Source organism: Lagenorhynchus albirostris, chromosome 8 (assembly GCF_949774975.1).
Source record: "Lagenorhynchus albirostris chromosome 8, mLagAlb1.1, whole genome shotgun sequence".
NCBI classification, from domain to species: Eukaryota; Metazoa; Chordata; class Mammalia; order Artiodactyla; family Delphinidae; genus Lagenorhynchus; species Lagenorhynchus albirostris.
The window spans coordinates 6,388,764-6,459,255 of record NC_083102.1 but is presented as its reverse complement, the minus strand read 5'-3'; the positions used below and the strand labels follow the sequence as shown (position 1 = coordinate 6,459,255).

At 46.7% G+C, this 70,492-nt stretch overlaps 3 protein-coding genes and 1 pseudogene across 9 annotated transcripts in view; 2 read left to right on the top strand and 2 right to left on the bottom strand.

The window, feature by feature from the left end:
• Positions 1-3,483, top strand: part of LOC132524075 (zinc finger and SCAN domain-containing protein 2) — a 9,902-nt gene extending 6,419 nt beyond the window's left edge. For all 5 annotated transcript variants that reach the window (XM_060155919.1, XM_060155920.1, XM_060155922.1 and 2 more), the window contains 2 exons: positions 226-1,116; positions 2,740-3,483. In XM_060155919.1, coding sequence (XP_060011902.1) covers positions 254-868 — 615 coding nt within the window. In that variant the 5' untranslated portion in view covers positions 226-253 and the 3' untranslated portion in view covers positions 869-1,116; positions 2,740-3,483. The remainder of the gene's footprint in view (positions 1-225; positions 1,117-2,739) is intronic.
• Positions 3,484-24,664: 21,181 nt separating this feature from the next.
• Positions 24,665-34,888, top strand: GIMAP8 (GTPase, IMAP family member 8). The gene is made up of 6 exons (XM_060156397.1): positions 24,665-24,918; positions 25,345-25,530; positions 27,174-27,834; positions 29,463-29,508; positions 31,751-32,377; positions 34,077-34,888. Exons 2-6 carry the CDS (start codon positions 25,463-25,465, stop codon positions 34,751-34,753), a joined length of 2,079 nt encoding a protein of 692 aa, XP_060012380.1. The 5' UTR covers positions 24,665-24,918; positions 25,345-25,462; the 3' UTR covers positions 34,754-34,888.
• Positions 34,889-42,342: 7,454 nt separating this feature from the next.
• LOC132524074 (ubiquitin-conjugating enzyme E2 C-like) lies at positions 42,343-42,758 on the bottom strand (annotated as a pseudogene).
• Positions 42,759-48,331: 5,573 nt separating this feature from the next.
• LOC132524467 (GTPase IMAP family member 5-like) lies at positions 48,332-63,447 on the bottom strand. Of its 3 annotated transcripts, XM_060156395.1 has the most exons (4): positions 56,725-56,836; positions 54,793-54,874; positions 52,741-52,789; positions 48,332-50,822 (listed from the first exon to the last, which is right to left on the bottom strand). In XM_060156395.1, exons 2-4 carry the CDS (start codon positions 54,793-54,795, stop codon positions 49,936-49,938), a joined length of 939 nt encoding a protein of 312 aa, XP_060012378.1. In that variant the 5' UTR covers positions 54,796-54,874; positions 56,725-56,836; the 3' UTR covers positions 48,332-49,935. The 3 variants fall into 3 exon arrangements, with proteins under 3 accessions (XP_060012378.1, XP_060012377.1, XP_060012379.1); XM_060156394.1 differs by lacking the exons at positions 54,793-54,874; positions 56,725-56,836 and adding an exon at positions 63,262-63,447; XM_060156396.1 differs by lacking the exon at positions 54,793-54,874 and having other exon boundaries at positions 56,725-56,866.
• Positions 63,448-70,492: the final 7,045 nt, after the last annotated feature.

Here is a 70,492-nt window from a genome sequence, read left to right as displayed (position 1 = left end):
TCTAGCAGGAAGTGTCATTTTAGAAAGGCCTGAAGGAGGGGTAGGATGTGATTAGGGGTAAAGGAGAAAGAAGGGCATTCCAGCAGGGGGACACAGGCTCGAACAGGACTGGAGAGTGGCGGGTTCTGGAAGCCGTGGGCGCCCAGGGGAGTGTCCTCCCTGAGGCTGGGGCCTGGGTGATCCTCGGGTGCCCCCTGACTACTCTCTCTGCTTCTGCCTCCCCAGGGGCCGGTGATTGCAGCCGGAAGCGCCCATGACCGAACTGGCGTCCTCCGGGGACAGGTCCCCCCCTGTGGGGGACGGGGAGGAGGGCCTGGGGGACGATCGAGGCCTGGTCATCCACCACCCTGCGGAGGAGCAGCCGCACCGCTGCCCACTGTGCGGCCAGACCTTCTCGCAGCAGCCCAGCCTGGTGCGGCACCAGAAGGCGCATGCCGGAGTGGGCCGCGCGGCCGCCTTCGTGTGCCCCGAGTGCGGCAAGGCCTTCAGCGTCAAGCACAACCTCGAGGTGCATCAGCGCACCCACACGGGCGAGCGGCCCTTCCCCTGCCCCGAGTGCGGGCGCTGCTTCAGCCTCAAGCAGAACCTGCTCACGCACCAGCGTATCCACAGCGGCGAGAAGCCGCACCAGTGCACGCAGTGCGGCCGCTGCTTCCGCGAGCCGCGCTTCCTGCTCAACCACCAGCGCACCCACGCGCGCATGCCCGCGCCGCACCCGCGCCGCCCCGGCGTCTTCGGGGAGCGGAGGCCCTACTTCTGCGCCCGCTGCGGCAAGAGCTTCGCACGCGAAGGCTCGCTCAAGACCCACCAGCGCAGCCACGGCCACGGGCCCGAGGGCCAGGCGGCCCATTTAGGCCGCGTGCTCTGATGCGCGCTGGACCTGCTGCCTCCGGCTGTTTTCTGCCCCAGAGCCGCATCCGTGACCTCTGGAGATGGCGCTGGGCTTCGGCCCCCTCTCTGGCTGGGATCCCGGGAGACTGGGAGGGCTGGCTTGGGGTCTCAAAGGAGTGGGCCGCCTCCTTCCGCTCCTTCCCCAGGACCCTCTGGCTGGCTGCACACGGCTGCTTTGGGCCCCTGCGTTGGTTTTCCTCCGCAGGCCCACCCGGCTTAGAGCAGGTGAGACCCGGCGCTGGCCAGAGCCCGTCTCAGACTTGTTCGGGGTCAGGTGGGGACAGGTGAGGGAGGTGGGGCGTAGTGAGCTCCTAGGTCTACGACTAGCTTCTTACTAGATCTTCATTTCCTGAATGTCAGAGTTGAAAGCGACCTGGAGGAGGTGCTCTCCACAATCCGCAAGCCCACCCGCAGCCCCTAGGGTCTCCTGGCGCCAGCACTTACTGTTTGGTACCCTTGAGAAGTCATTGCACTTCATGGCCCAGTTTGCTTATCTGTGAGCTGGGGCTAACGATGAGGGGTCCTCCTCCCTGGTATATTGTGAGGATTGTAATTGCTGTTAGCAGACAAGAGAGGGTGACGTCATTAATTGAGCGCCCCAGTGTGCCAAGCAGTGCGCTGCGCAGGGCTCTTGGGAAGAGCACAGCCACAGGCCCTGTCCCCTGGGGTGCTCGCTCATACAGGGTGATGCCGACTGTCGGCTCTTGTGGGGACAGACTGCAAAGTGCTCTGGGAGGCGAGGTGAATGGTGTCGCCCAAGGCAATTTGATGGCTTGAACTGGGTCCTGGGGACGGATAGGGAGAACAAGGGTGTGGAAGGTTTCCAAGGCAGGGGTCCTACCTTGGAGGTTCACATTTGCTCTACAAAGGACTTTGTGGCAGAGGGAGGGGACACTGAGATGTTTAATGGGAAGAGCCCAGTGATCTCAAGTGCAGCTCAGGGACAGCTGGAAGCACTGAGGAGAGATGGAAGTGGGACGGGCAGGAGCCTCGAGGTCCTGGGGTCATCCGGGCAAAAGAAAGGGAGGCTCCCCAGGAGGCTTGGCCGAGGTCATGCAGTGAGAAAGGGGAGAGCCAGGACCCGTCCCCCGGGCCTCAGATTCCAAGTTGATGCTCGGAGGCCTGGGCTTCTCAGCCATTTGGCAGACAAGGACACTGAGACTCACCCAAGCTGGCCCTACATCACACGTAGGAGCTAGCGGTGCAGCGGTAGAAGCCTGGACCTCATTTTGGGTTCTGGACCCCAAGACCCTTCATTTCTACTGTATCATTGTTAAGAGAGGCTCTTACAGGTGGGAAAATGGGACTTTGGGGATGTGGGAATGTGAGCCTGGGCAGGGGCATTGCTAGGGGCTGTGGGTGTCTGAAGGGGACATGGCATCCTGGGTAGTGGGTTGGGAGGAAGGAAGCTGGGGGCTGGCAGAGGACCTGCTCTCATAGAGCCCTTGTTCCACACCCAGTCCCGTGCTCAGCGCTGGAGACCCATCCCTGCGCTCTGCCCTTCCTTAGAGCCACGGGGCTTCTCAGCGATCAGTTGTCCTCTGCCTGCCGCCCCTAGGTGGCTGTTGCACTGTGGACTAGTACTTAGTGGTGGAGATTAAGAGATTAAATCGGGACCCAGGACATCTGGAGCCAGTCACCAAGTGCCCTGAACCCACGTTGTCTCATTGGTAAATGGGATTAGTAATGCTTGGGTGCTTGGTAGGGGCTAAGAGGACTCAAAGTCCTGGATGGGTGCAGGGGGCCCATGATTGCTCCCTCGTAGCCCTGGAGAGATGGCTGACGGGGGCTGGGCAGGGCCACGTCCCACCCCAGACCTGACCCTGGTCTCTTTGTCTTTGTGAACAGATGAGGACTTTACAGGACCTCTGGGCTATGTGCAAGGCACATCTGACACAGTGACTAGGAATGGGGCCCTGGGCCTGTGCCCCGGCATGAGGACACGTCCCCTAAGAAGACCTACCTCGGGAGCTGACAGCAGAGGGACACATGGAGCCTGGAATTGGAGGCAGGTTCTGCGCCCTGGTGGAGAAACTCCCCGGACCTGCTGGGAGTCACAGCCGCAGAAGAGCTCGTGCTGACTGCCTGGCTGTGAGCCTCCGCTCTCCCGTGGCAGCAGGGACGGTGCCTGTGTGGGACGCCTGCTTCTCTGCTCCCGCCTGGCCCACCAGAGACGGGAGGTGAACTGCCTAGGAGAACACAGCAAGTTGGTAGCAGACTCGGCTCCAGAGACAAGACCTTCCCCCGGGTGTGCACACACCTGCAGGCTTCACTCTCCTTTCAGAGCAACGTTCTTAACACTTTTGGGGTCGTGAAGCCCTCTGACAAGATGGCAAAGGTTATGAACCTTCTCCCCAGGAAGACACAGATAGTCACGTAGATGCAAGAATCTACGAGCAATCCCAGGAGCTCCTGGACTCCAGGCCGAGATCCTCGGCCCCGGGACTAACCCGCCACTCCTTCCTTACCTGACACAGAGCCCCGGGTCAGGGCCTCCGTTCGAGTAGCATTTCATCCCCTGCCCTCCCCAACCCCTGCCCTTCCTTCCCTTGTTCAGAATAAAGAATTCTGAGGAGGGGCCTCTTTTAGTCACTCTTTTCTCCCAGACCTAACAAACAGCGCATCAGGTTTCTGGGGCCTCTCTTCCCTTCCCCAGATGTTGCTGGAAGCTCGCTGGGCTGGGCTGGTCTTCTCTGGGTTGTGGTTGCTTGCTGGGGCTGTACCTGGCTGGAGCTCGGCAGGATAGGGGGAGGGCTGGGGAGGAAGTAGAGCCTCCCTGCTGGGGCCCCCTGGCTCCGGGCAGGGAGAGAGGCTGGCAGATAAGCTTCTGTGTGTCCGGACTTCACAGCGGAACAGGAGGAGGGGTGCCGGGCCAGCAGCAGGGCGAGGGCTCCTCCGGGCTTCACACCTGCGCAGGTTGGCCTGGAGCTCCCAGCCTCCCCAGACTGGACCACCCATCAGAAAAGGAGGGACCGACTAGGGCGGGCCTGGGTTTTGATGACAACCGGACTTCATGAGGTAGCTTATAGTTAGTGAAACCCTTGGAGGTGGAGAGAGGCCTTTAGTCCTGAAATGTAGGTCAAATCCCAGGGACGTGAGTGCTGCGGGGCGTGGGGGAGTTGTGTTGAGGTGAGAGGTCCCAGGGCTGAGCTGAGGTTTGCTCAGGGTTGCCAGGAGGCCCCCATGGGTTCCTGTCTCCAGTGCAGTTTGCTTGTAGGTTCTTACCGTCTGCCATATGCCAGGCTCTGGGATAACAGGCTGCTCTGGGGGAGGTCAGAGAAATGAGGCCCTGTGCTTCTGGAACTTCCTTCTCTCCGATCCTTGGCCCAACCCAGGGGACCCTCACAGATGCCCCTTCTCCTCTCATCTCCCTCCTCGGTCCTGCCTCTGTTTCCCCTGCTGTTGCTCTGGCCTGTGCCCCCCACCCCACCCCCACCCCCAGCTAAGCCCTCTTCTCCACCAGGCTGCCTTCCCGACCACCAAGCCCACATTCCGCCCTCCTCTGAACAGTCCCCGTGTTAACACACTATCACACGCCTGAAATTCGTGTGGAGTCTTATGCAGTAAGTCCCCTACACATGAACCTTCAAATTGCGAACTTTCAAAGATGTGAGCGTGCATTCCATCAGCGTCAGGCGTGAGTGAAATTGCAGCTTGCCCTCCAATTGTGTTAGCTGGGTACCTAAGCTAACTTTGCTGGACTTATGAACAAATTGGACTTACGAACATGCTCTTGGAACAGAACCCGTTCGTATGTCGGGGACTTACGGTACTCCCATTTCCCGTGTGTGCGTGTGTGTGTGCGCACGCGCGTGTGCATGTGAAACCTCCACTGAGACTGGGAGCTCCCTGAAGGCAAGGGCTGTGTCATTCCTTCTTGAACCCCAGCAGGGTGTAGCACAGGGCTGGGCTCACAGCACTCAGGAAGTAGTTGCCAACTGGCTGGTGGGTCCAGGGCTGGAGGCTGTCGGGTGGGAGGTGATGGGAGGTGTGATGGGGAGGGGGATGTGGGTCCTCTGGTGAGTGTATCTTATTGGCTGTGGGCTGGCTTTCCTGGGCAATAACAGCTGCAGGAGGCCTTGGGTTCTCCCCTCCTCGGGGCAGTGGGACAGGGAGACCCCACCCCCACCGACTCCGCAGGAGCGTGTGTCAGTGGATGTCCAGGCTGGACATCTCCCTAGGTTGCTGACGCTTGCTGGAGCTGACCAAGGGGAATCAATGTTCTCTCAACATCAGCTCATGTGAGGAGTGGTCATTTGGGGCTCAGCTGGGAGCAGGGAGGTGGCCTCCAGCTCCGCCTCCATCATTTCTTGAGGAGTTACGTTCAAGGTCGCATAGCTCCAAAGCCACAGCAGTGAGTCAGCTCGGGCTCCCCCACATGGATAATGGCCACTACTTGGATGAGGGTAATGGATACCGGAGCCCCTTGGGGCAGTCCCCCGGCAGCTTGCTCGGTGCACAGCGAGGCAGACCTGCTGAGAACCTTCGAGGTGCTTCCCTCAGCACCCTCAGGTGGGCTGGCCCATCCCCACCCAGAGGCCCTGGCTGGTCGCGTCTCTCTCCTGGCCCTGGTCTCCTTATCTGTTCCTCCTGCCTCGTGGGTTGTGAGAATCGGATGAATGTGTATGTACTCTGTGCACACTGCAAAGTCTCACGTAGGGGCAGGCGTGCCGTCATTGTCCTGCCGCTGTCTCCTGCCGCGGGTGGGCCCGGCCACTGCCACTTCACAGCCCGGGAGTCTTCCGCAGCAGAAGGCTCTGGAGACTGGAGTTACGCCAGGCCTGCCACCGCGCTGCCGAGACGCGGATGAGCGATCTTCCTCCTGTTCCTGGTGAGGGGCTGGGCCTGCTCGTGGCCAAGGCTCACTCCAGAACCTTCCTTCTGTGCCTTACTCTTTGATTCAGATTTGGGGTCGCATCAATTGTCTCTATCAGCCAAAGAGGGTCCTAAGCGGTAGTAACGCAACGACAGGGTCTTTTGAGACCCGGGGCTGATGTAGGTGAATCAAGCAGGATCCTTGTTCAACTCAAATCCACGAACACCATAAAGGGGAACCGCAGGCTCAGTAACTGAGAAGGGCGGGGACTTGACCGTGACGCCGGCTCCGCCCTCCTTCATGTCAGCTGCCTCCCGCCTCGCCTCGCGGGGCAGGAAGGCGCGGGCGGTAGCTGGGCCCTCCGCCAGCTCAGGCTCAGCTCCTTCCCTGATGCTCTGAACCCCTTGCAGGGCTGACTGTCGTCGGCTGGAATCGGTCGATGCCTGCTGCCAGGGCAGAGGCCGCACCAGGCCTGGGGGACGCCACGCGCTGGATGGCCAGGCCTGGGCACACACTGCCTGGAGAGGGTCAGCTCCGCCTGGAGCCCGTGGTCTGCGCGTGGGGAAGGGATGGTCCACCAGGGGAGCCCAGAGGCGAGAAGGCGGGCGAGTGGACTCCTGGTGGCTTGTTATAACCGCAAGATCACAGCCCCCCTCCCGTCTCTAATCAGAAACGGCATTTAAAAATATATATATAGAAACACCACCGGGTTTTTTATTATTATTATTATTTAAAAATATTTATTTATTTTGGCTGTGCCGGGTCTTAGTTGGGGACACAGACTCTTTAGTTTGTGGCATGCATGCGGGATCTAGTTCCCCGGCCAGGCATCAAACCCGGGCCCCCTGCGCTGGGAGTGCAGAGTCTTACGCACTGGACCACCAGGGAAGTCCCAGAAACTGCCTTTTAACAAGATGCCCAGGCCGTCATCGTGTGTGCAGGTGGTCTGCCCTACCTCACTTCCCCCCTCTTTGAGGGGGACCTTTTGACTCCGACATGCCATCGACCCTACTGTCTAAAGGGAGCAAACTGAAGCGTGTGTTTTCTTAGGCAGCTTGTGGGGTGTAGAGACGAGACGCTGCCTCCACCAGGGTCCAGGATCCCATCCACGGTTGCCCCCCACCCCCGCCCTGGGGAGCAGAGCATTCATCAGCCGTGCCCATCCTGACCTGGCCGGCCCAGCCTGGCTTTATGAGAATTTTCCATTAGCACAGAACACAGCACAGGAGAGAAAAGCCCAGGAAAAGGCCAGCCCCGAGAAAGCAGAGCAGTTCCTCCACCTGGTCTCTGCACCCACCTTATGACCTCCCTTCAAAACATCACGAAGCCTCACTTTCCTCACCCTAATAACGCCCAAGTGAGAGGGTGTGTGCCATGGCTGTGCCCCGCTGGATCCCCTTTCCAAGCTATCATGGGCATCGGCTGTTAATGGTTCACAGCTGCCCAGCTCAGGGGGCTGCCCCCAGCCCACCCCTACCACTGCGAGTGACTGCTGACCCCAGAGGGGCCAGCTCCAAGTGCAGCCTCTGCTCGGGGCTCCCGAGGGAACAGGCGACCCGGGGGTCCTGCTGAGACCACATCCCTGGCTCCTTCCTCCACCAGAGCCCACTTCCCACTTCCCTTCTGCAGAGAGCACCTCCCAACAGTTCTCGTTCCCCTTGAACAGAATCCTTGACTCAGGCTTTGCTTCCAAGGACCCCAACCTAAGGCAGTGTCTCAGCGGGATACACGCTCCAAGGCTCTTGCACAGACAAGAGATCGTGAGCAGCATCTTTGTTTAGTTCTGCGTGGTGCTGTAGGCTTTCATCAAAGAGCTGCTGGTAGATGGACAGATTGGAGGTAGCCATGTGCTTTGTGAGATGGTGAAACCCACGTAGAACAAATACCCACTGCTTTTCTCGACCTAGCTTTAGACTTGGGTAGCATTTCAAACGCAGATGCTTCAGACCAAGCATGTTAGCTGTTGTGTTTAATAATCATCATTTTAAAAAGGCTGTTGTTGGTCAGAACGCCTGGGGACAGGGGCCTCTGAGATGTGGGAAAGACCCGAGGGGCTGAGCTGGTCCTTCCCCAGCTTGTGGAAATCTGCTAGGAGACAAGCAGCAACTCCTGAGATCAGGTTTCAAGCACATGGGTTCAAGAGAGCCTTAGTTGATAGGAGCAGCGTGAACTGTGTCCGTGTGTGGGACAAGAGGCGTTCCGGAGCCAGGTGGCATGATGGTGCATGTGGGTCCTGAGAGGTGGCAGAGACAGTGGCTGAGGGACGGAGGGGACAGGCAGCCTCCACTGCGTGCAAGCACTCCCAGAAATTACTGGGGGTGTGTGCGTTGTGGTCTCCTGCAGGAGGAATGGATGCCATAGAGTTCCGGGGGCTGGGGAGCGCTCAATCTTTATTTGCACATAAGAAGCAGCCTGTTTCAGGCTGGTGGAGCGGGACACCGTGGCCGTCGCTTTCCCACCTCATCTCCGCGCTAGCTCACGGTGCCTGCTGGTTCGAGGATAATGCTTGTTCTCTCTGCTACTGCCCTTGACATCTCCGCCCTCTGCTCTGTGTGTCCCTCTCTGTCTCCCCCACAGAATCCCAGAGACAGGTTTGGTGTGACTAGTCACCATCCCTTGGACAGAGTTCATTCTCCCCACACTTCGATGTGGCTGTGAGCCTTGAGCTGGCATGCCAGGGGCAGGTACACTCCAGACCCAGTAGCTCTGGCCAGAGTGATGGCAAAATATGAATCCCGGGAACTCTGAGGGATGCCTGAGCACATGTTCCCAGGAGGGGGCTGACAGGGTCCGGGGCTGTCTGGCTGGTCCAGCCGGTGCTCTGGTTTCTCTCTCACTTTTACTGTGCAAATCTCTCTGCAGCCCCCCAGTGACCAGGTAGATGGCCTTGTTGCGTGAATGTTGGTTTTGATTGGATTCATGCTCTGCGTAGGATGCTGGAGTTGGAACAAAAATATCCCCTTTGGATTTTCTTTCTGTTCCTATTGCCTCTCCCTGGTTGGTATATGTTTACAGTCACTTCTCCCTAATGCCTGGAGAGGGTTGTATAAAATGGGACTGCTCTCTTGGCCATCACTGGGGCGTATTAAGGAAATCTTGCAATATGAGAAAATCAAGAAACAGAGCCAGTGAATACAGCAGTCCCACTTATTGGACAACGTTAAAAAAACCCAGATATCACTGATAGATCGTATTCTGTGAATACAATCTGTGAATATTCTGTGAATGCGATAAAATTAGAAATACAGGTACACCTCTGAGATATTTCTGGTTCGGTTTCAGACCCCCGCAGTAAAGCAAATATCGCAACGAAGCAAGTCACATGAATTTTTTTTGTTTTCCAGTGTATATAAAAGTTCTGTTTACACTATACGGTAGTCTGTTAAGTGTGCAGTAGCATTATGTCTTTAAAAAAACAGTGTACACACCTTAATCTAAAAATACTTTATTGCTAAAAACTTCTAACTCCCACCTGAGCCTTCAGTAAGTCGCAGTAGTAACATCAAAGATCACTGATCACAGATCACTGTAACATAAGTATTAACATCTTATTTCATATTATAATAATGAAAATGTTTGAAATATTGCGAGAATTACTAAAATGTGGCACAGAGACGTGATGTGAGCAAAGGCTGTTGGAAAAATGACGCAGATAGACTTGCTTGACGCAGGGTTGCCATAAATCTTCAATTTGTAAAAAATGCATTATCTGTGAAGCGCCATAAAACGATATGTACCTATAATTAACAAAAAAACCCACAAAAGCTTCTGTACATTCAGGAATTTATGTAAAAACACACTTATTAATAATTTACAGATTACAGAAGAAATTGTAATGGAAATGATAAAATATTTATGAATGAATGACTATGAAAACACTATGTTTCAAACCTTGTGTCATGCAAGAGGAAAATTTTACTCTTAAATGTATTCATCAGAACAGAGGACATTTTGAAAATCAAAAAGTCAAGAGTTTAACTTAAGAAGTTAAGAAACGAACAACAGAATATGCCCAAAGAAGGAGAAAAATAATAAGAAAGATAAAAGTAAATTAAGATAGGAGCCCAGATAGCTTTAACTGGGAAGGCTTGTCAACCTCTAATGATGAGGTAATTCTTCATATACAAACTGTTCCAGAGAATAGGGTGAAAAATACTCCCAAACTCTTTTAATGAGGCTGGTAAAACCTTGACAATGAAACCAGACAAGGACAGGACAACGAAGGAAAATTTTCAGCCAATCTCACCCATAAGTAGAATCGCAAAAATCCAAAATGAGATATTGGCAAATAAAATCCAGAAATATATTTTAAAATGCATCATGACCAAGAAGGCTTTATCAGACATATATAAAGATGGTTCAACATCAGAAAATTCTATTAAAGAAATATACCACTGCAGCAGGTAATGGAGAAAAAACATGAACATCTCAATAGATGCAGGAAAAGCATTTGCTAAAATTCAATTTATTTGCAATAAAAAAATCCAAACCCCAAACAAGCAAACGAAACAAAACAAAAACCAAACAAAGCTTCTTTTTAAAAAAAATTTACTTATTTATTTTTGGACGCATCGTATCTTCGTTGCTGCATGTGGGCTCTCTCTAGTTGCGGCCAGCGGGGGTTACTCTTCAGTGCAGTGCGCGGGCTTCTCATTGCGGCATGTGGGCTTCTCATTGTGGTGGCTTCTCTTGTTGGGGAGCGCAGGCTTTAGGCGCGTGGGCTTCAGTAGTTGTGGCTCGCAGACTGTAGAGCACAGGCTCAGTAGTTGTGGTGCACGGGCTTCGTTGCTCTGTGGTGTGTGGGATCTTCCCGGACCAGGGCTCGAACCTGTGTCCCCTGCATTGGCAGGTGGATTCTTAAGCACTGCACCACCAAGGAAGCCCAAACAGAGCTTCTTTTTAGGGTTACCTCTGTTGTCTGTTCTGTGCAATCCTTCCCCCTTCCCATTACACTATATCTTCCTCCTCTGCTGCTTTTTTTTTTTAATTAAAAAACATTTTTTTAATTATAGTTGATTTACAACATCATATTGGTTTCACATGTACAACATAAGGATTCAAATTTTTATAAATTATACTTTAAGTTATTATAATAAAATATCGGCTATATTCCCTGTGATGTACAATGTATCCTTGTAGCTTATTTATTTTATACCTCTTGTAGTTTGTACCTCTTGTCCCCCTACCCCATCTTGCCTCTCCCCACTTCCCTCTTCCCACTTGTAGCTACTATTTCTCTATATCTGTGAGTCTGTTTCTGTTTTGTTACATCATTCACGTGTTTTATTGTTTAGATTCCATGTATAAGTGATAACATACAGTATATGTCTTTCTCTGTCTGACTTATTTCACTGAGCTTAATACTCTCCAGGTCCATCCATGTTGCTGCAAATGGCAAAACTTGAGTCTTTTATATGGCTGAGTAGTATTCCATTGTATATATACGTCACTTCTTCCTTATCCATTCATCTGTTGATGGACACTTAGGTTGCTTCCATATCTTGGCCATTGTAAATCATGCTGCTATGAACATTGGGGTGCATGTATCTTTTTGAATTAATGTTTTCATTTTCTTCAGATATATACTCAGGACTGGGATTACTGGGTCATATGGTAACCCTATTTTTATTTTTTGAGGGTCCTCCATACTGTTTTCCATAGTGGCTGCACCAGTTTACCTCCCCACCAGCAGTGCTGGAGGGTTCCCTTCTCTCCACACCCTCTGCAGCACTTGTTTGTTGTGATCTCTTCCTACTCTTCTTTATCACACTTTCATGGGTACGCCTTTGCCCTTTTTTTTTTTTTTAACATCTTTATTGGAGTATAATTGCTTTACAATGGTGTGTTAGTTTCTGCTTTATAACAAAGTGAAACAGCTATACATATACATATATCCACATATCTCCTCCCTTTTGCGTCTCCCTCCCACTAGGCCTTTGCCTTTGTTCCCTCTTCCTGGAATATTCTGCTCCCAGATATTCCCAAGGCTCTCTTGCCACTGAGGTATGAGTAGAGCTGTCATCTCATGGAGGCCTTTTCTAAACACTCTAGGTCAATAACTCCCCATCTATTCTTTTTCACATCAACCAGCTCTATTTTCTCTCTTGCATTTATCACAAACATGACCTTGTTTATTTATTTGTTTGCTTGTTCATTATCTCCCCCTTCAGATGTAAGCACCAAGGACAGTACAATGCCTGGCACATGTCAGGTGCTATATAAATATTTGTTGTGTTAACTGACACGGGGTTTTTGGCCATTACTGGGGCATATTCAGGAAATTTTATAATATAGCAAATTAAACTTATTAATAGTTTCAAATGTAATGAAATACTTTTGAGACTACATGTAACAGCAAAGTTGATATGTTGCTCTCTGTAGATATTTATTGATTTTAACTTTTCAGTTTTCTTTTGGTATTTTGCAATGAAAAAATAGTCTGCAACATTTTTATAGTTTTGCAAAACCTATAAGCCCTAGGCTTTCTGTCTATGATGTCTAATGGAAAAATGGACCTATTTGGGAGAATTATGTAATTTCTCTCTCTTTTTGTCTGTGCATCCAATAAATGGAATTTATTTCGTTTTTAAGGGGAAAGTTGTGTGAGATTCTTTATTTGGTTGACTATGTGGTGAGGTATAGAGAGCTTACATAAGCTGCGTAGTGAGTTAGTCACGCCAGACTTTTCTAACAGATGTCAATGGGAGAGTGGCGCCCTCTAGCGCACATTTGGAGAACTGATGCTGAGTGAATTGGACTTTTGTTCTCTAAGGCCAGCCTGGCCACGTTTTTATTATAATGCACAAGTCAGGGACCATGTAGGCGGTCAGTAAATACTTTCTGAATGAATAAATGGAACCATGAGGCTTTGCAGAGTGCCCTATGGAAGTGAGTAAAAAAAAAAATAAATAAAAGCAGAGTTGTAAAGTTAACTGTCCCCTTAGAGATGAAGTGAAGGTTGATGGCTAATACAGGGGAGAAAATTGGAGGTAGTGAAATTCAACACGTGTTTCTTTTCTGAGTTTCCAGAAGGGAGAAGGAGAAAACATAGAGTAACTTTCCAAACAGAATGAGCCAAAAAGCCGGCAATGGAATTTTGCTCATGAAAGTGTTAGAGGGACTTTTAAAAAGGGAGTAGACCCCAAAGGGGTTGATACGCCAACTCCATCGGCTGGCTGAGTCGACCACAGGATGTGAGAGAAGGAAGCACGTAATAAGAGCAGGAAAAACAACCACTAGCTGAAAAGTTGTGGGCTGTTTTCATCTGTAAGCAAATCTTTAAAATGTAGCTGTTACCCTTACATGCGGAATCTAAAATATGATACAAATGAACCTATCTATGAAACAGAAACAGAATCACAGACATAGAGAACAGACTGGTGGTTGCCAAGGGGCAGGGGCTTGGGGGAGGGATGGAGTGGGAGGTCGGGGTTAGCAGATGTAAGCTTTTATATATAGAATGGATAAACAACAAGGTCCTACTGTAGAGCACAGGGAACTAAATTTAATATCCTGTGATAAATCATAATGGAAAAGAGTATATAAAAAAAGAATGTGTATATGTACAACCGAATCACGTTGCTGTACAGTAGAAATTAACACAACATTGTAAATCAACTATACTTCAATAAAAAATATTGATAAAATGTAGATGTTATTGAGGAAATTTGAACACTTATTGGATACTCGATAATACAGAATTGTTAATTTTTTCTCAGTTACAATTAGGTTATTATGCTTACATAATAAAAGGATCTTTAGCTTTCAGAGATACATAGGGAATGAAATGCTCTCTGGGATTTGTTTCAGAATCCTCTGGGGCATGGGCGTGAGAAGGTGCAGTTAGAGATGAAACAGTGTTGACTGTGTGTTGATGATTTGAAGCTGGGCGAGAGGGGACCGGGCTCATTAGAGCCTCTGTCTACCATTGTCGTGTGTTGGAAAACTTCCTTAATAACCAGTTGAGGTATGTTTTTGCCTAATCCTTCTGGCTTTTTGAAAGTTCCCTTCTTAATACTCCCGAAAAAAACGGGAGTTTTGTTTTGGGGCAGAGGAGGTGTTTGAGGCTGACTGGCAATGTTGGTTTTGAGCCCTTTCCTTTTGTCCAAGAGATCAGGATGGCTGAGAAGGGGGAGGGGCTAAGAAGATGCCCTGCTTAATTTACATAGGGGGTAATGTCATTCTACTAGTCCTTTCAAGATGGGGAAAGATGATCTCATTAGATAACTGAGCCAAATCATTTTGTGGTCGGATTGACTTACGGATAGATTAACTGGAAAATCTGAAAAGTTTTCCAAATGCTACTGAGGAAATAAAATTGCAGCAAAGACCTCTTTGCTGTGCATCAGATAGTTGAGTATGAACCGACTTTTGACCTCTAGAATGTTAATTCTACGTTGGAATGCTTTGAGGGTCTTTGTTGTTGTTTTTCTTTTTGTGTGTGTGTGGTACGCGGGCCTCTCCCTGTTGTGGCTTCTCCCGCTGCGGAGCACAGGCTCTGGGTGCGCAGGCTCAGCGGCCATGGGTCACGGGCCCAGCCGCTCCGCGGCATGTGGGATCTTCCCGGACCGGGGCACGATCCCGTGTCCCCCGCATCGGCAGGCAGACTCTCAACCACTGCGCCACCAGGGAGGCCCTTTTTTGTTGTTTTTGAACTAAATGTTTTTTTTTTGTTTTTTTGTTTTTTTTTTTGCGGTACGCGGGCCTCTCACTGTCGTGGCCTCTCCCGCTGCAGGGCACAGGCTCCGGACGCGCAGGATCAGCGGCCATGGCTCACGGGCCCACCGCTCCAAGGCATGTGGGATCTTCCCGGACTGGGGCACGAACCCGTGTCCCCTGCATCGGCAGGCGGACTCTCAACCACGGCACCACCAGGGAAGCCCCGAACTAAATGTTTTTAAAAGGAAAAATGACATAAATAATTTTTGAGAGAATCCCAGTTCTTTAGAGTGACTATGTTCCTGCTCTGATCCCGCGGGGGAGGGCAGCGTGGTGCCTCTGGAACAGTGAGAGAGCAGGTGGGGGACACTGAGCCCCTGCCAGTACTTCAGAGATTGATGCCCAGCTGTAACAATACTGTGAGTGAATTTTTGGAAGTAATTTCCGTATTTGCCCTAATTTAGAAAAATTCTGAGGAACACTAGAAATGACTAGGGATCACATCAAGAAATGCAGCGTTAATGTCAACTTCCAGTAGAGACAGGTTCTGGGCTCCACGCTCTGGGTCTTCTTTCTGGACAAGGTGGGGCGGGGGGTGATGCCATGGGACTGGTAGAAGCAGGTATTTGGATTGAAGAGGCTTCAGCTGACTTTTCAGTGGCCACTAGACAGAAATGGCTGTGGTAGGAAGAGCATGGGTCTTGGTGTTAAAACTGGGTTAGAATCCCAGCTCTGCCACTTCTAGCTGTGATCTTGGGGAAACTGGCTCCTAACAGGAATTGTCTGGTTCTCTGCACTCCAAAGGTTGCCTGAAGTAAGGCACAAGTGCCTGTTGGTGAGCGTCCCCCTCTTTCTTTCCTTTTTTGTTGTTTATTGCTAACTTAAAAAAAATTGAAATACAGTTGATTTACAATGCCATGTTAGTTTCAGGTGTACAGCACAGTGATTCACACACACACACACACACACACACACACACACACACACACACACACATATATATATACACATATATCTATTCTTTTTCAGATTCTTTTCCCTTATAGGTTATTACAAAATATTAAGTATAGTTCCCTGTGCTAGACAGTAGGTCCTCATTGGGTATCTATTTAATATATAGTAGTGTGTATATGTTAATCCCATCCTCCTAAAATATCCCTCCCCACCTTTCCCCTTTGGTAACCATAAGTTGGTTTACTATGTCTGTGGGTCTATTTCTATTTTGTAAATAAGTTCATTTGCATCCTTTTAGATTCCACATGTTAACTGCTATCATATGATAGTTGTCTTTCTCTGCCTGGCTCACTTCACTCAGTATGATGCGTCCCCCTCTTTCCAAAGCACTTCCTTCGATGTCCGTTTCCAGGCTGCACCCCTCAATCCTCCGTCCCAGCTGAGCACAGGCACCACCCCCTCCTGGCCACCTGCTTCCCACCCAGCAGGTGGAGGGGTTGCATGATGGGGAAAGTCAGGGGGACCCTCGGGCCCGGAGGGGCATGGCTGGCCCCAGGGTTCTGAACCTGGGTAGGGATATGGAAATGGAATTGTCAGTGGGTTGAGATTCCAGGACTTCTAAAAGGGCCCCAATAAACCCTCCAGAACTTTCACTCGAGGCTGGAAGAATAAAATGAGGAATTTCTGTTTCTCTAATTTGAGGGATTTTAGAAATGGAAGTTGGGACTCCAGACGTTTCTTCGCTTCCACAGTGAACAGAATGGAGGCGACTTTTCCTTGGGTTGGACTTAGTGCCTGAAACCCTTCTGCTGGTGCCACCTTCCAGCTGTTAGCCCCCCCCACTGGGTGGGATGCTGAGTCTGAGATGCCCCCCGCACCTCATCTTCCCCTTCCAGATACTGCAGTCCCACCTGGTGAGGCCCGGATCCCTCCTTTCCGGCTGGAATCGTCCTGGGGCCAGATGAGATCCGAGGAAGGCCGTGAGTTGTGGTGGGCACCGTGCCATCCAGAAACAGGGGAGCTGAGGGGGTCCAATTGGGCTGGAAAGACCCCAGTCTGTTTGGGTCTGAGGCCTCACCTGTAACAGGTATATATCTTGGTTGAAGGCAATGTACAAGATGTTTGAGGGAAGTGCTGTAAGTTCATTGCACAAAAATAAAACCACGTACAGGGCTGGTGTGGAGGAGACCGAGAGAGGATGCAAAGAATGTAGTCCTGGAGATGGAGAGAGGATGCAGGAGGGTGGGTGTGGAGATGGAGAGAGGATGCAGGAGGTGGGTGTGGAGAGAGCCTAGTGCTGGGCTCCCAGGGGAAACGCCCGAACCAACCCAAAGGAGGGTCCACCCAAGCTAGACTCTTGCAACAGGCCCAGCCCAGTGGGTTTCTGCGCCCTGGGCAGTTGGAGGAGAGAAGCGCAAAGTCAGACCAAGTGTGCCTGGAAGGCTGCTCCAGACAGGGTGGGATTGGAGGTTGCGGGGAAGATGCTAGGGCCCAAAGCCAGGATCCCCTTGGTGGGAGACGGCAGAGAGGCGCTGAGCCTGAGGAGTGTTTTGGATCCACAGGTCCTCCAACTGCAAGGAGGGGTGATGCTCTCAAGTTGGCGACCAAGGGGTCACTTCTGGAGAAAGCCCAGAGCTGCAGGAAGTGGCCAGACACCTGCTCCACTGTTGCCAGCTGGGACCCCGCGGGATTTTCTGTACCTCCCCAGGCAAGCGCTCCCTTTCTAAAAGCAACTAGAGAGCCCGCCCTCCGCAACTATTGAGTGCACATGCTCTAGAGCCTGCATGCCGCAACTAGAGAGAAGACCATGTGTTGCGATGAAACATCCCGTGTGGCACAAAGAAGATCCCGTGTGCTGCAACTACTGAACCCCACTCGCTCTCCAGCCTGCATGCTGCAACTAGAGAGAAGCTCATGCGCTGCAATGAAAGATCCCACGTGCCTCAAAGAAGATCCCGTGTGCCACAACTAAGACCCGACGCAGCCAAATAAATAAATATTTAAAAAATAAATAAAATGCTCTGGAAGGTGGGCCATGGCTGGGCTGTGGTCTGTCTGAGCCCAGGCGCTGGCCCTCAGCCAATGAAGCAGGAGCACCTGGGTTTAAGATGCAAGAAGTAATCGGCCTCTGAGGTCCCTTCTGGCTCCTGGCTTTTTACCTGTTTCTTTTTTTGTTTTTAATTAATTAATTTATTTTTGGCTGCGTTGGGTCTTTTTGCTGCGCATGGGCGGTGAGCAGTCATTGAGGTGCGCGGGCTTCTCATTGCGGTGGCTTCTCTTGTGGAGCACGGGCTCTAGAGTGCAGGCTCAGTAGTTGTGGCACGCGGGCTCAGTAGTTGTGGCTTGCGTGCTCCAGAGCGCAGGCTCAGTAGTTGTGGTGCACGGGCTCAGTTGCTCCGCGGCATGTGGGATCTTCCCGGACCAGGGCTCGAACCCGTGTCCCCTGCATGGGCAGGCGGATTCTTAACCACTGCCCCACCAGGGAAGTCCCTGGCTTCTCACTTGTGTTTTGGCCCCACTTGTTCCTGGTGCACCCATGTCGCCTTCCTCTGCTCATTAAAAATCCTGCTCTTGCCTCCCCACCAGCCAGCAGCCTGGGTGGCAGGGACAGATGTCCTTCTAATAATACCAAGGTGGTAGAAAAGTCCTACCAGATGTGATGATAGCACCTGCGGATGGAGCAGCAGTCCGTGGCATTCACCATCCGGCCTCCCACCCAGCGAGGGGACTACAGCCCCGAGAGACGCCTCTTCCCAAGGCGATGCTGAGTCTACACACCTACATCAGCACCATGTGCCGGAACAGGGAGAGAAGTTAGATGGCAGCTGGAGGGGGAAGCGGGGTGAGAGAATATTCTTTTTTAAAGATGGGAGAGGAGAAGGTAGGAGAGTTATGGGGCTGGGGGGCGGGGGAGGTGAATGGACTACAACACAGAGGGATGATGCCCCGTTAGAGCCCGTTGAGGGTGGTGATCCTAGTGTAAAGTCACTTCCGCCAGTAGGTTTGTGTGTCTCCCCGCGGCGCCCTCAGCGGTGCAGGCGCAGGCGTGGTGTTGATGGATCGGCGCCACGTTTCACCCAGCACGTTCATGTTCTCCTCTGCCTGACAGCCTTAGACGGCCCTCTTCCTGACTCTTGACCTCCCTTTCCTTGAAGCATTTACTTCAGAAAACTTGTAATTGCAAACTCTTTCTCTGCCCCTTTGAGATGTAACTCTTTTTAAAAGCCTCCTGCCAGTTTTACAACCCAGATCTATCTTTCTCAAGGATGTGGGAGCGGTCCATCCCTTTGAAATGTAACCACCAAGGGAGATAGCGCCCCATCTCCCTTCTCCCCGGGAGGGCCAAGCCTGACTTTGATGGGCTCCAGTGAGCACACATGGCCTTGTTACACTGACAGCTCCTCTGACGTCCTCCAGTACTTTTCCAGCAGCTCACCCCAGCCTTGAACATCCTTCCTGGTGTTTCAGCGGTGGGTTCCGTCTTAGTTCTGGCCTCTCTCCCCTGTTATCAGAGCCTTGAACAGTCTTCCTGGCCTGGTCGCCTTTGTCTGCTGCAGCTGTTGCTATTGTTGTTGTTTTAGTTTATTTTATTCAGGTAGAGTTGATTTACAATGTTGTGTTAATTTCTGCTGTATAGCAAAGTGATTGAGTTATACACACATACTCATCTTTATCCTGTTTTGTTTTAGTTGTTTTCAGTGGGAGGGTTGGCGTGAATAACATGGGAAACAGGAATCAGTCATGACCTTTTGGCTTTCTCTGCCTGCCCTGCCTCTAGTGCCTCAGACTCAGTGTCCCCAAGCTGAGGCGCTTGTCTTCCTGGAAAACCCCAGTCTCTCACAGCCATAGCTGCACAAAGGCCACTAGAAAGTGCTGTGACCCCTGACATCCCACAGCTAAGCCCTGGTCCGGGAAGATCCCACATGCCGCAGAGCAGCTAAGCCCGTGCGCCACAACTACTGAGTCTGTGCTCTAGAGCTCACGAGCCACAACTACTGAAGCCCGCCCACCTAGAGGCCATGCTCTGCAACAAGCCCGCGCACCACAATGAACAGTAGCCCCTGCTCTCTGCAACTAGAGAAAGCCCACGCGCAGCAACGAAGACCCAAGGCAGCCAAAAATAAATAAATAAATGTATAAATAGGCATATTATTTCTTTTCTTTATTTCTTCTTTTATACAGCAGGTTCTTATTAGTCATCAATTTTATACACATCAGTGTATACATGTCAATTCCAATCGCCCAATTCATCATACCACACCACCACCCCCCACCGCTTTCCCCCCTTGGTGTCCATACACTTGTTCTCTACATCTGTGTCTCAATTTCTGCCCTGCAAACTGGTTCATCTGTACCATTTTTCTAGGTTCCACATGTATGCATTAATATACGATATTTCTTTTTCTCTTTCTTACTTCCCTCTGTATGACAGTCTCTAGATCCATCCACCTCTCTACAAATGACCCAATTTCGTTCCTTTTAATGGCTGAGTAATATTCCATTGTATATATGTACCACATCTTCTTTATCCATTCGTCTGTCAATGGGCATTTAGGTTGCTTCCATGACCCGGCTATTGTAAATAGTCCTGCAATGACCATTGGGATGCATATGTCTTTTTTTTCTTTTTTTTTGCGTTACGCGGGCCTCTCACTGTTGTGGCCTCTCCCATTGCGGAGCACAGGCTCTGGACACGCAAGCTCAGCGGCCATGGCTCATGGGCCCAGCTGCTCCGTGGCATGTGGGACCTTCCCGGACCGGGGCACGAACCCGTGTCCCCTGCATCGGCAGGCGGACTCTCTACCACTGCGCCACCAGGATATCCCCCAGCTTTCTTTTGATTTCCATTTGCATGGAATATCGTTTTCCATCCCCTCACTTTCAGTCTGCATGTGTCCCTAGGTCTTAAGTGGGTCTCTTGTAGACAGCATATATAGGGGTCTTGTTTTTGTATCCATTCATCCAGTCTGTGTCTTTTGGTTGGAGCATTTAATCCATTCACATTTAAGGTAATTATCAATATGTATGTTCCTATTACCATTTTCTTAATTGTTTTGGGTTTGTTTTTGTAGGTCCTTCCCTTGTGTTTCCCGCTTAGAGAAGTTCCTTTAGCATTTGTAGTAGAGCTGGTTTGGTGGTGCTGGATTCTCTTAGCTTTTGCTTGTCTGTAAATCTTTTGATTCCTCCATCGAATCTGAATGAGATCGTTGCCGGGTAGAGTAATCTTGGTTGTAGGTTCTTCCCTTTCATCACTTTAAGTATATCATGCCACTCTGTTCTGGCTTGTAGAGTTTCTGCTGAGAAATCAGCTGTTAACCTTATGGAGTTCCCTTGTATGTTGTTTGTCATCTTTCCCTTGAGGCTTTCAATAATTTTCCTTTGTCTTTAATTTTTGTCAGTTTGGTGACTATGTGTCTCGGCGTGTTACCCCTTGGGTTTATCCTGTATGGGACTCTCTGCGCTTCCTGGACTTGGGTGGCTATTTCCTTTCCCACGTTAGGGAAGTTTTCAACTATCATCTCTTGAAATATTATCTCGGGTCCTTTCTCTCTTTTCCTTCTGGGACCTCTATAATGTGCATGTTGTTGCATTTAATGTTGTCCCAGAGGTCTCTTAGGCTGTCTTCATTTCTTTTCATTCTTTTTTCTTTATTCTGTTCTGCAGCAGTGAACTCCACCATTCTGTCTTCCAGGTCACTTATCCGTTCTTCTGCCTCAGTTATTCTGCTACTGATTCCTTCTAGTGTAGTTTTCATTTCAGTTATTGTATTGTTCATCCCTGTTTGTTTGTTCTTTAATCCTTCTAGGTCTTTGTTGAACATTTCTTGCATCTTCTCGATCTTTGCCTCCATTCTTTTCCCGAGGTCCTGGATCATCTTCACTATCATTATTCTGAATTCTTTTTCTGGAAGGTTGCCTATCTCCACTTCATTTAGTTGTTTTTCTGGGGTTCTATCTTGTTCCTTCATCTGGTACGTAGCCCTCTGCCTTTTCATCTTGTCTGTCTTTCTGTGAATGTGTTTTTCGTTCCACAGGTTGCAGGATTGTAGTTCTTCTTGCTTCTGCTGTCTGCCCTCTGGTGGATGAGGCTATCTAAGAGGCTTGTGCAAGTTTCCTGATGGGAGGGACTGGTGGTGGGTTGGGCTGGCTGTTGCTCTGGTGGGCAGAGCTCAGTAAAACTTTAATATGCTTGACTGCTGATGGGTGGGGCTGGGTTTCCTCCCTGTTGGTTGTTTGGCCCAAGGCAACCCAACACTGGAGCCTATCTGGGCTCTTTGGTGGGGCTAATGGCGGACTCTGGGAGGGCTCACGCCAAGGACTACTTCCCGGGACTTCTGCTGCCAGTGGCCTTGTCCCCATGGTGAGCCACAGCCACCCCCCGCCTCTGCAGGAGACCCTCCAACACTAGCAGGTAGGTCTGGTTCAGTCTCCCCTGGGGTCACTGCTCCTTCCCCTGGGTCCCGATGCGCACACTACTTTGTGTGTGCCCTCCAAGAGTGGAGTCTGTTTCCCCCAGTCCTGTTGAAGTCCTGCAATCAAATCCCGCTAGCCTTCAAAGTCTGATTCTCTAGGAATTCCTCCTCCCGTTGCTGGACCCCCAGGTTGGGAAGCCTGACGTGGGGCTCAGAACCTTCACTCCAGTGGGTGGACTTCTGTGGTATAAGTGTTCTCCAGTCTGTGAGTCACCCACCCAGCAGTTATGGGATTTGATTTTACTGTGATTGTGCCCCTCCTACCGTCTCATTGTGGCTTCTCCTTTGTCTTTGGATGTGGGGTATCTTTTTTGGTGAGTTCCAGTGTCCTCCTGTCGATGATTGTCCAGCAGCTAGTTGTGATTCTGGTGTTCTCGCAAGAGAGAGTGAGAGCACGTCCTTCTACTCCGCCATCTTGGTTCAGGGCTGCATATTATTTCTTAATAATAAATATTGTAACAAAGAAGGAGTCTGTTTGAATAAGACGTTTTAATTACATCTGAAAACTGTCAACATGTACAAATTTAGTTACAAGACACTTTTACTGCCATCTGTCAAAATTGTAGTAAGCACACATGTCCTATCTTGGAAATAAAACAACCTATAAAAATTTTTTTTTCGAAATAAGGAATGTCTATGTTGTGAGTAGCACTCCCTTTGATGTGACAACTTGGAACACTTGTAAAAGCCACCCTGAATGACTGTTTTTTATTCTTGTGCTGTTTCTAGCTCCTAAATCTATCATAAATCTGTTCCTTTTTCCACGTCCATTTTCACTGTCACTATTTTCGTTCATGTCCTTGTTTCTAGCTTGGACGATTGCAGTAGCCTCTCAGTGGTCCTGCAGCCTGACTCCATTTCCTCCACGTGCCCAAGCTGCTCTCATCACTCTGACTGCCTGTGGCATTTGCCACTCTCCCTCTGCCTGAGTGTCCTTCCCAGGGAAATTTCTACCTGCCCTTCAAGACTGCAGGGAAGGCTTAAGCTCCCCTGTGTAGCTTCTGCCTCTACTGTGCCTGCTAATCTCCTCCATTAAAGTCCCTGGCACAGTAAAGGGCTGGTTTATGGGTTTGTTGAGAAGTTTGCTTCCCATTTGGTTGTTTCTCCATCTTGCGAAGTTGACAGCCTTCCTCTTTGCTCCCATGGCCTCCTGAACACGCTTCCATGGCAGCGCATGTACACTTTTCATATCCACAGCTTTAGTCTCTCTTCCCGTCATTTGATTGAGCTCCTTGAGCCAGGGATGTGTCTGGAGAGTCTCTGAACCTCTGTGTCTGATACAGTGCTGGGTCCTGGTAGCTTCCTCCTTGTTCGCATAACTTGAGCCTTCCAGGAGGAAGTACACATGTTACATATGTACTTTCTGGAAATCCAGTCCCTCTCCCTCCCGCCCCCTTTGAGAGTCTCGGAGGAGAAGGGGAAAGAGGGGAGGGGAAGGGGAAAGAGGGGTGTCTTACCTGCAGAGTCCTTGCAAGAGCCACCTGGGGAGTGCTTTTGCTGCCCTTGTCATTACCCAAACAGCCACTAGGGGGCAGGAAAGCCCCATCCTTCCCCAGATCCGGGCCCCACAGAAGTCCGTTCTCCAAAAGCTGATGTGCTGAGGGTCATTTTGCAAAAGCGTTGACCCAGCGAATAATCACCTGCTGACTCATCGAGGAGTTACCTGAGGCTTTGGTTTTATTCAGAGTGCTCCCCAAAGCTTCATATTTCATCTAAGAAAGAGGGAGCTTTTCTTAATCTCAGTTTACTGTGTTCTCTGTTTTGGGGATATGGTATCCCGCCAGGCCTGTGACCCTGGCTTCACCTGACCTCCACTTCTGGGAGTGACACAGCTGGGATGACTGACTGGCCATGTGGCTTCTGTCTGATGGCTGTTTTTTTTTTTTGGCTGTGTTGGGTCTTCGTTTCTGTGCGAGGGCTTTCTCTAGTTGTGGCGAGCGGGGGCCACTCTTCATGGCGGTGCACGGGCCTCTCACTATCGTGGCCTCTCTTGTTGCGGAGCACAGGCTCCAGACGTGCAGGCTCAGTAGTTGTGGCTCACGGGCCTAGTTGCTCCGCGGCACGTGGGATCTTCCAGGACCAGGGCTCGAACCCGTGTTCCCTGAATCGGCAGGCAGATTCTCAACCACTGCGCCACCCGGGAAGCCCCTGTCTGATGGTTTTGATGTGTTGATCTTATGTGAATTGATCTAGTGCCCCAGGGAGGGTGGGGATTCTTCCTGGACCTGGTCCTCCTTACTAAGAGGGTGGGGGCATGGGAGACCTCTTTTGGTTTCCCCTCCAAGGTGTAGCCGTGTCACCCCAGCCCTTGGTAGCGGTGGCAGCAGACTGAACTTGAAGACCAGAGGGGAGGGGCACCCCAGGAGACACAGCAGCCCCTCAAAGCCCAGTCCAGCCCCCACTGCTCCTCCTTCCATGGGGTCTCTGGAAGGCTCAGCCCCACGTCAGACCATTCATAGACCCAGCCTGGAGTGACAGTGTGAGCTCAAGGGCCTCTGCACCGTGATTGAAAGTCCTCTCACACGGAGGACATTAAGCTAAGTGAAAAAAGCCAGTCACGTAGGACAAATACTGTCTGATTCCAGTCACAGGAAGTATCTAAATCATAGACACAGGAAGTAGACGGTGGTTACCAGGGGCTGGGGAGGGGGGAGCAGTATTGGCATCTAATGGGGCCGGAGCTCCAGGCTGTGGGATGGAATCGTTCTGGAACTCTCTCGGCACGATGTCGAGAATGCACCTGAAGCCGCTGAGCTGTACCTTTAAAGATGGCTCAGATGGTCAATGTTACATGTGTGGTTGTTTTATTTTTTAGCACAATAAAATAAAATAAGGTCTTTTTCTGTGTTTCACTTCCTTCTCTAGAAGGAATCTTTGAACGCTTACGGCTCACAATAGGGTTTCGTTTTATGAACTCTTGGAAAGCATCAACGTTCTAGCATTTCAAATGTTTGTCTAGCTCCGGGAAAGAACACTTTCTCCTGGGAAGCAGCGTTTGTCCGAGGCCCCGAGTTTATCCGGAGGGGGCGTTCGGGGAGAGCCCTCTGGAAGGCAGGAGAGGAGCTGTTACAGGAAGCTGTACGGGCTGCTGCAGGGCAGACGGAGGGCGAGGAGTTGGTGGGAGAAGGTAAACTATGTCTTTCGGTTTTCACCCCAATCTCGGGAAAGGGCAGGGCTGAGCGGTGAGGGCTGGGACCTGCTGGGGCAGAAACACCTGCTCCGGGCTCCGGGCCCTCCCCCCACCCCCAGCTCGCGCAAAGCCTTGAAAGGCCCCCGATTGTTTTCCGCACGGCCGCCTGTGTCGGCACAGCGATCCTTCTCGAGGGACACTTCCGAAGCTCGGCTGGGGCTCAGCCCGGGTCCCCTCAGCCCCAGCGGAGCCTCCGCCCTCCACCTCCCACCAGCCCTTGAACGCGCCGGGTAGCTGGGCGCGGTCCCTTCCTGGCTCAGACGGCCGTGACCCAGACGTTCTCGCCCTGTGATCTGTCATCACTTCTGAACTTCCCCTCCGACTGCATTGGACACCTATTTCTAAAAACCTCTTCCTCCTCAGAAACACTGTGTCAGGAAGATCCTGACCCTGCGAAGCTGGTCCAGACCCTGCTTTCCTCTCCCCGCGCCGCTGCTCCATCCTCTGAGGGGATAGAGTAGCCGCTTCACCCAGCCGAGCGATGCAGAGATGGAGGCACGCGGAACCTGGAGGTTCTGAGACGGTGACAGCTCAGGGGACAGGACCGAGGTACGTGTGTGCGTGGTGGCGGTTTCTGTGCTGGACACGTGAACATGAGGATGGGAAAGGCGGCCGACGCAGGGAGGGGAGACAGCCACCTGGAAGGCTTGATTTCAGGGGCTCTGGGGTGTTCTTCCCGCCCCTTCGCAGGTCTCCCCAGCCTGGGGGGGAGCACAGAGGTCACCCCCCCTCCCCGGGGAGTCGTGTCTGTGCGCAGCCTTCCTAGGAAGAGGCGGGTCTGGGAGGGGGCTGCTCGCCCCACCCAGGGCTGAGACGAAGGCCTGGAAGAAAAAGGGGGGTAGGTCCGCTCCTCCGGCATCCCCTGACTTCACGACTGTGACACAAAGCAAACTCCCCCCCTCACCCCGGGGAAGTCAGCAGGAGCTGCCTGCCTCCTTGAGCAGAAGCGGGCAGGGAAGCTGGCCGTTTGGACACTGATTTTCCACATTCACTCTCGCGATATTTCCCAACCCTTGCACCATCAGGATTCCATTAACTGATCATTGAAAGTGGTCAGTGTTTGCCAAAAACACTCTTTCTGATTTTATCTAAATTTAAGCCTCCTGGGCTTTCACCCATGAACTCTCTTCCTTCCTCCTGCCGGGCTGGGACTGAGTTCTCTCCAGGCCGAGCTCCGGAAGCTTCTCTGACCACCTTTTTCTGTGCACCTGAACTGCCCCTGACGTGGGACGAATCCCTACATCACTGGAAGCTTTGCTTGGCTGCCTGAAGCCTCGTCCCGCTTGGGCTCTATCCTGGGAAGAAGGTGGAGGCTGCTTTAGAGTTTCACAAGAGTTCTGGAGAAAGCTTTCTTTCTTTCATTTTTTGAAGTTTTTAAAAAATTCTTGAATTTTATTTTATTTATTTTTTTATACAGCAGGTTCTTATTAGTTACCTATTTTATACGTATTAGTGTATATATGTCAATCCCAATCTCCCAATTCATCCCACCACCACACCCTTCCCCGCTTTGTGTCCATACATTCGTTCTCTACATCTGTGTCTCTATTTCTGCCCTGCAAACCGGTTCATCTGTGCCATTTTTCTAGATTCCACATATATGCGTTAATATACGATATTTGTTTTTCTCTTTCTGACTTACTTCACTCTGGATGACAGTCTCTAGGTCCATCCACGTCTCTACAAATGACCCAATTTCATTCCTTTTTATGGCTGAGTAATATTCCATTGTATATATGTACCACATCTTCTTTATCCGTTCGTCTGTCGATGGGCATTTAGGTTGCATCCATGACCTGGCTATTGAAAATAGTGCTTCAATGAACATTGGGGTGCATGTCTTTTTGAATTATGGTCTTCTCTGTGTATATGCCCAGTAGTGGGATTGCTATGTCATATGGTAATTTTTTTTTTTTTTTTTTGCGGTACACGGGCCTCTCACTGCTGTGGCCTTTCCCGTTGCGGAGCACAGGCTCTGGACGTGCAGTCTCAGCGGCCATGGCTCACGGGCCCAGCCGCTCCGCGGCACGTGGGATCTTCCCGGACCGGGGCACGAACCCGTGTCCCCTGCATCAGCAGGCGGACTCTCAACCACTGCGCCACCAGGGAAGCCCAGAAGGTACTTTCTTGTTGTTCCTCTATCCACTCTGTTTTTGAGTTGAACGTTGTTGTGTTGCTTTTTGTCCCAACAGAACCAGTGGAAACCTGTGTCAGGAGAGAGAGCCAGAGCCAGACTGCTCCATGTCGGAACTGAGGCTTCTTCTTTTAGGGAAACATGGCGCAGGGAAAAGTGCCACAGGAAACACCATTCTGGGCAAAGCTGTGTTCAAGTCCAGGTTCAGTGAGCAGATGGTGACTAAAACGTGCCAGAGAGAGAGTGGGGCCACGCAGGGGAGGGAGGTTGTGGTCATCGACACCCCTGACCTTTTCTCCTCAATAGCTTGTGCCAATGACAAGGGAGGCTACATTGAACGCTGCCTGGAGCTCTCAGCTCCCAGCCTCGACGCCTTGCTTCTGGTAATTCCCATCGGCCATTATAAGGAGGAGGACAGAGAAATAATCAAGGGCATCCAGAAGGTGTTTGGAGCTAAAGCCAGGAAGCACGTCATTATAGTCTTTACTTGGAAGGACGATTTGATGGATGGCTTGCTGGAAGAGTACATTGAAAGTGACGAGTCTGTTAGGGACTTGGTTCAAAACTGTGGCGGCCGATACTGCGCTTTCAACAACAAGGCAAGTGAGAATGAGCGGGACGCCCAGGTGAAGGACCTCCTCTGCAAGGTCCAGTGTTTGGTGGATGAGAACCAAGGACCATACTGGGTGAACTTCAGAAATGAAGACAGTGGATTCCAGGTGAGGATTCTTGTGAAGGTCTCCAAGGGTCTCTGTTGTTAGAGCTAGCGGGATAAAGGCACAAATAAGTGAAATGTTGCAGAGGCTCTGTTTAAAGGGATATTTATCTGTAAACTGGAAAGATGAGGCTACTTTGAGTATTATACTTTATTGGCAAATTAATGGATATGTTTAAGAGCTTATCTGACTTTACCTCTCATAGTATCAGACACATAAATGACTCATTAGACCCTCTCTTCCCTTGGCTTCAGTAAAACTATCCTCTTCTTGTTTCTTCGTCCTCACTTGCTACTCCAGAGAGTGCTGAGTCCTCCTCTAATGACCCGACAGCTGGCATCTTCAGGGCTTTGTTCTCGCCCTTCCTCCCTTCTCTATACTTGTGTCCTCAGGTGATTCCACATTTTTACAGCTTTGAGCTTCATCTGTTGCGAACAGTTTCCAAATTAGTAACTCCAGTCCAGGTCTTTCCTCTTGAGTTCTGACTCCTTTGTCCATCCAATTGCTATCTGACATCGCTCTCTTAAAGAATCTCAGGGTTAACACGTCCAGACTTTTGTTTTTCCCTCTTGAATCTCTGAGACTTCAGTTTTCCTCTCAGCTCTGTCAATGGCTGTCCTGCCCATCATGCTGTTCAAACCTAAGCCCAGATGTCAGTTTTGATACCACGGCCAGCTTGCATCTGACTTCCAGGAGGTCATCGTCTTGTGTGATTAAGGCACCTGGAATCCGCCTGCTTCTCTCTGTCTCCACTACCACCATCTGGTCCAGGGCAACCTCTTTTCTTGCCGGTACTATTTTACACATATTTGCATAACAATTTTCCCCTCACTTATTCTTGTGCCTTACCCTCCCCACCCCCATCCATTTCACACACGATAGCCAGATTGATATTTTAGTTGATTTTAAAACTTCTGATTTCATGCCAATTTAAATGTTGGGAGTGAGGCTTCCCCAGGCAGGTGAAGGGGATGTTAATTATGTGTTTAGCTCTTCATCCTTCATTGTCTCCATTTGCCCATGTGGATGGGGAACGTTCCAAATTTTACTGGATCTCACGTTTGAAGAAGCTTCATCTCTATACGGGGGGTGCAGTAAGGGAAGAAGACATTGGAGATACATGGGGAGCTTGATTTCCAATCTCCTCTCTTCCCCTGTCCCTCAAATGCACCGCACATCCACCACTTGACTAGTTTCTTCTTCCAGGGAGTCCAGAAGCTTTTATTAAGCGTCTGGATTTTCTCCAGGAATAGCAGGAACTCTGGGAGACACTGGAAAGAATTACTGTTACTATTGGCAGCTGCGGAGAAGTAAAGTTAGAAAGCGCTTCAGGAACAATGCCTGGGTTAGATGGCATTTGTGGGGCTCCTCTGAGTGAGAACAAAACCCACCTTCTTACTCCTGGGAAATCCGTTGCAGCAGCAGCGGGGTCTCAAGGTCAGCTTCATCATGGACAGGACTACACATGCCAGCAGTGACCATGACCATGACCATGACCATGACGTTCATTTGACCACATCCTAATCATCGAATTACTCTGAATTATATACTTGTGTCTCCGTTCCTTTACTTTGTGAAAAGCTGAGATTTTAGGTCTGTGTGCATCATATTCCTCTTTATTTTCTTTCTAGGATTGTGTGAATGAAGCTACGTCTCAGAGGGAGAACCGTCCACATGGTAAGATAATTCTTAAAAAAATGTTAAGCTCGTATCTGTATTCTTTTGAATGCATCATGCATCAAAATGAAGTGGAAAAATTATCTAGATAAGTCAGAACAAAAATGCACCCTGGAGCCCTGGCTCAGGTTGGTGCCCACAGTCTGTCTCCCAGGGAACTGCTAACACTTGTGAGTAGGTGCGGCACCCGTGCGGGTGTCCCCAGCCTTCCCTGAAATGTTACAGAGCTGGGCTTGTCTCTTGCAGCTTCTTTCCTGACTCAGCCTCTTCTCCCCAGCCTGGGACCCAGCACTACCCAATTTTGGACTCCTATCGGGAGGCAGAAATCACTTCTTCATGGATAACACTAAACAGAATAACACCTGCAGAGTTCAGTGATGGAGCTCAGTATCTGTGTGACGACTGCTGTTAATGGTTCCTCGTGCACACTGCACACGTCAATACACGTAGATCTACCTTGTTCTGTTCGGTGGACGTAATGTGGTCCATGGTATGCGCATACGTGACAGATTCACCCATCTCTTTGTTGTTGGACTTTCGGGTTATTTCTGGGCCAGCTCTGTGCAAGAACTGAATATTTCGTAGTGAATAAGGTAGATGAGATCTCTGTCCTTGTAGGACTTCCCAAAATAATAATTAAAATTTTAATGATAATTATTGCAACTGACATTATATGCTGGGATATATATATATATATAGAATATAAATTATTCAATCCTAGTAGCATATAATATATAATCCCCATAACCTCACAATATAGCCCTTAATAACAATCCTATAAAGATGGTGTTATTTTCGGTTTACAGTTGAGTAAATTTAGCCAGAAACACGTGAACTTAGACAGCAGTAGGGAGTTAAAATTCTGTGGATGCCCGTCAGCCAAGACCCCCAGGAATATTCCTGTTACTGAACAAAACTGGGTGGAATGACTTGTGGCAGTGAAGGACTATAGCACATCATGGGGACCAAGGAGCATCTCAGAATGAGGGTGTTGGCAAAGACTTTTTATAGGATGTGGGCTTGTGTGAAGTGATTTGGGGGGAAGTAGAAACCCTCCCAAGGCAGCATAACACGGACATGGTGTCACTAGCATTTCAGCTGCTTTCTTTAAATGCTGTGTTCTTTCCCCTTCCCAGACTTGGGGCTCAGACGCTGAGTATCATCCGCTCTGATAGCGCCCTGGGTGATACAGACTCGGTGACTATCCTCGTAACTGTGGGCTCTGCCATGTGCCCAGTGGGTCTGGTATTGACTTGGGATCATGGGAGAAGTGGTGGGGACAGTGTACGTGTGGAGAGACAGTTTTGTGCTGCAGGTTATTACAGTAATTTACTGAGGTATAATTTACATTGAGTGAGATGCACAAATCTTACGTGTACAACTCAAGGGTTGTTTACGTATCTACACATATGTGACGTCATCTAGATAAAGATAGGGGGCATTTCCATCACCTTAGAAGTTCTTACTGTCCCTCTCCAAAGGGAACTGCTCTCCAGGCTGCTATCAACATGGATTAATTTTGTGTGTTCTTCAACCTCAGATAATGACATCATTGTAGCATGTGGTTTTGTGTCTGGGTCCTTTCACTTAGCATGTTTTGGCGATCCATCCAGGCTGCATGTCAGTACATCACTTTTTTGTTAACTTGCCGAGTTGTATTCTATTTTATGAACATACCCCTGAGATGCATTTTTTTATTTAAGTTTTAAAAAATTGAATTATTATTTTTTTATTTGGATTGGCCGCCCTTCACGGCATGTGGGACTCCCGGTTCCCTGACCGGGGATCGAACCCGTGCCCCCCTGCAGTGGAAGCACAGAGTCCCAACCACTGGACCACCGGGGAAGCCCCCCACTACGATGCATTTTAAACTCATTCTCCCCAGTTCTGCCTTAGCCCATGAGCTTCACACCCCAGTAGTTAACTTCTGCAGCAAAATAAGAGAGATCCTGACGCTCATGACCAGTGAAGGCCAAGTTCAACATTTTCATGTTCCTGGGAAATCTGAAGCCCTTTACACCTCTCTTAAGTTGTTCATGGCCCTTTTCATGGCTTTCACTTTGATGGGTAGCTTCTGACTGGGTCTAGAGTTCTACTGGTTCAGAGGACCACTGCCATTCTCTATAAAATCTGACAAGAGATTTCTAAAATCTCAAAAGAGATATATGAGAAATCCTAAAACCCATCCACATCTCTGTATTCAAATGTAAGAAGAGACTCTGAATCTGTCCTTTTGTCCCAGGGCCAGGGGCGGAGCATCACCAAGCTACAGGATGTGAGCCGAACCATGAGCCGTCAGCACTGAAGGTCCTGCTCGTGGGGAAGCATGGTGTGGGAAAAAGCACAGCCGGAAACAGCCTTCTGGGGAGGCGGGTCTTTGAGACCCAATACAGCGAAAAGCCAGTAACCCAGAGGTGTAAGTCCGAGAGCAGAACCTGGAGAGGGAGGAAAGTTTTGATCATTGACACTCCAGACCTCTCATCTGCAAAGGATGTTGAACAAGACCTTTGGAACAACACCTTTCCAGGTCCCCATGCCTTCCTGCTGGTGACCCCAGTGGGCTCTTTCAATGAGAGAGATCTCATGGTGCTGAGTACCATCCGCAGAATTTTTGGAGATAACGTCACTCAGTACATGATTGTTCTCCTCACCAGGAAAGAAGATCTAGGGAATCAGGATCTAGATACGTTCTTAAAAATCAGAGCTGAAAAGCTCTACGAGCTCATCGAGGAATGTAAACACCGACGCAGCATCTTCAACTATAGAGCAACGGGAGAACAGGAACAGTGCCAGGTGGACGAGCTCCTGCAAAACATTGTGAGCGTGGTGCAGCAGCATGGGGGCAAGCCGTGCACCTTCAGGGGGAAAGGTAAACACTGTCTAGAAAACCTTTTCTGCATACTTAAAAACAGATATAAATGTGCAGGAACTTTGTTTTCTGAAGGGCATCGCGGAGGTCCAAAGGACAGGTCTCTTCTGTTAGCCGACTCTTTCTCCTTTCTGTCTCAAATTTTACTAAATGTATGTACCTGTGCGTGCACTGTCCTGACCTGGTCTATAATTTTCTCCTGACTTTTCTCCCATCTCTTCAACTGGGTGGTGAGCATCTTGAGGGAAGGAGTTGGCCTTTTCCGGTCTCGTCTTCCCCACAGCGTATCTGTTGCCCAGGGCTTAGCACTCAGTGCTGGTGCTGAGACAGTCCTGGTTCCTTGGTTTTACCCTTCCCTTCTTCCTCCCCTTCCCCCACCCCCCGCCTCTTCCTTTCCTCCCTGCCCTCCGCCTTTCTTGACCTGTTTGTTTACTCTCTTGGTCCTTTACTCTTCCCTCTGTTGGAGAAGGGGGGCTGTTTTGACCGGACAAGGACAGGGAGCCTGAATCCTCATGATGGTCATGCCCCACATGGCACTAGGTGGGCTTTATTAGTCCAGCCACACTGCCTTACCTACTGCTTAAGCAGAAGCCCCCTTGTAGTCCACTCAGTGCTACAAATTCTATTGACCTGAGCTGAGATTCTTCCCATTCTACTCATCCCGTTCTCTTCTGCTTCAAAGATCCTCACCTGGGAAGAACATCAGACCAAAAGGGGCATATCTGTTTGTTGTGCCCTTTCACATTCTTAATGGGGAGCCAGGTGCTGGGCAGCCTCCTAAAAGCACAGACATGTGGGAAAATCGGGAGGGGCTGTGTGGAGGAAGCACGATTTGAAACAGGCTTTGGAGAATGGGTAGAGTTTGCATGGCTGAGTACAGCGCTCCGGAGAGTACACTAGCAACTGGAAGCAAGGAGGCGGAACTGAGCGTCTACTTGTGAGAGGACAAAGGGGCGTGGTCTTGATGGAGATGAGGGCTCACACCTCTGGATGTGGGATGGGGAGTTTAGACCAGATTGCAGAGGGGGTGAGAACCACACTGTCCGAGGGCATGGAAGAGGGACTTAATCTATTTTTAAATCCTGTATGTTTAACTATGAGATTGTGGGTTCAGGATAAGCAATTGAGTAATTTCTCCCAGAAGGAAGAACGTGGGATGGGCTTTCCTCTCTCTTTGTTTTGAGGCAGATATCAGTAACTTGGTAAAAACTCACAATCGAGAACTGTGAGACCTGAACGGAAGAGAGAGATCACAGTACAAGTGCAAAGTCATAAGGAAAACCCCAGTAATACAAATTGCAAGATCTTTCTGCATCTATCATCTCATTTATAGGGAAATTTTTTTTTTTTTTTTTTTGCGGTACGCGGGCCTCTCACTGTTGTGGCCTCTCCCGTTGCGGAGCACAGGCTCCGGACGCGCAGGCTCAGCGGCCATGGCTCACGGGCCCAGCCGCTCCGCGGCACGTGGGATCTTCCCGGACCGGGGCACGAACCCGCGTCCCCTGCATCGGCAGGCGGACTCTCAGCCACTGCGCCACCAGGCAAGCCCCAGACTGTGTAATTGTGACAGGCTGTGCCAGTGCTTGGGGGTGGAGCTTTCCGAGCGTCCTCTGCTGTAATTAATGGCAGGAGTCTTGAGATGAAAGTTGTAGCCAGATCAGCCCATGGTCACGAATCTTTCCTGCTTTCTCTTCTGCAGAGTCCCTGCGCATTATCCTCGTGGGGAGGAGCGGAACTGGGAAGAGCGCCAGTGGGAACACCATCCTCGGGAGGCCGGAGTTCCTATCTCAGCTGGGAGCACAGCTGGTCACCAAGACATGCCAGAGCGGCTGGAGGGTGTGGGATGGGCAGGATGTTGTGGTTGTGGACACTCCCCTGCCCTGCCTGGTGTCTGGAGCTGAAGGGGATCCATCCCAGGTCGATGAGCAGGTCAAACGCTGTTTGTCCTACTATAAAGAAGGGAGTACGGTTCTGGTCCTGGTATTACAGCTAGGACGGATCACACGAGAGGACAAAAAGGCAGTGGCGGAATTAAAGACCATCTTTGGAGAGGAAGTTATGAAATACATGATTGTGCTGTTTACCCGGAAGGAAGACTTAGGGACTGGGAAGCTTGAAGATTATGTCAAAAACACAAATAACAGATATCTTAGGGACATAACTGAAAAATGTAAGGGGAGATATTGTGCTTTTAATAACAGAGAAACTGGCCAAGCCAGGGAAGAGCAGGCAAGAGAGCTTTTGTCAGAGGTTACTAACCTGATAAAGTGCCGTGGAGAGCATGAATATCGCCATCCATGGGGGAATGTAGGCAAAACAATGAAAAATTTTCAGCCCCTAAAATTACTGAATAATTTAAAAAGTACATTACTATAAAATTACTAAATAACTTAAAGGGTAAGTTAGTGTAGGAAGCCCCACATTACTAAATAATTTAAAAGGTAAGTTGCTATAGCAAGCTGAAATGCCTGAGGTCTCTTTAAGTTAGAGATACCCTCAGGCTACAAGCATGGCGGGCGGTGGGGGGTGGGGGTGGGGGTGGGGGTGGGGGGGTGGGGGGCAATGGTAGGACTGGTGGGATGGGAAGAGGGTCCATGACTTTGAGGGCTTGAGAGGTGAATGCATATCACACTGTGGTGCTTCAGCTCTTTGTAGGTAAATAAATTGTCAGGCTGGGGCTGGTAGTAGGGGATAATAAAGGAGAAAGAAAAAATAAGGTGGGAAAATCTGAGCAAGGGCTTCAGAGATTAATTAGGCTGATATTAAGGATCAGAATCAAGTCACAAGAATCACTTCGTCTGTGTAGACAGATCAGAGTCAGGACAGACACTGGGACTGAGGCCAAGGCCAGCCTGGGGTCAGAATACAGAGAGTCACACAAGAACCAGAGGATTTAGATACATGAAGGTAAGACAATGTCCAGTCAACTCCTGGGTGTGGCAGAATGGAGAAGCTGGACTCCTGTGGGCCTCTCTGATGCCCAGCACTGCTTGCCAGGTGCCCTGAGCTCTCCATCTCCACCGCGGCAGCACTCAGGGCCTTCCTTTCTTCACATGATGGCTACTCCTTACTTCTTTCCCCAGTCCAAGCTGGAATGGAAAGTGGGACCTAGTCTACCTTCCTTTGCTGTCCCTGAGGAAATGAACAGGAGTCTGTGAAGTATCAAAAGATTTTATTGCCAATCATTCACAGTGAAATAGACTAGAACAAAAATTAGAAGCATGGTAAAATTGCCAAGATTAGACGATCTTGCAAAAATTTAAAATTCTAAGTAAAATTCTAGATTTCCTCTAGAAAAAGTTATTGAGAACTCCTTTATACTTCTCTCTCTCTTTCCCTTTCTTTTTCCCTCTCTACCCCACCCTCCTTGTCCCTGAGGCTTAGGAATTAGGTTAAAACTCAAAGAGGGGCTTCCCTGGTGGTGCAGTGGTTGGGAGTCTGCCTGCCGATGCAGGGGACACGGATTCGTGCCCCAGCCCAGGAGGATCCCACATGCTGCAGGGCGGCTGGGCCCGTGAGCCATGGCCGCTGGGCCTGCGTGTCTGGAGCCTGTGTTCCGCAACGGGAGAGGCCGCAACAGTGAGAGGCCCGCGTACCGCTAAAAAAAAAAACCCAAAAAATCCCCAAAAACTCCAAGAGGTCAAATAATAATGGCTTAAACACATTAGGGGTTTATAGTGTCTTACATTAAGAAGTCCAGGAGTAGGCAGTCTGAGACCAGTGTGGCATCAACGTTCCAGCTTCCTTCTGCCTTTCTGCCCCCACCCATCGGCATGCAGCCTCCATACTTAAGGTTGCTTCTTACGGTTCCAAGATGGTGGTGTCCTACTCACGGCTAAGCAGGTTATATTGAGAGCTGCCTGGTGTGGGTGACATATGAGAACTATGGAGTCTTCTCCCAGTTAGATGTAAGGTCAGATGTTTTCAATATTAACCGCTTTACACATGCTTTGAGGACATGATCTATGTCATCATCTGCTTTTTAAAAATTTCAAAGTATCAGGTTACCTCAAGATTAACCCATTTATAAGAGCATGGACTGTCACCATTAATACTTTTGTACTCTGCATAACCCTTAATATGACAGATTCTGGTAAGTGTGTATAAATATATTCAGTTGAGTGAAATAATAAAGATGAATTATATTATGAATTCACCTCCTCCTTCTGATTTCTATTTTTCTGACTTGGGGGAAGAGCATGCTTCCATGGAGAGGAAATGAAAATGTTTAAATCCCTTGACTCTGGTGAAGTTTTTGCATCTTTGATGCCTGAAGACCTTTAAACTGGGTGACAGTCACTTCGCTAGGGCTCTGCCAGTTCAGGAATCTTCTACTCTGAGCATGTCATTACAGCAAGGACAAACAGATGTAACCAGTGTTAGAGCCAGGTACCTGGGAAGAATGAAGTCTAGAAGACATTCTGTGCCTCTTCCCAGAGCTTCCCTTCAGCTTGAAGGCAGGAACAAATCCCAGAGTGCTACCCATGATTGAGCAGGTGACACTGGACCTGCATGAGGTGGGGAATGTGTGGGCTGAGCAATGTGATGTACATTGCCAGAGGAGAGAAGAAAGAGGCAGGAGGAATATTGGAAGAAATAATGGCTGTGAACTTCCAAAATTTGATGAAAACCATTAATGTACACATCTAAGAAACTCAATGAACTTTAAGTAGGATAAATTCAAAATTCAAAGAGACCCACACCCATTATAATCAAACTACAAAAGACAAAGAATCTTAAAAACAGCAAGAGAGAAGTGACTCATAACATACAAGGGATCCTCAACAAGATTAACATCTGATTTCTCATCAGAAACCATAGAAGCCAGTGGTCCATAGGATGGCATATTCAAAATGCTGAAAGAAAAGACTATCAACCCTACATTCTTTATCTAGCAAAACTGTTCTTCAAAAATTAAGAAGAAATTTAAAACATCCCCAGATAAAGAGAAGTGGAAAGAATTTATTACTTGCAGAGCTACCCTACAATATAAGATCCTGAGAAAAAAGAACAAAGCTGGAGGTATCACGTTTCCTGACTTCAGACTATACTGCAAAGCCGCAGTAACCAAAACAGTATGGTACTGGCACAAAAACAGACACATAGATCAATGGAACAGATGAGAGGGCCAAAAAATAAACCCACGCACATATGGTCAATTAATCCACAACAAAAGAGGCAAGAATATCCAATGGGGAAAAAGCAGTCTCTTCAATAAGTGGCATTGGGAAAACTGGACAGTTACATGTAAAAGAATGAAATTAGAACATTTTCTCAAACTGTATACAAAAACAAACTGAAAATGGATGAAGTGTCTAAATGTAGTACAGGAAACCATAAAAATTGTAGAAGAAAACACAGGCAGGACACTCTGACATAGTCTTAGTAATATTTTTTTGGATCTGTCTCCTCAGGCAAGGGAAACAAAGCAAAAATAAATGAACGGGGCCTAATTAAACTTAAAAACTTTTGCACAGCTAAGGAAACCATCGACAAAACAAAAAGACAACTTACTTAATGGGAGAAGATATTTGTAAATGATGTGCCTGATAAGGGGTTATTACTCAAAATACATAAAGAAATCATACAACTCAATATAGAAAAAAAACCCATGGGCTTCCCTGGTGGCGCAGTGGTTGAGAGTCTGCCTGCCGATGCAGGGGACACGGGTCCGTGCCCCGGTCCGGGAAGATCCCACATGCCGCGGAGCGGCTGGGCCCGTGAGCCATGGCCGCTGAGCCTGTGCGTCCCGGGTCTGTGCTCCGCAAGGGGAGAGGCCACAACAGTGAGAGGCCCGCGTACAGCAAAAAAAAAAAAAACCTTACTCCTCATCCTTCCCACATTATATTGAAAGGTTGGAAAAATCAATTGAACAAACATTGAAACATTTCCCGTGTATTCAGAATATTAAATAAACTAAGATGAACATCAAATGTGGGCCAAAGAATATTTGAGGTACTCCATGAGGTTTAACAAGAAGATATATTTGTACTTATTTCTGGTATCCAACTTGTTTTCTATGAATATTTAAAAGACTCAATTCTAAATCTTCTAGCTCCTGGAGAAGGTCTGTCTCTTTTTGAATTTTCTCCAACTGTTTTTTTTTGTTTTTTTTCTGTTTGCTGCCTGTTGTTTCAAGTTGTTTGATTGCTTTTGAGACAGGCTGGGACCTGAGACCTTCTGCTGGGACCTGAGACCCTTTGCTACAATGCTGCAAACATTGCACCTGGACACACCTCTCCTCAAGCTACAAAATACAAAGAAACTATATAGGACTAAAAATAACTGCGTGCATGCCCAGTTGGGGCAAATTCTGGACCCAAAGGATACAAAGAGACCAAAAAAAGAACAAAACACCAAAAAACCCACAACTGCCACTTTTGAAGAGCCTGGAGCAAAAACAGGGTGTTGGGAGCAAAAGCAGGCCACTGTGCATGCCCCCTGCACTCAACGCCACCAGAGGGGTGGGCAAAACATCTAAGCCACCCCTCTGGCCCGACCCCCAGACACATTCCTACCCTCACCCCACGTAAGAAACAAGCTTGCCCCCCTTCGGGGAGCGAGCAAGCAAGGGAACCTGCTGTCTGTTCCCCCCCTCCCCCCTGCTGCAGCAGGGGCCCCGATAAAGCCTTGCCTGAATTTCTCTTCCGGCCTCTGGTCAATTTCTATTGACTGGGGAAGGTCAAGAACCCTGGTCGGTAACACTTTCAGTTTCTTCTCCAGGTTCCTGCTTTTTCCCCCTCTATCTCAGGGTCTCACGATGTTGACTGAGAGAAGATATTTTGCGATGTGCTTCCTGTTTTGCAGCTTTCGGCCTCATTCTTCTTTATTTTGTAGGGGCTGTTTATGATAATGGCTCGTTATTTTGCCTTTGTGGTTTCATATTCTGGGGTGGTTTCTCATGCAGCTTGAGAAGAGTACTTGTTTGTTTCTTAGAGCTGAATTTCTAAAAGTCATTCCAAGCTCTTCACTGGGTACTTCACTTAGAACTGCTTTGTGAATTACTGATTCCACTGGAAATACTAAGAAAATGTTTGCTAAGAAAGCGGCTGTATTTCTGCATTTGATTACAGGTTGTGCCTATGCAAAACAAAGCTGGTAGAAGGCAGTTACATTGTGCCCCTCCTCATCTGCAGAGTCTGTAAAGTACAGGCCACTGGTTTGAAAATATCTTTCTTTACACCCGGCACCTCCCTTTGTCTCCTTGATTTCCAAACCCATCTAGTACTAATGGCTGTATGAAAGCTTTCACTAGACTGCATTACAAAACCGGTTCCAAAGTGAGATTTACAATCACATAGCAAGTGGCAACAAGCACATTTTTGCTTTGACAAGAGTTTGGCTAGAAGGTCAAACTCATCATAAATGGGGTCATGTTTTGGTAGTTGCTTTACTGCACTTGTTTCATTTGTTGCAGTGTAGAAGGATGTTTGTTATCCACAGTTGGAAACTGTTGTTTTGTCAACATCTGTGCTAGCTATTAGCAGCACAGCAGTAGTTTTACATTCTATAGCTCTGAATTTTTATTGGCTGTAGACACTTTTGTGGCTAAAGTTTCATGATATCCACCAAAGTCAGGTGCAGATTTACTCTAATAAAATAAGGCGTACCCTTATTTTCGGGAACATACACATCCGATTGTACGGTTGAGGTCCTGGGGATAATACAAAAGCATTGATCTTTTTTGCCAACTAAATTTATATGTAATATATAATCTAATATAGTCATAATTTATTTATAACATTTCCAACGTTTTATTATCTTTCAAGGATCTGTGGATTGACAGGAGCTGGTTCTGCTCCATGTGACGTTGGCTGGAGTTGCAGTTATCTGGGATCTCAATGGAGCTGCAATGTACAAGAGGCATCACTCACATGGCTGGTCAGTGATGCCTGGGATGTTACCCTAGGGCCCACATGTGTGTGGTCTTTCATACAGTGTGAGCTTCTCATAGCATGGCAGCTGGGTTCTGAGAGGGACTGTTCAAAGAACAGCTTTCCAAGAACCCCCTAGTCTTTTCAGAGAGAATTGCTTGCACCTCAGTTTCCAAAGGAGAGAAATACGTATTTAAATTCCACTCCCTGGGAAGAGTATTCACTCTTTGTCATAGAATGAGGAGTAATTTAGGGGGAAGAACTTGGGGGAAAGCCTGACATCCACTGAACCAGACATTGGACTAGTGTTTTGAAACCGTGTACAAAAGTCCTTGTCTTTTGAAGCAAAATGCTGACTCAAGAGTGAATGATTGGGAAATGTGAAGATGTAGAGACAATAGCTGTTGGGCTGGGGAACTGGTAACAATTTAGACTATAATGCTGCCACATTGCAGAATCACGGAACTCCCAGTTCCCTGAAAGACATAGATAAAGTCCTGAGACACATTCCTAGGTTGTTTGTACAGGAAGCTGACCCACCAGATGAAAACTGCTGACCACAAGCATATGGACCCCAGACTGGTTGGAACCAGAAGGTTGACGATGCTTGAAACTTCACCTTGATGCCAACCAATCCGAGAATTGTCCATGAGCCGATCACACCTGCTCCTTGAACACTATAACTCCTCACTACCCCCTCCAGGGTGGGTCACACAGTCTTGAGGGCATTAGCCCACTGTGGTCCCCTTTGCCTGGCAAAGCAATAAAAGCTACTCTTTTCTACGTCACCCAAAACCCTGTCTCTGCGTTTCTATTCGGCACGGGTGAACAGAGGCTGAGTTTCTGCAACAGTTTCTTTGCCTCAGATCAGGAAGCAGGCTCCACATCCCCTCTCTTGTGTTCCTGGGTCCCCCTGTGCCCATGTGCAGTCTGCTTGGTGCTCCCTGTTTCCATGCTCTAAGTTGACCAGAGAAGATCTGTTTCTGGCAGACTCAGGTTAGTCTCTCCTCCTCAGGTTTAGTCTTCTGAGTCTCACATGGTCTGGATGTTTGTTAGACCAGCTCTGGTCCAGCCCTCTCCCATTCAGGGAGGTGGTTTGCGAAATGCCATTATGACCTTTGATTCCTGCTGCACTTCTTCACCCCAGCACTAGGGGGCTCTGTACTTTGGATGAAAAGGTGATAGTTGGCCCAGTTGACTCGTCTTTTTTTTTTTTCCAAATCCAAAATGTATTGATTTAATATATTCATCACAAGGGCTCAACCAGAGACTTAAAATTAAAAAGCAGAAACAATGAATTGGGAGATTGGGATTGACATATATACACTAATATGTATAAAATAGATAACTAATGAGAACCTGCTGTATAAAAAATAAATAAAATTCAAAAAAATCATCTCAAAAGACAGCAAAACAAAGCAAAACAACAAAAACAAACAAACAAAAAAAACAGAAACAAAACAAAGATGACACTGTTACCAACCCAGGTCCTTGGACACTTTAATCAATAGAAACTGATAAGAAGCCAGATGAGAAACTCAGGCAAAGTTTTATTGGGACTCGTGCTACAGCAGGAGGGAGTGTGAACAAGAAACAGGTGCCCTTGCTCACTCTCCGAGGAAGGCATGCTAGTCCCTTAAGTGTGGTGAGGGTAGAGGCAGATCAGTGGGTCGGGCTGGAGGGGTGGCTTAGGTGGTCTGCCCTCCCCCTTGGTGATGCTGTGTGCAGGGATCATGCCAGTACCCTACTCAGAAGTGTATCGTATTGTTCATAATTGCCCCGACTTCGACTGCACATGCGTGCAGTTATTTTTACTTCCTTATAGTTTCTTTGTACGCTGTTGCTGCAGTAGCTGTTTGTCCAGGGCCAAGTGCAAGCACTTTGGTAAAGCGTCCCAGGTCCCAACCTATCCTCAACAGCGCTGTTTGTCCAAGGCCAAGTGCAAGCACTTTGGTAAAGCGTCCCAGGTCCCAACCTATCCTCAACAGCACAGTTTCAGATACATAGTCCTATACAGAAATCAAGGAAAGGACAGACCATCTAAGGAAAATATCAAAAAGACAATACAAGGAGAGCAGCCAGACAGCTGGGTCAGGGTTCTTGGCTGGAGACCTGCTTTGAGTAGGTTTCTTGCAGATATTTTTTAAAGGCTGCGGGGTTTTTCCAGAGGTTGCCAGCATATGTTCAAAGGGCTATAGGTGTCAGGTTCTCCTAGCAGACTCTGCATGGAGAGAAGAATGGTCCTGACATCGTACAGGATGGACCACTTGTCCTTCAGGATGTTCAGACAGATGTTACCCTGTGTGTCCCCGATGGGGTGGCAGCAGGGTTTGAGGACCGTCACTGTGGTGGACACATAGCCCCTGGGAAACTCCAGGGAGAGCATGTACCTCAGGTCTTCATATACTGGCCAGCTGTGCCATGGATGGTCCCCACCCATTTGAAAAAGTTGTCTGCTTCAGGGAAGGTAGAAATTCCTCTGTCAGATCAGACATTCTGAGGGTCATCAGCTCCTGCCATAGCCTCTTGCCTCTGGAGGCCCAGGCAGTGCTGCTAGGAAGACAGGAGCTGCAGGGCTGCGGTGCCACTTCTTTGTATGCATGGCTGCGAGTCAAAGCTATGGAGGGACGAAGGGGCTCATTGACGCTCTGAATCTAAACAGTAACATCTGGAATGTGAATAGTAGTTCAAATTTTATTAACACGCTTACTATTTTGTCTTTCTAAGCACGTGAACGTGGGTAAAGTCTGTCTGAGGCACCCATCTGTCCTTAGGGAAGTAAGATATGTTTAGTTACAAGAGAAAAGCAAAGAGAAAAATCAAGGTAACATTCAGATTCAAATATTTAAAAAAATGGTTTTGCACAAAGCCAACGGCATTGCAAGCTAAGGTTTTTCTAAGGCTGTCAGGGGTCATGTTTGGTGGCCTAGGCACTGCAAGAACTTATCAAAATATTTCAGTCTCATTTGTCTTCCTCAAAATGTGCTCTGGGGCTTCCCTGGTGGCGCGGTGGTTGAGAGTCCGCCTGCCGATGCAGGGGACACGGGTTCGTGCCCCGGTCCGGGAAGATCCCACATGCCGCGGAGCGGCTGGGCCCGTGAGCCATGGCCGCTGAGCCTGCGCCTCCGGAGCCTGTGCTCCGCAACGGGAGAGGCCACAACAGTGAGAGGCCCGCGTACCGCAAAAAAAAAAATGTGCTCTGATTTCAACTGTTTACATTATAATATGTTCCTTTCTTAAAAAAATGAATGAACTAAGGAATTAATCCAGCTACCAACTACTTAATTCCTTCCAGTACAAAAATCTTTTAATGATTTCTAGGGTTTCTGATGTTTGTGTTAGACTTAAGGTTTTAATGGGTGATAGTTTCTGAAAAATCCATGTTTTTTTCTTACATTTGTGAGTTAAAATAAAACAGATAGTAAAAGTCTTGAGGTTCAATCTGAGAATCAAATTCCGTATGAATAATCATATGGAGGTATAATAATAACCTCTGGTTATTGGGGCAGCCTGCTCTCATACCTAAAGTTCTAGAGGTCTGCACAACCTTGTTCTTATAGTTAACAATATCGTACTATACACTGAAACCTCTGTTAAGAGGGTGTATGTCATGTTACGTGTTTTTTACCATAATAAAAAATTATGGAAAAGCATATATTAAGAGATTTGGGTTCTACCTTGTCCACCTGATTCTCCCACAGTTCTCTAAAATTAATCACTTTATTTCTTGTGTATACTTGCACTGTTTCTTTCTGCAAATATAAGCATATATTCTTAATTTATTCTCCTTTTTAAACGTAAAAAGTGGTGTACTATTTTTACAGCTCCACATCTTGTTCTTTTCATGTAACAATATGTCATGGAGATCTTCCCATATCAGTATCTAGAGTGCTTGCTTATTCATTTTATACAGCTGCATAGTAGTCTTTTGTGTAGTTATGCAGGGGGTTATTTTTTCACATGTCTCAGTCGATGGCCCTTTGGGGATTGTTCCAACCTTTGCTATTTGAAATAATATTGCATTCTTTGCTATATTTCCCTACACACGTGTTATGCAGTTTTGTATTTTCACTAATGAAGTACGAAGGCACCTGTTTGTCTCATACTTTCGAGTTTTGAAAACCAAATAGGAGAGAAATCACATCGAAGAATTGTTTGATATGCCCTTCTTTCCATGTGAGTGGCATTAAGCCTATTTTCATATGTTTAATATATTTGTTTTTCTGTTGATTCTCTTTATATTGTTTTGTCCATTTTTACAATGAGTTGTTGGTTTTTTATTTTTCAATTTCCTAGGAACTCTGCACGTTAGAGAGGCTAGACATTTGCCTATTAGATGAGTTACAAATACTATTTCCTAGCTTGTCATTCAAATTTTACTTTAAAAAATGTTCTTTTTAACGTTTTAAATTTATTTATTTCTTTTTAGCTGTGTTGGGTCTTCGTTGCTGCACGCGGGCTTTCTCTAGTTGCAGCGAGCGGGGGCTACTCTTCGTTGTGGTGTGCGGGCTTCTCATTGCGGTGGCTTCTCTTGTTGCAGAGCACGGGCTCCAGGTGTGCGGGCTTCAGTAGTTGCAGCACGTGGGCTCAGTAGTTGCCACATGCGGGCCCTAGAGCTCAGGCTCAGTAGTTGTGGTGCACGGGCTTAGTTGCTCCACGGCATGTGGGATCTTCACGGACCAGGGATTGAACCTGTGTCCCCTGCATTGGCAGGTGGATTCTTAACCACTGCGCCACCAGGGAAGTCCCCCAAATTTTACTTTTGTAATGTAGATATATATCACTATTATATAGGCAAATTAATCAATAAATTTATCTGTGTGTTCTGGGTTTTGAGTCACCATTAGAAAGACCTTCCACATGTACAGATTACATGTAGTGGAACACTTTTCTGTTTCCTTCTAGGACTTTAAAATTTTCCTTTTTGCTAACATTTAAATCATTTATTCATTTGTAATATATCCTGGTGCTTATCAAGCATTTATCTTGTCTTTCCTGCATAAACTACACTTCAGGTTACTAAATACATGAAGAAGGAAAGAATATCCTAATAGAACTATTCTAGCTACTTAATTAAAAAGAAATTTTAGAATAGGATATCACCTTTTTTTTTTTTTTTGGTATGTGGGCCTCTCACTGCTGTGGCCTCTCCTGTTGCGGAGCACAGGCTCCGGACGCACAGGCTCGGCGGCCATGGCTCACGGGCCCAGCCGCTCCACGGCACGTGGGATCTTCCCGGACCGGGGCACGAACCCGTGTCCCCTGCATCGGCAGGCAGACTTTCAACCACTGCACCACCAGGGAAGCCCAGGATATCACCATTTTTAATACCTATTAAAATAATGGATCTACACAATGATCACCAATGAGTGGTAACATAAAAAGAGGGAAAACCAGACATTGAGTACCCCCTATGGAAATATAAACTATCATCTCTAAGTAACATTGTAAAAAAAATTGAACTTTATTCTGATCTGTCTGATCAAACTAACCACAACTAACTTCCAGTTTGCAAAAATGGTGAGGCAGAGGAACACGTTAAATGACATCATAACGATGTAAGCAGCAAAATTCAGAATGTGGGGAAATCAATAGTACAAATGTCTAGTGTCTTCAATTAATACTTGGCATAAAGAGGAAATGAGGGAGGAGTCTTCTGGTTTGGGCTATGATGGAGTAACTCATATTATTATTTACCTTTTTCCATTAACAAGCAGAAAACTAGAGAAAGATATGCAGGCAGATCTCTTTGTATTGTGCTTTGCAGGTATTGTGGTTTTTACAAATTGAAGATTCGTGGCCACTCTGCGTGGAGCGGGTCTATCAGTGCCGCTTTTCCAATAGTGTTTGCTCATTCTGTGTCACATTTTGGTAATTCTCACAATATTTATAACTTTTTTCAATATTATTGTATTTGTTATGGTGTTGATGGGAGCAATCCATAAACAGTCTACAATAGGAATAGAAAAGAGTTTTATCTGAGCCAAATTGAGAACTATAGCCTGGGAGACACAGATCCAAAAGCATTTGAATTGTGTTCTGCTCCAAATTGTGTTCTGCTACTACAAAATGGGGGGCTTATCAAGGCAAGAATCGTAAAATTACATAATTGTTTGTCAAGAATTATAATTGGAGCTGGCAAGAAGTAAAGGTGCTTGTTAAGCAAGGTTTGGTTGGGGACCAAAATGGTTTCATAGTTACATGGGGGACCTTGAAGCCATAAAGATGCAGCTGGCAGTGGCTAGCAGATATATTTTGAGAACAGCTGGTGGTATCCTTGAGTTTGATACATTTCAGCAGATTCAAGTTCTCAGTGATGCAAGAGTGTGTCTGAAACCACATCCACGATGGCCACCCGGCTCCATTTTGAATACCTGAACCACAGTTATTCCATTTTTATTTTTATTTTTGTTTATTTATTTGTTGGCTGCACTGTGCAGCCTGTGGAATCTTAGTTGTCCGACCAGGGATTGAACCCATGCCCCCTGCAGTGGAAGTGCAGAGCCCTAACCACTGGACCACCAGGAAATTCCCTCCATTGTGGTTTTTAAATGCATTCTTTTCTTTAATGGTTAAAGCAGATGTACAATGTACATTTAATACGTCACAAAACAGGCTGTTCTAGCTAGCATAAAGTTCAAGTTAAATCACGTATAAGCCAGAATGACTTCCCCATGCCCCCTTCCATCACAGTGATCTGTGATCAGTTGTCTTTGAGGTTACTGTTATAATTGATTAGGGGTGCCAAGAACTGCACCCATATAGGACAGTGAACTTAATTGATAAATGTGTGTGTTCTGACTGAATTATAAGGGTCCCAGAAGAAGAGAAAAAGGAAGGGTCTGAGAAAATATTTGAAGAGATTATAGTAGAAAACTTCCCTAACATGGGAAAGGAAATAGTCACCCAAGTCCAGGAGGTACAGAGAGTCCCATACAGGGTAAACCCTAGGAGAAACACATCAAAACACATATTAATCAAACTAACAGAAATTAAATTCAAAGAAAAAATATTAAAAGCAGCAAGGGAAAAACAACAACAAAACACACAAAGGAATCCCCATAAGATTATCAGCTGATTTTTCAGCAAAAACTCTGCAGGCCAGAGGGAGTGGCAGGATATACTTAAAGTGATGAAAGAGAAAAACCTACAACCAAGATTACTCTACCCAGCAAGGATCTCATTCAGATTCAATGGAGAAATCAAAAGCTTTTCAGACAAGCGAAAGCTAAGAGAATTCAGCACCACCAAACCAGCTTTCCAATAAATGCTAAAGGAACTTCTCTAGGCAGGAAACACAAAAGAAGAAAAAGACCCACAAAAACAAACCCAAAACAATTAAGAAAATGGTAATAGGAACAAACATATTGATAATAACCTTGAATGTAAATGGATTAAATGTCCCAACCAGGGCTTCCCTGGTGGCGCAGTGGTTGAGAGTCCGCCTGCCGATGCAGGGGACACAGGTTCATGCCCCGATCCGGGAAGACCCCACATGCCGTGGAGCGGCTGGGCCCGTGAGCCATGGCCGCTGAGCCTGTGCGTCTGGAGCCTGTGCTCCACAACGGGAGAGGCCACAGCAGTGAGAGGCCCGCGTACCACAAAAAAAAAAAAAAAAAAAAAAAAAAAATGTCCCAACCAAAAGACACAGACTGGCTGAATGGATACAAAAACAAGACCCATGTATATGCTGTCTACAAGAGACCCACTTCAGACCTAAGGACACATACAGACTGAAAGTGAAGGGATGGAAAAAGATATTCCATGCGAATGGAAATCAAAAGAAAGCTGGAGTAGCAATATTTGTATCAGATAAAAAAGACTTTAAAATAAAGACTGTTACAAGAGATAAAGAAGGACACTACATAATGATCAAGGGATCAATCCAAGAAGAAGATATAACAATTATAAATGTTTATGCACCCAACAGAGGAACACCTCAATACGCAAGGCAAATGCTAACAACCATGAAAGGGGAAATCGACAGTAAGACAATAATAGCAGGGGACATTAACACCCCACTTACACCCACGGACAGATCATCCAAAATGAAAATAAATAAGGAAACACAAGCTTTAAATGACACAACAGACCGGATAGATTTAATTGATATTTATAGAACATTCCACCCCAAAGTGGCAGAATACACTTTCTCCTCAAGTGCACGTGGAACTTTCTCCAGCATAGATCACATCTCGGGTCACAAATCAAGGCTTGGAAAGTTTAAGAAAATTGAAATCGTATCAAGCATCTTTTCTGACCACAATATTATGAGACTGGAAACCAATTACAGGAAAAAAGCTGTAAAAGCCATACATACATGGAGGCTAAACAGTGCGCTATTAAATAAGCAAGAGATCACTGAAGAAATAAAGAAATACATAGAAACAAATGACAACGACAACACAATGACCCAAAACCTATGGGATGCCGTAAAAGCAGTTCTAAGCAGTTTGAGATTTCATCCATTCTGTAGCCCATGGATCAAGGAGTAATTTTGACTTTCAAGTATTATTATTTAGGAAATACATTTCGTAAAGCTATAGCTGCCATCGATAGTGATTCCTTTGATGGATCTGGGCAAAGTTAATTGAAAAACTTCTGGAAAGGACTCACCATTCTAGAAGCCCTTAAGACTATTCATGATTCATGGGAAGATGTCAAAACATCAATATTAACAAGAGTTTGGAAGAAGCTGATTCCAAACCTCATGGGCGACTTTGAGGGGCTCAACACTTTAGTGGAGAAGTAACTGCAGATGTGGTGGAAACAGCAAGAGAACTAGAATTAGAAGTGGAGACTGAAGATGTGATTGAATTGCTGAACCCCATGATAAAACTTTAACAGATAAGGAGTTGCTTCTTATGAATGAGCAAAGACAGAGGTTTCTTGAGATGGAATCTACTCCTGGTGAAGGTGCTGTGAACATTGTTGAAGTGACAACAAAGGATTTAGAATATTACATAAATTTAATTGATAAAGCAACAGCAGAGTTTGAGAGGACTGATTCCAATTCTTCTTTCTACCCATTCGTAGAAAGAAGTTCTACGGTGGGTAAAATGCTATCAGATGGCACTGTGTGCTACAGAGAAATCATTTGTGAAAGGAAGAGTCAATTGATGTGGCAAACTCCACTGCTGTCTTATCTTAAGGAATTGTCACAGCTGCCCCAAACGTCAGCAGCCGTCACCATGGAGGAAGACCCTCCACCAGCAAAAAGATTATGACTCACTGAAGGCTCAGATGATGGTTAGCAGTCAAGTAATTTTAGACTCAGGTATATACGTTGTTTTTTGGACAAAATGCTATTGCACCCTAAATAGACTACAGTGTAGCATAAACATAACTTTTATGTGCACGGGGAAACCAAGAACTTGGTGTGATACTTTTGATGGTCACTTCGTTGTGGTGGTCTGGAACCAAACCTGCGATGTTTCCGAGGTATGCCTGCGTAAAAGAACTGTTTCCAGACATTGGACAACAGCCTGTTCTGGACTGATCTATGGATGGGTCAGGTGGATAGAAAATATAAAGCAACTGAAGAAAATGGATGGTGTGTCTGGTGCAAGGAAGGGAAATTGAAAGTGAAACTACACGAAAAGCAAATAAAGTTCCTTATCAACATAGACAAAGATACTGACTCTGAAAAAATGGAAGCTGATGGCAGGTATCATCTGAAAATGCTCAGCATTCGCGAGTGCTACACAAGCTAATTAAAATGGCAAGCAAACTCAAAAAGCATATAACAAAAACAGCAAATATTCCGATGTGAGAAACGATCCAGTGTTTGACTCGCAGGAGCGCCTTGAAGGCGCGGTTTCTCTGGGCCTCTCTCAGGTCTTGCTTTTGCTTTGCAATATGCGACCGCACCTTGGCCAGGTAGCGCACGTGACCTTCTCCATGGGGCTCGCCCCCGCCCTGCTGGAGCCGCTGTGCATCAAAGAAGAGGTCGTTGCTGAGGTAGGCGCCCTGGAGCTCCCTCTCCAGCCCCTCGACCACGGCCATCAGCTCGGCCAGCTGCTTCCTCTGCTCGTCCCCGGAGGCCCGGTTGCTGAAGGCGCAGTACCTGTGCCCGCACTCCCGGACCAGGGCCCTCAGCCTGACGTTGTCTGTGTTTGCTACGTAGTCATGCAAGGATCCGTCCGCTAAGTCCTCCTTGTGGGTGAAGAGGATGACCGTGTGTCTCAGGGCTCTCGCCCCAAAGACCTCCTTCACCCTGGTCACGGCCACCACGTCCTGCTCTGTGAAGCGCCCCAGCTGGGTCACCAGCAGCAGCACGTGAGGCCCCGGGGCCGAGAGCAGGTAGCAGTCCCCGATGTTCTCGTACGCCTCTTGGTCCTGGGTCCTCGCCTCAAACATGGGGGGCGTGTCCACCACCAGGACGCTCCTCCCATCCCACGTGCCCGTTGCCCCCTGACACTTCCTGGTCACCGACTGGGCCGCCAGCCTGGACTCAAACACTGGCTGGCAGAGGACGCTGTTCCCGGTGGCGCTCTTCCCACTGCCTGTTTTGCCCACCAGGATGATCCGCAATGAGGACAAGGTTGCAAACAGCTTATGTTCTATGTCACCTATAAAAAAAAAAAAAAAAAAGAGTTTTTCGTGTTTTACTAAGTCAGTGATTTAAAAAAATTTTATTTTATCTTGGAGTTTAGTTTATTAACAATGTTGTGTTAGCTTCAGGTGTGCAGCAAAATGATTACTCTATACATATACGTGTATCTATTCTTTTTCAAACTCTTTTCTCATTTAGGTTATTTCGGAATATTGAGCAGAGTACCCTGTGCTATACAGTAGGTCCTTGTTGGTAAAGTTAGTGATTCTTAAGATTTTTAGGTCACGGACCTTTCATGGTATCTCATGAAAGCTATGGACCTCTCTCCCTGCCAAACAGTGATATTTAAATACATACAAATGTTTGCAGACAACTTGAGGCGACTCTTGAATGGCAGGAAGCCCACACTGGGAGCCCGAACTTGGACCCATAGTCAGGAGTAAGAACCGCTACACTGTGAAGGATGCTCCAGGGCCTTCCTCAGGACCAGGGAAAACACAGCTTTCAGAAAGCTGGTCCCTGAGCTTTTCCAGGGAAGGTGCTTAGCCCAGTTTCATGCTAAATAAACGTGAGATTAGAAAGAGGTGGAGGATGAGAAGTCATCAGTGAGAAACTATGATCACCTCTCTTTCACCCACCAATTAATTCCCAGGTACACAGGCTGCCAATCACATTCATCTGAACCTTCGGGGTAAAGGAAGTCTCAGACGTCAAGAGCTCCAGTGACCTACCACCGAGGACCAGCTGAATGGCCCTGGGTTTCCTCTTTTTGGGTGGGGAGTTGGATGTTTGAACGTGAGCCTACAGAAGGCTTGTCGTTAAAGTCAAGGACGGAGTCTTGTGCCGGGACACGCTGTCCCAGAACATACAGTTTCGATTGTAATACTTGGAATTAATGATGGAATGTTTTGGTTTAAAACTGTTTGCACCGTAACTGCTTTTATTGCTAACCGCCTGACTTGGCTGCTGTGAAATTGAGCTTTTCTTGCCAGCATAATGTGAACAGGAAGACGCTGGGTTCCGGATGGCCGACCCAATAGTTCAAAATTAGAACGAACATCCTGTTACCCTGGGATATAAAAACCACACCCGTACAAGACTCGGGGTCTCACCCTGCTTTTGGTGAGGCCCCGATCGGTTTGCGCTTTTGTGCGTAATAAACGCCTATCACTAATCTACTTTGGATTTGCACTGGATATTGGTGTTCTGTCTTGGTTCTGATTCCTCTCCGAGGGAAGTTCGCAGGTGTGTGTGAGACCGCAACAGTCTGACAGATGACCCTGGATCGGTGGCTGAGGAAGAGATGATAAGACCATCATGTGTAAGAAACACATGCGTTGGAAAGATCGTCAATTTGGCTGATAGAATGACAGGAAATTAGAACAAAAGTGGTGTTGTCGAGGGTGACCCTGCATCAAGAGCTAAAATCTTCAAGGGATGAAGAGAGTGAGAATCCGAGGATTTCTGGAGTTCTTAGGAGCTCAAATGAATTAAGTTCATTTTAGTCACCTAAAATCTGTTACTGTTATTCCTTTTACCCTGTGTTGGTTCTTCCCTTTCTTAAGTATCCTGGATTTTTTTTTTAGCAAACACGATTTACTAAATCTTTATGGGGAACTTTTCCTCTTTTCAGTTGAGTGCAGGCAGGGAAGGATATCATTTTCACAATTCGTTTCCAAGTCCCCTGACCTCTGACTTGAAGTTTCATTTCCTCATTTCCCATACATCACGGCACAGGGGAGAGCTTCACACTCGGGTGTGTGTGCTGTGATGATGGTGGGGAAGATAAGAACATGATAGCTGCCTTTTCTTCTGCAGTGGAAAATAACTGGGTTTCTTTTCTGTCACTGTGTTTGAGGTGAGGGAGAGGAGGAGAGAAAACAGTGACTCTTCCCTGATGCCTAGAGCTCTTGAGAATTTGGAGGCTTTCTTACCTTCAGCCATAGTCCCGTATCTGCTCCTCTGAAGCCCTTCCATTCTCTTCTGGAATAAAAAAAGGAAAGGAATAAAAAGCAGGTGTCCATATGGGACTTGGTAAGGCCTGAGAACACCTCCAATTCAGACAGCCAAGAATAATTATCCTTAGATGAGCCGTTTCCATCGCTAATTTTCTAACTTATATTTTACTTTCAAATATCCATATATAACTTTAAGCAAGCCAGGTGATTCTAGGTTATATTAACACAATGAACTCCTGCTTTTTCCTCATCCTATAGGAAAGCATGAAATGTTTGAAAACAAGTCAGTTGATTATCTCCCCTCTACCTGAAAAGGCATGAAATAAAGAAAGTCTTCTTCTGTGGAATGAGAAGCAGGATTTTGTTTATTGTTTTATTATTACTATTATTATTGGAATCAAAGTAAGCAAACTTGCTAGACTAGAGAATAAAAATTGCCTTGCTGTAAATGACATTGGCTTGTTTGAAGTACTGGCCATTTCCAGCCCCAGAAACTCTTTGTACCAGATGGATATCCCAGTGGCAAGGAGGAAAGTACAATGTACCTTCCAATGGCAGTGTGGAATTGGGGATCCAGGGCTCCTTTGAGCACAGACATGAGAGGATGCAGTAGAAGATGGAGGAGCACGGCCACCACCCTCCCTCCCCTCTGAGCAGCTGGTGGAGAGAAGCTGCTGCCATGACTGAGGGACAGAGTCAACATTCAGGACAAATTCAAGATAAATTCATTTCCTGCTCAGTTTTAAGCCACATGTCTTTCCTTGTGGGTCTCCCAATAACCACTTAAAAAATTTTCCAGTAGATATACCCAGAAATTGGCAAAACTATGGGGATAAATGTTTCATTCAGATGAGACATAATATTGTGTCATTCTTCTTGGTGCTAGAAAAGGTGAGCATGCATTAGAAAAGGCAAGCATGCAATGTGCCACTATAATTAAGATGATCTCCGAGACTGTATTTTATTTATTCAGTTTTAAAGATTATGCAGTTCTGAAGCAAACATTTTAAGGGGAGAAATACACAGAGTAATGAAACAAATGCCCACTATTTGCAGTGAACAGATCTAAGTATTTTGGCATTTTCACTGCTGCTGTTTGGTTTGACTGAAAAAGTTAAAACATTACACATATAGTTCCATTTATTTATTTTTTGACTCCCCCCAACCCGTCTCATTCTCCCTCTTCCCTTCAGAGGCAACCAATATTCTGAGATACACATGTATGTATAGGTAATATATAGTACTTTTTGGCATTTTAATCTTTTATGTCAGTGACATTATTTATGTAGCATTTTATCCAACTCAATTTTATTAACAAACACTTGGTGTGCCAAGATACGTGCTTGCTACTACAAACCACGCTGCAGAAGAATCCCCCTACACGTCTCCTGTGCACATGGACGATTGCTCTGGGATATGTAGTTTCCACCTGACAAGATACTGCCAAATACGACTCCAAGAAGCTTGTGCTAAGTCATACTGGCAGCAGCCATGGGTGAGAATCCCCCCAATCTTCACCTACGCTTGGTGATATTAGATTTTTAATTTTTTGGTCACCCTGATGGGCATATCTTAGGATGTCTTAATTGGTTTAAAGGTGCATTTTATTCATTAACATTGAATTCAAAACGGTTTTCATAGTTCATTTGCTATTCAGGTCGATTCTGTTATTTCTGCCTCTTTCACATGTTTCTATTCACTCTGGAGGGAAGACTAGAAATGGCCCTCATTAGGGAAACCAGCCCTTGTCACATGCTCAGAATTTATTAAGGCAACTTCCTTCCTTCCTTTCCTTTTCCTTCTGCACCACTTTCCTTTCCTTAAGCCCAGAGAAGAGCATTTTCCTCACCACATTCTCCCACACGCTGTCCTGGCCTCTGGTCAATAACACTCCAGCTTTTGCTAAAACTGCTCAAATCCTCTGACATCTTTTCTACTTCAGACGGCAGTTGCTATACATTGGAATCAATATATCGATGTGGTAAAGAGGATGACGACAGTGGTGACAATGTTGATGATGAACTTTACCATGGTAATAATCCTCTGTGCAGCCGTTTGTAATTTTCAAGTTTCTTTCATGTCCGTTCTTTGAATCGTTCTCCTAAATTCCCTATGATGTGATCAAGATAGGTATTAAAATTTCTATTAAAATATTAGGAAACTGAGCCTCAACTGACCTGCCCACGATCACACAACTTCCATGGAGCTAAGACCAAAACATGGCTCATTTTGCCTGTGTATTCTCCTAGATTTATCAGGGTGGAGAAGAGATTATACAGTCAATGAACCTCTTGGAACACCACATACCATGCTGCCATCCATGGTCAGGACATAAACTGAGGCAGGCAGGCTGGAAGCTTACCCTAAAACTAACAAAGGGAACTGTATTGCAAAATCTTGAGTGCAAAAAAAAGATTATTCAAAGGTAAAATCGCAGGGCCATAAGTTGCTCGGAATGGAAGTATTTCAGTTTAAAGCAATCTAGTGTTTTCCCATGACTTGATGATCAGTGTGACCCAAATGGAGCTCTGTGGCCTCACAAAAGCCAGTCAAAGTTCAGGTTACATTAGCAGAGGCGCGCACGGTCCTCCTGAACCGTCTTCTGAGTGGCTCAGGCTGCCGGGGGAGACACGTCCCACCGAGGAGTAGATTATTTTGGACAGATATTAACAAATAATAAAGTGTGCAGAGGCTAGTCAGAAAGGATATTGATGGAGATGCTAAAATGAGTCATAGAATATTAAAAGGACAGAATCAGCCTAGGAAAAGATCGGGAAACATCCTAAACTCGAAGGAACGTGACACGTGTCAATCACATAGTAGACAGAAGAGGGAGAATCGGGAGTGGAGGCAGATTTCTTCTCCACAAGGAAAACCCTTTTAATCTTCCCCCAGGTGGGATCAGGAATCGTGAGAGAGTCGCGGGCAGCATGCGGGCAGAGATTATAAGAGTATCTGACAGGAGCAGCAGGAGGATGTAGCTTAGGTAGGAGGTTGAAGCCAATGAGCATATAATGTACCTCCTGATTTGTACACTACACGAACCTGATTTTATCTTGACGGCACCTTACTTTATCAAACCATTGGAAAGCAGGCTCTCTCATGCTGTTTTAGGAAAGATAAAAATATTTTCTGTCTGCCTGATTCATATTCTCCTTCGCCCATCTGCCCCCTCCCGCTGTTTTCCTGGTATCACTTGTGTCAGAGTTTAGCGTTGTCATTTCATAACGCGGCTCTCACAGGAGCTTTAGCAAAGGGTTGGTTCCTGTACACACTGGAATCTGTCTGCCATACGATCGAGTTCGACATCGTGTCGTAGGAAAAGTGTGGGTATTTGGGGGAGAATGGGCTGGTTTTCAGATCAATGGAACAATGTTCACTGAGAGGTTCCGTTTGGAGCACGTGGCTCAATGAGGGCGGGAACATAATGACCCCGAACTTGTCCTGTGGAGCCCTAGGAATAGACTCTCGGTACCCAGGCCTCAGGGGGCGTGGTGCTTGTCAGGGATGGGGCGGGGCTGGTGCGGGGAAGTGAAGAGCTAAAACTGAGACGTCCGCCCCACCTAGTTCGGGCACCTGGTGAGTTTCAGTTTACTCATCTGTCAAATGGGTTGAGAATCTTAGTGAAGCTTTATGAAACCCCGTGAAGCTTATGAAAGTCAGAAGAGCTAAGAAGTAGGCAACTAGACGGAAAAGACCTCCACGCTGTGGAAAGCTGTGGGCCGTGAACGCGGGGTGAGCGGTTCCCGAAGCCGCTTCCCTCCCGCTAGGAATCCGCGGTTGCCCATAACGCTCACCATCGGCGCCCCGTTTCACTGATGGGAGAGCCCAGAAGTATGGTAACCGGTGTCAGATCCCACGAGAAATCAGTAGCCCTGACTCAACCGCGGCCTCCAGGACGCGCCCCGCCTCCCCGGGCCTCCACCCAGGACGCTGGGACCCCCGCCGGGTTCCCCTTACCAGGCGCGGCGCTGCGGGCTGGGTGCCGGCGGGTCGGCGCGAGCGCGCGGCCGAAGGTTCCAGGGCACGGCTGCAGGGCAAGAAGGAAAATGGGGCTGACGGAGTGCGCCCCCTGTCCCCGCAGTTGGGGACACCCCCTCCGGATGGGGCGAAACTGCTGCTGCGGAAACCGGAAAGCAGCGAGTTCGGAGCGTGCTTCCCCCCTAATGGGATGCTTCCTGTCGGAGCCCGCGAGTCCCTCGCCCACTCCCATTTCCTCTTTAAGACGTGTGCAAAGAAGTGATGTTTGGAGCGTGAAAGAGAAGAACACGGGCCCCAATCCCCCCAGTTCCCCCGTTGCTAAAGACCCCTGTTGCCTCCGCGGGCGTGTCGTGCTCTCCGGCCACCATTCCCGGAAGATCAACGTTTCATCTCTCCTGTTGAGTCCAAGTACCTCTCACTCTAACACAGACCACGCTGACCTGAGTCTCCCTGTGAAAGCACCTACAAAGAGATCTACTGAGAAAATTAGTTATTTTCTTTGGTACGGGAAAGAATCACTGGCTTTTCAGGAAGGAGGACTTGTCTACCTTCGTGAAAAGCTGGAGCCCAGATGTGGAACAGGTTAGAATGGAGCCTTCCTCCTTTCCAGAAACTCCCCAGGGCTGGGAGGCAGAAAGTGACTACCCTTGTCTTTTGTTTCTTGGGGTTGGGTGTCTCTTCTTGGGGGTGTGTGTGTGATGTTTGAGGAGTGGTAAGCAGTTCTCTGCAGCGTACCCATGAGCTATTTCGCCAGCATGTGGAAGAATAGATCTTAGGTGTTTTCAGATGTAGTAAATCAAGGGATATACACGATTTAACACTATTTCCAAAGTAAAAAGGAGTGCCTGAAATTAATGGTGTAAAGAGTGAAAGGAAATATAAAATAATTAAGAAATGGGCCGAGAAGGAGATTGAATGTAAGGTATAAAAATAATGAAGACCCCAAATAATAATTAAAACAGAACACTACATCATTTTGGAAGACAACTACTTAAAAAAAAAAAAGAGGTAAAAGACAAATTTAGAAAAAATCTCAAAATATTTTATTGCTGGAATAAGCAAGCCCAAATGCAGTTGTATAAGAAAAGGCAAACATTGCCACTATCAGATGAAGGCTCCCGGGGCAGGAAAAAAAAAAAAAAAAGCCCTAACACCACACACAGAAATATACTCAAAATGGATCACAGGCCTAAGTGTAAGGCTGGACACTGTAAAACTCTCAGAGGAAAACACAGGCACAACACTCTTTGACATAAATTGCAGCAAGATATTTTTTGACCCACGTCCTAGAGTAATGGAAACAAAAATAAACAAATGGGGCCTAATGAAACTTCAAAGCTTTTGCCCAGCAAAGGAACCCATAAACAAAACAAAAAGACAACTCTCAGAATAGGAGAAAATATTTGCAAACGAGGCCACCGACAAGGGATTAATCTCCAAAATATACAAACAGCTCCTGCAGCTCAGTACCAAAAAAACAAACAGCCCAATCAAAAAATGGGTGGAAGACCTAAATGGGCATTTCTCTGAAGAAGACATACAGATGGCCAACAAACACATGAAAAGATGCTCAACATCACTAATTATTAGCGAAATGCAAATCAAAACTACAATGAGGTATCACCTCACACCGGTCAGAGTGGCCATCATCAAAAAATCTACAAACAGGGCTTCCCTGGTGGCGCAGTTGTTGAGAGTCTGCCTGCCGATGCAGGGGACACGGGTTCGTGCCCCAGTCCGGGAAGATCCCACATTCCACGGAGTGGCTGGGCCCGTGAGCCATGGCCACCGAACCTGCACGTCCGGAGGCTGTGCTCTGCAACGGGAGAGGCCACAACAGTGAGAGGCCCGCGTACCAAAAAAAAAAAAAACTACAAACAATAAATGCTGGAGAGGGTGTGGAGAAAAGGGAACCCTTTTGCACTGTTGGTGGGAATGTAAATTGATACAGCCACTTTGGAGAACAGTATGGAGGTCCCTTAAAAAACTAAAAATAGAACTACCATATGACCCAGCAATCCCATTACTAGGCATATACCCAGAGAAAACCATAATTCAAAAAGATACATGCACCCCAATATTCATTGCAGCACTATTTACAATAGCCAGGGCATGGAAGCAACCTAAACGTCCATCAACAGATGAATGGATAAAGAAGATGTGGTACAGATCTACAATGGAATATTACTCAGCCATAAAAAGGAACAAAATAATGCCATTTGCAGAGATGTGGATAAACCTAGAGACTGTCATACAGAGTGAAGTAAGTCAGAAAGAGAAAAAAGCAAATATCGTATAATATTGCTTATATGTGGAATCTAGACAAATGGTACAGATGAACTTATTTGCAAAGCAGAAATAGAGACACAGGTGTAGAGACCAAACATATGGATACCAAGGGGGGATGGGGGTGGGTGGGATGAAATGGGAGATTGGAATTGACATATATACACTAGTATGTATAAAATAGATAACTAGTAAGAACCTACTGCATAACACAGGGAACTCTACTCAATGTTCTGTGGTGACCTAAATGGGAAGGAAATCTACAAAAAGAGGGGATATATGTATACGCATAACTGATTCACTTTGCTGTAGACCAGAAACTAACACAACATTGTAAAGCAACTACACTCCAATAAAAATTTTTTAAAATAAATTTTAAAAAAGCTTAAAAAAAAATGAGTCTTGAATCATAGCCTAGCTCTGGCTTCCCCAAGGACTTACAGGAATTCCTCTTCTAGGGAATTCAATCCATTGGGTATTCTCTGGAAAGAGTAGTGGCATCTGCCCAGCCAGGCAGTTGAATATTGAATATTGTACCAGAATATTGGATATTGTACAATACTGAATATTGTACATGACTATGTAAGAGGGTATGCATTGTTTGAAATCTTCTGTTTGAAAAACTCATCATGGCCAAAAACAACTCTCGTAAGTAAGCCAAATATGAACCTCTTTAGATAAAATGAGAGCAGATCCAGGCAACAGGGCATGGAAATATGAAAGAAACTTCATCAGCACACGATCAAGGAATTTTTAAGCTTGAAGAGATAAAAGAAAAGGTGAGAGGAGATGTATGTGGTTGATATGAATATATATACATATATATTCACTTAGACAGTTTTTGAGAAATTTTGGTATTTTGACTCTGTATCTGGTTAAGGAAACTCTTCCTATAGGACAGTAAGGAAAAATAAGTTCCAGTTCTGATTTGCCATGTTTTACCCTTAGAAAATCACTTGACTCTCAGTACATTCCTTTCCTCTTCAAATAAAAGGCTGTAAATTATCTGTCATCCACACTGGGCAGAGCTGGACCGTTTTTGACAACTTCAGTGGCCTCTGCCTTACTTCCCCAGATACCCTCTTACCGAAGATAGGCAGGAGGGCCAGTGGGCCTGGCCACGAGGGCTGTCTGGTGTCCCACACCCTGGGTCTGAATCACAGCCCCACCCCCGGCCAGCAGTGTAACCCTGGGAAGATGCTTAATCTAAGTGCTAAACCTCTCCTGCACAAATGGGATCATTAATGTAGCGCCGTCCTCATAGGGCTGTTGGGAGGATAAGATGAGACCATCTCTTCTCCCCTCCCTCTTTCCCTCCTCATCCTCTCCTCTCTCTTAGACCTGCTGCCTAATAAGATACCTGGTTAACCCTCCATCCTTGTTCCCTAACACCTTCTACCTGGTGAATCATGTTCCCTCTAGTATATAGTTGGATTCCGTCTACAGCCCCTTCTGTGGAGATCAGAGGAGGTTTATTCATTTTACTTTGGGAACGGAGGTGCAGGTTCGTCAAAGAACTCAGTATCTCACAGCAGGTCAGGGGCAGAGATCTAGGTCAAATGCCAGCCCCAGGGCTCTTGCTGTTTCATCCCAGCATCGAGAAAGCTCTGGGGCTTCCCTCCATTCAGTGTTGAGATAGCCCATCCCCCTTACTACCCGGAGCTCACACCTGGGGGCAAACACGCGTTGTGAGGCATGTTCTTACCATAGTCATTTTCTTCATCTCTTGCTGTTTTCTGTCCTCTCATGATTAACTGAAAGAGTCCCAAACACCATTTGTTCAATCATTCATTCATCAAATAAGTATAACTACCTCCAATGTGCCAGGCAAAATCCAAAGAGCTGGTGACACCACAGTGAAAATGTCATAGTTCCTGCCCTCTCCGAGCATCAGAATTTAGGGAAGACATTGGAAGAGCCTGGTCTGGGGCTGGGATGATACTGTGAGAACACTTGGCGAGCTTGTTTTGTCTTTCAGGACCTTGAAATGCACGGAGCAGAGTGCATTTGACAATACTCTATGTCAATGAGTAAGCTTTAGATATTAATTTTCCCAGGTAATTTTATGTTAGTGACATAAGTGGTAGAAAATAAGGTTTCCCAGGAGATTCAGCAGCCAGGGGTGGGGTGGGGGGCTTTGGAAAACCCTGAGAACAAGAAAGTTTGCTCACTGACTTAGGACCTACCTTAGGGTTGTTGGCCTGGGAAACAAACAAGAAGAAAATTGGAATTTTGTTTTTGGAAATCAGAAAACAGACGTATTTCCCAAACTGGTCTGGAGAGCTCCTGCTCTCAGAAAACCACATGATTTGGCTCGTCCTAATATGTCTAAATAGGGTGAGATTGGGATGCTCCCTTCCAGGTTTTTATGTTCTTGCCTCAAACCTGAGGCTTTTTGAAGTAGAATACCCACTCCAACATTATTTAATACAATTAAACGTTCTGTGGTCAAGTTTGCCTGATCACACGAGTGCCTGAACACGACAGCACAGTCTCTCCTCAGTCTACTCCAGCCTCATTCCCACCTAATCCCCTCCCCAGTCAGCCCCTCCACAAACAGCAGATTTCAGGGCCTTTTCCAACCCACCTTGTGGACCATTCATCCCACCGCACATTTCTGCCTGAGTCCTGTCTGTGCTTCAACGTCCGTTTCAAATTCTACCTCTTCATGTCGCCCACCTGGTTCCTACAGGTAACTGTGTTCTGCCCCTATTGGCACCAACAACGACGCAAAAACAAAGGGAGAGGTTGGCTGAGTAACCTGTCTTTGGCCAAAGGACTCACATGGCAGGTTTGCCTAGAGCTCAAGCCAAAGCTCTCAGTGTGTCTGCAGTAACTCTCCTGCCGCCGCCCCCACCCCCCGTTACCCACCCCACCCCTGTCACCCCGCCCCCCGTTACACCCCATCCAAAGCTTTCTGTAAAGTTTACCCCAGGTAAACTTTACTGTAAAGTTTACTAATCACATAATATGATTAGTTTATTTTGTGTCTAGAAATCAACAAACTCCCATAATTGACACCAGAGCAGAAATGAAGAAAGAGTCCACAAGGTTCAGAGCCAAGAAGAAAAATTTAGCTAAAGCAAGATGTCCTTGTCAAAGCTGGAAATGAGGAAGTGGGTTATGGGGAATCCACAGAACTCTCGAATAGGCGACTGGACTTTCCATATCGTTTGAAATGGGGGTTAAAATCATTTAAAATAATTTTCAAGAAGGAGGTGAGCTCCCACTGCAATCTGGGACGACAAATGGTTCTTAGTTATTGAGCTACGTAAAACATGTAGAATCCTGGGCTTCCCTGGTGGCGCAGTGGTTGAGAGTCCACCTGCCGATGCAGGGGACACGGGTTCGTGCCCCGGTCCGGGAAGATCCCACATGTCGCGGAGCGGCTGGGCCCGTGAGCCATGGCCGCTGAGCCTGCGTGTCCGGAGCCTGTGCTCCGCAATGGGAAAGGCCGCAACAGTGAGAGGCCTGTGTACCGCAAAAACAAAAAACAAACAAACAAAAAAACGTGTAGAATCCTGTATTCGGAATCATCTGAAAACTCAAAGTTCATGTAGTTTAGTGCCTCTCAGATTTGCTGTTTTTCAGAATTACTTGAGTGTTCTTTAAAAATGTCCATTCTGGGGGGACCATGCTCAGAAATTCCGATTTATGAACCTGATGTATCTGATGTAATCAGTCCACAAATCAGAGTTTGGAAATGAGCTATTTATTCAGACCCCTTCACTGTACAGATGATGAAATTGAGGTGTCCCTGCAGCTGGCGTGGGAGAGACCTGAATTAGGGAGCAGACGTGTAAGGGGTCATGCACGGAGAGGGGTTGAAGACCTAGTTCTGGGCCTCTTAAATTTCTGGAGGGTCCCCTCCTGTGGGACAGAGGGGAGAGGGAGAATCTGGGGGGTGAATTCTGATGGTATCCTGACTCACCACATTGTAACTTGCTCTGAAGTTAGACTGCTTTCGGGGCCACAGAAATATCTTCTGCCTGTGCTGAAAATGCCATCTGGGCAATGTTGAAGGCCTTTTAAAATGTAGTTTATTCCTAGGCATGGTTCCAGCACACGCTTCTCTCACTGTACGGAGGGAGTGCGGAAGCAGACAGGAATGTGTGCCCTCCAGGCTGGAGAATATGCTCATAAACCTTCTTTCGAACTTCCTCTACTGGAAACTTGTGACATCTTTACAAATCCGGACGCCCCATCTTAACGACTCCGGCTTTCACTTACCCACATGGTGCCTGGTGGAACCCAGGTGCTCACACAGTAAATGCTCTCACAGCCATGTTCCTTCTGGTTGGTTGCAGCTCCTGTCCCTTGCCGGGGCTCGCTTTTCCTGGTGACAGACTCTGACAGGTGATCTGAGAAAGCCCTGATCTCTGCTTTCCCCTTGGTTGTGAGTGTTGCAGGCTGTTTTCTCCCAGTGTGCACAGAGGAAGTCTCAGACCTTTGAGACTCAGAGCTCTGGAAAGCGCAGAGGGAGGGTTAGGTGGTGGTGATGACTTAAAGAGACAGGAACATTCACTGTGGGCTTAAAGCATTTCCCTTACAAAACCTCCCTCCTGGTGTGACTAATGTGGTGTGTATCTCCAGCAGGGCCCCTCGATACCAAATATCTTGTCATACCTGAGGAAGGGAAGGGTGTTGTAGGACCCCGAGGCCTGACTCTCCTTCTAGAACTGTTTAGTGATCTAATCTTCAGTGACTTTTTACCCTGTAGGCATTTTCCCCCCATACCAAATAAGTCCAGAGAGCCTCCTGGCCCAGAACAAAGAACATGATAGCTTTTCTCAACAGCTGTCCATTGACTGGACATCCATGTGGCCAGGGCTCCTCTGGGGTCCAGTCTGTCAGAAAAATCCAGAAGCAGAGTTTTATCTGAGCAAGGAAGTCTCAGCTACTGAAGGACTTGAAGCTAGCCGGTATGTTGAGGATGGGTACCTTTACACAATTCCTGAATTAGCCTATGAGGAGGCTTAGTCTGCTCCTCTGTGCTGGTGTCACCAGTTCTAGTTGTTCTGTCTTCTCTCAAGAGGGTCATGAGAGTGAGGTCAGCAAAAGAGCCAATGGTGTGGTGAACAGGCTACAAAAGGACTGGCCCTAGGACTGATCAGGTCACCAACCTAACTCAAACTTTCTGGAGTTGACTGTCCCTATGTGTGGGAAGGAGGGCTGTCCTGAGCCCTAATCTACTGACTGGGACCTGCTTTTTCATCTCTTTCTTTCCAGCCCATTTTTTCAGGTAGGAAAGAGACCCAACTTCCACTATTTTCCATTCTTTGTTTCAGGTACAGAATCTCTCGAATTACTGACACTCCCATTGTTTCCATTCAGCATCATTGAAGCCAGGAGTCTCTCATTCTCCCACTAGATAAGCAGTGCCAGGACTAGTGTGAGGCAAGTTTGGTGTCCAGGGCACAAAGTTGAAGGAGGCAGTCACTACCAAGGTCTCTCAAGTGCCAACCCTACAGGTGAATGGCCCTGGAAGTGAGCACTTCCTGAAGACTGAGGTGCATATGTCTCCTCACTGGCTTCACCCCGGTCCAAGCCACATAGACCAGTCTTGGCTAAGTCTTTCACACCCAACATGTACATTTCATGAAGATGCTTTCAGTGCCTCTTTGACATCTCCTTGCCCTTCAGTGTTCTCATGCGTGCATGTGGTGTCTTCCTTCAACCAGCTGTGACTCTCTGCCTGAGGATTCACCTGGTTACAGGAAGATGCTTGGCTAGTGCACGGAGCAGCCTGAACTCATCAGAGAGCTGAGGTCCCCAGGAGCAGACCTCAATCTGTGACAGTGAGAAGTCAGTGGGTAAATACCCCAGTTTCCTTGCTTATTAAATTGTGCACTGCCCACCAAGTGAGATAATTCTGAGGTATATTCTGGACCAGCTGCTGTGGTCCCCGGCAGGACGGAGACCCAGTTGTCTGTGGTGGAAACCCCCTTATCATTGTCTACAGTGGTCAGATGCTCATCAACACAACCTGGCGCGGCTCCTTTCCCTTCCCTGTCTCACATTCCCACGGCCCTACTAGTGCTTTCTGGGATCGCTTTCCTACCCCAAAGTAACTGTCTGTCTCCATTTCCCTCTGCGTTCTGATTAGATTAGCTTTTGGTTACTTGCCATTGTCTCTGGGCTTGGTCCCCTGGTATTCTCCGACTTGCCATCGGTTGTGGAAACCTATCCAAGGCCGAGGCCCTGAGACTCCTGGGTCTCAGAACCATCCAGGGCTCCTGCTTCCTCTCCTCCCTATTTCCACACTTCTTTCTTCTCCTTTCAGATTTGCATATTCATTGTTTTCTTCTCTATCCTTATAAATCCAGTAAAAATTATGCAGAAGGAAAACATCCTTCTTGAACAGACCTTCAGAAGAGAATAATAAGTTCAAACCTTCTGGGATCACTCTTCATGCCTGATGTCTCCCTGCGTTCTCTTGACATAGCCAGAGCTCAACTCTCAGCATCCCCAGGGCTACAAAGGAATAAGAACTACCCAAATAGCATCTCAGGAGAGGAGATTATAGGGAAATACGTCTTCAATGAAACACTGACTATCTGACAGATGTTGGTGCCACTATGCACCAGCATTTAGAAGGACTATTTTAGTGTCATGTAGATCCTACTTTCTTTTTTGTGGGAGAGAGAGAGTTTGTGGCAACCAAGGTTTACTTGTTAGAAGTACCAGTGAAGTAGGTGTCATCCAGGATTCAGTTTCATAGGACAAGCACCAGGGCAAGCTTCCTAGTTTGATAGCATAACGTAAAAGGAGAGGAAAGTTCATAAGCCAAACCAGAAGTTAAAATGTTGTGTGTTTCATATTCCAATGTTATGTACAATGGGACACTGGAGCCCAAGATAGAAAATAAAAGTTCCGAGTGAGAGAGATGCAAATGTTAACACAAACGGAGACTTGTGCAAGAACTTAGGATGAGTTTCAGTTAATAAAAGACCAGGAGAAAGGACTGGGAGGGTGTATATTTGAATAAATGCCAGCGTGCCAGAAAACAAAAGAATGGGCAAAAAACACTCAGAGAAAATGTGTAGGATATGAAGAAAAAAGGACTGAGAATAGAACACCAGAGGCCTTTTAGTTCTGGAACCATTAAGAGGAAAACAGTACAAATGTTTGAAAAGTGGAATGCTAGCTGAAAAGTGTGTTGTTATTAAAGACAAGCTATAGAAAATATGAAAAGAAAAAGAATCCATTAAAATGGGGGATTTTTGCTTCTGGTTAAGTTGGAGAAAGATTCAAAAGCCCTCAGCTTCCACACTGACAACAAAAATTGGACAGAATGAAAATATACTTCTCTATGTCAAAGGATGGTAGAAGCAAGGAAGCACTGAGGAACTGAATTCTAGATATGAAAGAGCCGTTTATAGATGAGGAGAGAGCTGGGGAGCCTTCTATACCTGGGGTAAGTACTTGGTGTGGATATAAACATTTGGAGGTATTGGCTTGTCACAGACAGATTTTGCAGAGTGGAGGAGAAGTCAGATGATCATTTGACAACAATGTGGGTTATCTAAATAGATTGGAATCTGTATGAGCCTAAAGGCAATGCTAAATTGTCTATCTGGAAAACTCTTTTCCTGTTCTCATCGCAATATTTTTTCCTAAGAAAGCAGCAATGGAGAAGGGTCAAGAAAATAATGAGAAATTTTTCTATCCCATTAGGCCCTGCTAGTGAGGTAAAGCCATTTCAGATTAGAGCCTTACACCTTTCTCAGTTCAAATGTTGATTAGATAAAATGTTGCTTAGGTAGGAGATGGTTATGTGTAGTATGAATCTGAAGTGAACTTAATCGATTTCATGTTGGCTCATTCTCATCTCAACTCAAGCATTGGAGCCAATGATGTGATCAGAGTAATCACTAGACAGATAAATGAACTTACACTATCCATGAAATAATCCAAAGCTGGGGAAACATAAACTTTAGACCAGTTTTATTGTCTGCAATATAAATTTATGTGACATATGAAGAGTCAGGAAAATATGGCTCATAATCAAAAGATTAAACGTTAGAAGCAGAACCACAGATGACTCATTCATTGGAACTTAGGACTTTAAAATAGCTATCATAAAAGTGTTAAAGAATTTATAGAAAAATAAATATAATGGGTTAAGAATTGAAGAATTTCATGAGAGAAATATAAACTCAAAAGTATTAATTCTGGAAATAGAACATAAAATATTTGGAAAAGAAAACATTTATTGGATGGACCTCATAACATATTGAACATTGAAGAAAGGACCTATGAGAATTTATTGAGACTAAAGCATAAAAGGAAAATATAAAAAATAAACAAACACAGCACTAGTGATCACTGGGATAGTATCAAGCAGTCTAATGTAATTGAATCCAAGAAGAAGAAAAGACTGAACTGGTAGGAAAAAATATTTGAAGGAATAATGACCAAATTTTTTTAATTTTGATGAAAAACTTCAACCCATAAATCCAAAAATTTTAACTGTATGTGGGAAATACAAAGAAACCCCAAATCCAGGCACTTTAGAGTCAAACTACTAAAAACAAAAACCAAAAAAAGAGAAAGAGAGAGAGGGAATAATTTAAAATTAACTAGGGGAGGAAAAACAGACACATCACACAGAGGGGAACAATATAAGAATAATGGCTGCTTTCCTATCAGAAATAATGCAAGCCAGAAAACACTGGAATATCAATAATATTTAAAATGCTGAAGGAAAATGAAAGATCGACCCAGCAAAACTACCCTCCAAAAATGAAGATTGAAAAAAGACATTTTAAGATTGAAAACCAAAGAAAATTTGTCCCACAATTCTTCAGGCTGAAGGAGAAAGATATCAGATAGAAACTTGGATCGACAGGAAAGAATAAAGTTTTCTGGAAAAATTAAATATGTGGGAAATATGAAAAGACTGCTATTTTGATTATTGCTTAGTTTCTTAAAAATGAAATAGACTAAAGCAAAATATTAATAACCTATTGTGGGTTTCTAACATATGGAGAAGCAAAAAATGACAATATCACAAAGGAAGGGTAGAGATTAGATGCAAGTACACTTTCATAAGGTTCTTATATTAATATCTTCTTTGAAGTGGTCCACTCTTAGGTCAAGGTAGAGAATAATATGTTAAGGATAAATACTTTAGTTTGAGAGCAATCACTTAAAAAAAAAAGTCCAAAAGAGGAGAGGAAATGGAATAATTTTGAAAAAATCAACACACAAAAATGAAAAAAAGAGGAACAATGAAAATATGTGGCAACAAAGCAATCTACAGATTCAGTGCAATCCCTATCAAATTACCACTGGCATTTTTCACAGAACTAGAACCAAAAATTTCACAATTTGTATGGAAACACAAAAGACCCCAAATAGCAAAAGCAATTTTGAGAAAGAAAAACGGAGCTGGAGGAATCAGGCTCCCTGACTTCAGACTATACTCCAAAAGTACAGTAATAAAGACAGTATGGTACTGGCACAAAAACAGAAATACAGATCAATGGAACAGGACAGAAAGCCCAGAGGTAAACCCACGCACCTACCTACGGTCACCTCATCTTTGACAAAGGGGGCAAGCATATGCAATGGAGAAAAGACAGCCTCTTCAATAACGGATGCTGGGAAAACTGGACAGCTACATGTAAAAGAATGAAATTAGAACACTTCTTAACACCATACACAAAAGTAAACTCAAAATGGCTTAAAGACCTAAATGTAAGGCCAGACACTATAAAACTCTTAGAAGAAAACATAGGCAGAACACTCTTTGACATAAATCACAGCAACATCCTTTTGACCCACCTCCTAGGGTAATGAAAATAAAAACAAAATAAATAAGTGGGACCTAATTAAACTTAAAAGCTTTTGCACAGGAAAGGAAACCATAAACAAAACGAAAAGACAACCCTCAGATTGGGAGAAAATATTTGCAAACGAATCAACAGACAAAGGATTAATCTCCAAAATATATAAACAGCTCATGCAGCTCAATATTAAAAAAAGAACAATGCAATCAAAAAATGGGCAGAAGACCTAAGTAGACTTCTTTCTCCAAAGAAGACATACAGATGGCCAACAAACACATGAAAAGATGCTCAACATCACTAATTATTCAAGAAATGCAAATCAAAACCACAATGAGGTATCACCTCACAGCAGTCAGAATGGCCATCATCGAAAAATCTAGAAACAATAAATGCTGGAGAGGGTGTGGAGAAAAGGGAACCCTTTTGCACTGTTGGTGGGAATGTAAATTGATACAGCCACTTTGGAGAACAGTATGGAGGTTCCTTAAAAAACTAAAAATAGAACTACCATGTGACCCAGCAATCCCATTACTAGGCATATACCCAGAGAAAACCATAATTCAAAAAGATACATGCACCCCAATATTCATTGCAGCACTATTTACAATAGCCAGGGCATGGAAGCAACCTAAACGTCCATCAACAGATGAATGGATAAAGAAGATGTGGTACAGATCTACAATGGAATATTACTCAGCCATAAAAAGGAACAAAACTGGGTCATTTGTAGAGACGTGGATGGACCTAGAGTCTGTCACACAGAGTGAGGTAAGCCAGAAAGAGAAAAACAAATATCGTATATTAACGCATATATGTGGACTCTAGAAAAATGGTACAGATGAACCTATTTGTAGGGCAGGAATAGAGATGCAGATGTAGAGAACGGACTTGTGGACATAGTGCGGGAAGGGGAGGGCAGAACGAACTGAGAGAGTGGTACTGACATATATACACTACCATGTGTAAAGTAGACAGCTAGTGGGAAGCTGCTGTATAGCTCAGTGCTCTGTGCTGACCTAGAGGGGTGGGATGGGGGGTGCGTGGGAGGGAGGCTCTAGAGGGAGGGGATGTATGTATACATGTAGCCGATTCACTTTGTTCTACAGCAGAAACTAACACAGCATTGTAAAGCAATTATACTCCAATAAAACAAAATCCTACTGTGTGGCTGAGAAGACAAATAGATGGGCATGTGGAGGGGAGGGGACTCAGATAATGCACGGCCTCTAGGGGCTCAGGAGCAGTACTTTATCAGCAACCCAAGCCCTGCAGAAGGCCAGACTAGTCACACGGGATAATAATAACTGGCCCCTTAGGGCTTGCCCTGTGGGATGAACGAGAAAGCATATCTAAAGTGCCTATCGGTGCCTGGCACACCGTCACCATCAATAAACAAGTGATACAGGAATGAGGAATGATGTGCCCAGCCTAGTGTCTGAGTCACAGCCGCCATTCAACAAAGGCAGCTCTTAGGGGAGGGAGAGACAGAAGACCCAGGTTTGAAGGAGGAGTAGCAAGAACAGCAAGGAGCTTCTGAGGGTTCTCTGCAACGTCCATGAAAATAAACTTGTTAAAAGAAAAAAAAAAAAAGAAAATATGGGGCAAATAAGAAGCAGGAGCAAGATGGTAAAGGTAGATGTAAATCCAACCATAGCTATAGCTATTTT

Excerpts from the sequence above, each read along its gene's own strand:
- LOC132524467 (XM_060156394.1), bottom strand. Across the intron at positions 50,823-52,740 it reads ATACGGGACTATGGCTGAAG|GTGACATAGAACATAAGCTG; the intron begins GTAAGAAAGCCT and ends TTTTTTTTATAG.
- GIMAP8 (XM_060156397.1), top strand. The coding sequence starts at position 25,463 with ATGCAGAGATGGAGGCACGCGGAACCTGGAGGTTCTGAGACGGTGACA. Across the intron at positions 27,835-29,462 it reads ATGAAGACAGTGGATTCCAG|GATTGTGTGAATGAAGCTAC; the intron begins GTGAGGATTCTT and ends TTTTCTTTCTAG. Across the intron at positions 32,378-34,076 it reads GTGCACCTTCAGGGGGAAAG|AGTCCCTGCGCATTATCCTC; the intron begins GTAAACACTGTC and ends TCTCTTCTGCAG.